Source organism: Coenobita brevimanus, chromosome 40 (genome assembly GCF_032717465.1).
Source record: "Coenobita brevimanus isolate Jiangsu-jjx chromosome 40, ASM3271746v2, whole genome shotgun sequence".
NCBI lineage: Eukaryota > Metazoa > Arthropoda > Malacostraca > Decapoda > Coenobitidae > Coenobita > Coenobita brevimanus.
In genome coordinates, this window is record NC_136993.1 from 33044103 (window position 1) to 33116191 (window position 72089).

The 72089-nt window shown below is 40.9% G+C and overlaps 2 pseudogenes; one reads left to right on the plus strand and one right to left on the minus strand.

Annotated features, from left to right (window-relative positions):
- Nucleotides 1-2364: 2364 nt before the first annotated feature.
- Nucleotides 2365-28803, minus strand: LOC145397030 (uncharacterized; annotated as a pseudogene).
- Nucleotides 28804-32532: 3729 nt separating this feature from the next.
- LOC145397307 (5S ribosomal RNA) lies at nt 32533-32651 on the plus strand (annotated as a pseudogene).
- Nucleotides 32652-72089: the final 39438 nt, after the last annotated feature.

Consider the following 72089-nt stretch of genomic DNA (forward strand, 5'->3'; position numbering starts at 1 on the left):
GCAATCCACCAGATTCACGTTCAGTTAAGCCTGGGGCTGGAACTGACACTAAGCTAAATTACACTTGCAAAGCAAAAACTTTATCAAAGGACGTAATCATGATGTTATGGTGAGTTCTAAACAGGACCTCACCTCAAGAAAGGTCTCTGCTAAGCTAAATATAATCATCTCAAAAGAACATAGACGCGCCATTATACTGAAGAGACCGATGAGAAATTTGTGTACTAGCCTTTGGCACTCTCTCTGAAAGTTAACAGTGTAAGTATATAATGCAAGCCAAACCTGCTGTCGTCCAAGAAACATGCAAACAACCAATGGAAGGTGAATATTTGTGTGTCCGTTTCGTTGTGTCATTTACACACTTGCTCCAGATGGTTAGAAGGTGAATGCGAGTAGTTTAATATGTCTGTTTGATACCTGACGGAAATGCAGTAATGGATTTTGTATTTTAGATGGCAATATAGATTTGAGATACATGATATGTTTTCCAGACTCCAGTTGGTGTGTATGTGAATATGTGTAGTTTAAATCTTTGTACTCGATAGGCAGCAGAAATACAGTAATGGATTTTGTTTTCAGACAGTAGGTTAGATTTAAAATACATAAAATGGTTTTCCATCTCCTCATTCTTGTTAACATGTTCGAAAACTTGCAGGTCAGTGAAACCGTGACCAACTTCTGAATTCTACAATTGGCTATGTTCACTGAAACCATTTTTTTGTGTGTGTCATCCTTTGGTAAAACAATAATTATGATGTGTGCTGGAGCATCATGCTCTATTTCAATTTTAATGAGAGAGATATTCAAAATGTAAACATAATTTGGATAATACTTGTTCGTTCGCGAGATAACAGGTATATAAGAAGAGCGTGTTGTTACATCGTATATTTGTTCTACTGGGAGAAAGGGATGAGTTACATCTGGCCTACATCAATACCTATTACATTATTATAGGACTGTTATGTCCCCATCCCACACTGCCACAGGCTCCAACAGCAGTAGTACAGCGTAGGAAGGACGTTGCCCAGTGAGTTGTTCTTCCTATGGTCAGCCTTTCCGTGTACAGCACACGAGATCCGAACAGGGGTGGAAAATAAACACTGGCTTCCCAAGTTCGCGGTCTTTATACACCAAATAATTAAATTTAATGCTTGCCAACTACAGTTCACTGTTTTCACAAGTATTGGAGCTATGCAGTCTTCATTATGGTGCACTGACACTGAACTGCACTTCCACTAAAACTGAAACAACAGTGACTACATTCAAACTGAACTGAAAACTGATAGATATAGCTCTAGTCTCGTCCCCATCCTTATATAATCTTGCATTAGACTCGAATCTTCGAGTATACTGTAGCTACCACATTTGCCAGACATCCAAAATATGCCAGAGTTTTTTACATTACATAACACTCTGACTGTTTTAGCATACGAACTTAATAAAATTACACAATTTAACATTTACATAGATGAAAACATTATAGAGAAAAAGCGTACAAAAATTAATGTATAACTGCACTCACATATAGCAGGATAACTGGCAACTCTGACACATAAAGGTAAAAATACCAGAAACCCAGAGAAACTTCCAGTAAATTCTGCTTCTCAGCAATACTAATAATTATACCAACTCAGTTACTTATTTGTTACTTGCTGCCTCAGTTACATTAGCAGCCACATTGCCTTAGATGCTCCCTTTATCTGTCTTTCCAGTAATTATATTTTGGCTCTTACCTTCATTTATGTCACACCTTATCTTTGACCTATATTACCTACAACTGTATTTCAGCTGTTACTTTGAATTAGCTATTTTGCATATTACCCTGAGCTATTACGTGAATGTACCTGAAAAATTACCTTGAGTTTTATCTTAACTGTTACCTGACATGAGAGACGTTGCAGTCAGTGCTGGTGAGACTGCAACAACACAGACCGATAGGCACAGTGTGACGACAGCTGTTTTCTTCATTTTCAGGTTACCTGAAGAAAATTTTTTAATGGATATAATTTAACCTTTCTTTGTAGCAAATTCTGCTACAAATACTTTTACTACTACTGCTGCTGCTGCTGTTACTACTACTACTACTACTAGTATTACTACTACTACTACTACTGCTTTTTTTAATTTAAAAAAAATAACCTCCATCCACTAGGGAAAAATATTGTCAAGATAAAAACCAACCTTCTTAATACAGTACACCATTTGGCGTTGTAAAGTGAAGGTTAACACTAACCCTCATATTACAATCCATTGGCCCCCAAGTACACCAACGGCTGTTGTTACCAACCATCTGCTACTACTTTTATCACTTTATTTCATACTTATTAATGTTACAGTGTTAATAAAGACATTAAACTATTAGAGTCAATGGTCTATGCGACTCTCGACCACAGTAGCTTTGTAATCTATACCCAACAGAAAGACAGGCCTGGGGGCTGATAATCTTGTGCCCCTGAGACACAGGAGAGCAGACCTCACGAGGGAGAATGACAGTCAACATCTCATCCAGGCCATAACAGAACTCTGCGGTTGATGCTACTTCTCAGAAAGGACATCTGCCAGTCTCGAATAGAATCTCATTGACTCTGGCCCCATCCCACCTGATATTTTGAACACAAGGGGAGTGAATCGACCATGGTCCACATTTTGGATCCTTTCTTGATAGTTTCTGTTTTTTTCTTGTTCATTCCTTTTGTGTGCAGCTACGAGAGACACTTCACGATGATGTGCTGCCATGGGATCAAATATCCGGATGTCAAAGAATGCCCTCTGCCCACGTGTCCAGAAACCTCGAGAACTGACATCCACTCTTGCATCATTTGATATGTTTGCTGTTCTGTGCGTGAAGTGCTCGCCGTCTAAGGGTAGCAGAGCTGGCTCAAAGGTAACATCATGGCATATTTCCTGCAGCATTTAAGCAGTGAGGTCGGGTACTTCATCGTGTCGGATGCAAACAAAGCCTCCCTTCCTGCAAACCATTGCATGGTTTGCATCAAAAGCAGTGCCACAGGCACTGTGTTGAGGTAGGTTCACTATTGGTCACCCATATCTCAAGGCTATGGCATCAATAAATTGTTGTTTGTTGAAGTGAAAGCCTTTTGCCTTGAGAAGCAGAGTTGTCAGCCAGTTCAATGCCGCACCCTCTTGTGCAGTTTCAACTCTTCCGCACTGGTCTGGTGTTAAATGTTCGGTTATGTGCTGCAGCTGGTCCTTTTGTATTGCTTCTCTCTCCTTACTTCTTTGTGTTTTTATGTCTTTCTGCCTCTGTTGGTCGATTTCACTTGTCTCAACCTGGGCACAGGTCTTCTGTGACAAGGATTCAGTGAGCCTGAGTGAATTTATATGTTCGTAGCTTGTCAGGGCTGCTGGATTTTCAATGGCAAGGCTTCCCATCCTGGGTGGTGGTGCTAGAAGGTCCCTCTCGTCTGGTGCGGAGTTGTGGCCATTGGTCAGTGATGGGAGGAATGAATCCCTAATAGCATCCTCCAGTGGGTGCAGCAGGAACTCGATGTCTGGTACGGTCCACATTACGAACTTCCACTTGTGCTTTACGCAACATGCAAATGCACTGTATGCTGCATGGGGTTCTGTTTTTGTGTGACTGGATAATACATGAATTTCTTCTACCCATGTCTTAGCCTTATCACTCACATATTGCTATTTGAATTCCTTAGTTCCAATCACAGCACCTAGATGCCTCTGACCTGCCTTAGTCACTATCACATTTGTGCCTCTGAAGGCCTCCTATACATCTTGATAGTAAGCTGGTTTCATGATCAAAATGGACTTCCCTGCATTAGGGCACTAGCCTGTTTCAGGACCATAGGATGTTACAAGATCCCACCATTCCCTCACATCCTCCACGTTGCCAGCACCCATGAGATCATCTGGATAGGCTACTTGTTTTACATTGGTGGCCTCGTATTTGATCTGTTGTTGCAGCACTGTCATACCCAGGGCGTACATAGCCATGGCAACAGGGTCCCCCTGAGTAGTTCCTTCTGTGGGCTGGATTACACCAACATCGTGAGCAGCTGTCTTACCCACAATGTAGAGGTCTGCTGGTTCTTTGTAGGTGTTTTCCACATATTGGGAACATGCTGAGCATTTAACCTTGATGTTGTGCAGCACTGCCTCCCGGTTGATGGAATTAAATTTGTTTGAGGCATCAATTGATAATACTGCCTGACAGTTCTCGGGCGGGTCTTGTTGAGGAAGAGATGTGGTATCAGTGCAAAGACCTTAAGAGGGAATGAGGCAATGGGTGAGCTATTTTTGTAATTGGCTACTAGGCGAGTGATTTCCTGGATCATGTCAGGTGTAGCATTGCATTTGGGAGGTTCGAAAAGGTTGCTGAATGACCATCCAACAATTTCATTCTATGTGGTGTTCACCCAGGTTACTGCATTTTTTCTGGATTTGCCCATCCAGTATGTGGGATAATCCTCTCGCACGGACCTGAGAGGCTGTTCTGCTTCCTCGTTGTTTGTGTCACTACCGGTCTGGGAACGTATAATACCTGAATGATTCACTCTTTCAAGCACTCCTCATTGGTGGTCTTCATCCTGAGTTTCATTTCGATCATAAGCCTCCTGATGCTCTTCATCCCTAACTTCACTAATATTCACTTGCCATGGTGATTTAACCCACCCTGCACCTCCATATCTCTTGCATCTTGGCGTTCATTCCTATCCCTCGCTTCACCACGGGGTCTTTCACCACCACGCGTGTCCACATGTCAGTGACCGCCTCATCAATTTCCACATCACCAATCTGTCTCCTGCCAGGTTGGAAGCGGTCAAGTGCCGCTTCTGGTAGGCTGTGATTCCCCAACACATTCATACAGAAAGGTCCCAGCCTACAGTATGTACATGGTGACCTGTTTGTTGCACATGAGCACCTGATACACTTATGCTGCCTACTGGAGCACTGACAAAAATACTGTGGCATGGCCATGGTGTTAACAATGCTGCCTACTGCAGCACTGACAACAATACTGTGGCATAGCCATGGTGTTAACCCATTAAGCGTGGGCATGTCGGAGGCGGTCCATGCACCTCATGCCGGGGATATTCGCGCTCCAACTGACTTTTTAAAAATATTTGCCAAAAATCAGTTATTAGACCTAGAGTATTATAATTACAAATGCCTATGGCACATACATTCAGCTTTCTCCTGGGATGTTTTTTGAGCTTTCGCCTACTACCATAGGACTTATGGAGACTTCTGAAGTTGGGTAACGAAGTCTCCACTTTACACTTCCCGACTCCCCGTAATATGATTACCACAGCCTGATATTATCACTAGAAACACTATTCTATGATTTTCAAGTACTGTAGCTTGGAATCCATACACCAAAAAAAAAAAAAAACTGAAAACAATGTAAATTACGAGCACGTACCAGCTTCCCACGAGCATTTGTTCCCCGCTGATATTCTGTGATTTATTATTCATGAACACACTCACACTTCATATTCCTAGTACTTTGTCACACTTATATATAAATATATATACAGTATTTATCCATAAGTTTCCTTCAGTAATAGTAGTTTATTTTCACTCCAGGCATTAACTTTCTCGTTCAGTACACTAGCGTAGAAAGTAAAGCTTTCACTGTCATTACCCCAAGTATTTGTACTCATATTCCTATATTAGTAATTATTTACATTTCTATTTTAATTGTGCTATGTTATACACTGTCACTTCCAATAACTAAGGGCTCCTTTCCCTTGGAGCCAGGATGAACTTGGGACACTGAAGCTCTCGTAGTTTATCACCATTTCCTCCCCTGGCTTATCACACGATTCACCAGAAAGATTGTAGTCACTGTCCATTATTATCATGGATAAATTAACCAGCTCACGCTCCACAGCAGAGTCACTTAGTCCTTTACCCATTTCCACACGAGGTTTAGTAAGGGTAGAGGTCACATGGCCCTCTAGAAGCGGCGGAAATGGAGGGGAGCGATTGCTACGTGCTTTCATCTCAAGAGACAACATTGATCTGAATGACGAGGCGGATATGGGGCCGCTAAGGGTTGACAACGTCAGCGAGGTGACAGCTGGTAATTTATATGCTGTGAAATGATTGGCAGGAAATTAGGTAGTTCCAGGTGAATGTAAATAGCACTTAGGCTTCTTTCCTTTCTTATATATATATTTTTATTATAAGAACAGGTCAGACAGCATATTTCAAGGGGAAATAAACAGGGAAAATTAGCGAACGAGTGCACATGGGGTGTTGCCAGGTGATAATTAGCCAATTCCAGGTGTATGGCACTATCAATTACCTTTTTTCTTTTATATATATATAATTATACATAAGAATAAGGCATAGGGCTCATTCCAATGGATGAAATGAGTGGAAAAATCCAGGCAAGATTTGCCTAGCGTGGCGCAGCTGGGGCAGGCGGGAGGAGAGGGTAATGGAGGAGAGGTAGGGAGGGGAGTCAAGAACAGGGAGAAATGGCTAAATTGTCAACTGTGAATGGGTGTACAGATGACAATAGCAGCACTGACTATTGTTAGACACGGTCAGTACTGACAGATGATACAAGCAACCACTTCAATGCCTGGGCGAATTCAAAATAACATAGAATCGCAAAAGTGACGCCCCGCGGTATGATCCGTTGCACCCGAGCGTCACGAAAGTGACGGCCCGCATCGTTAATAAAGTTTTTATTCTGTGGTATAGTATTAATGATAACAGTAATAATTAGGTCTACTTTTTGTAGTATTTTAAATGAAAATTAAATTTAATGTTACTAGAACTGCTGTTTTACTATTTGATTCTTAAATATTTATATTTGATATAGTGTAAATGGAAAAATGAGCTTGTTTTACTTCTATTTGTGTTAAATAATATAATGAAGTTATGAAGCAGTTTGTTCTTTTTCTCTTGTTTTGGATATCATTTTTTTTTTATGTGCTTGACTCTGGGCATAGGTTTCACAGCCTGCTCCCAAGGCCCAGTGGTCCTCCTACATGTCATACACCTCTACATGTCACCATTTAATATCTAATTACTGTAGTCTGTCTTATACTAATAATCGACTGGACTGATACTGTTATGTATTCAAAGTTTGAGAGAAGACAAACAATGCTTCTTTGTTTAAGGGTTAAATGGCTGGCCAATGGTTGTGGTGCAATATTGTGGGGCCTTGTTTATTGGTAATGGGTCTTCAGGAGTTACGGTGTTGGGGTGAGAGTGGTTTGTGGCGTAGCGGCAGTGTGTGTGTGTGTGTGTGTGTGTGTGTGTGTGTGTGTGTGTTGTTTATTGATATTGGGTCTTCAGACGTTACGGTATAAGGGTGAGACTGGTGGGATGCGTGGTGTTGGGACAGTGGGTGTGTGTGTGTGTGTGTGTGTGTGTGTGTGTGTGTGTGTGTGTGTGTGTTGTTTATTGATACTGGGTCTCCAGACGTTATGGTATAAGGGTGAGAGTGGTGGGATGCGTGTTGTTGGGACAGTGTGTGTGTGTGTGTGTGTGTGTGTGTGTGTGTGTGTGTGTTGTGACAGGTGATGTGTGATGTGTGGTTGTGGTGTGTTGTGGGGGTATGGTAGAGGTACCTTCGTTTACCTTGGCAGATTGGCTTTAACAAGGTTTATTTATTACTGGTTTTAATATAAAAAAGTGATAGAGAATTTTGAGAGGGTTGAGAAAGTAGTTCTAGTTTGTAATTTTATGTAGTTTACATTAGCCCTATTGTATTGAAATTATATTAAAATTACTCTTGTTAGTGCTGTATATAATAATAATATATATAAAAATAAGGTACTATGATTTAATTTATTATTTAAGTAATGAAAATGATCTATCTATCTATATATTGCCAGACGCCATAATTCCGTAAGGGGTGGCCATTTGTCTTTGAGTTATTTATTTTACAGGGCGGGGCACTAACTCTCCACCAACCCACTTGTTGACACGTAGGGAGCACGTATAGTTTGGTTGTATGGTTACCACCCAGCGTTGTAAATGGTTTCTTGGCTTACAGGAAACCATTTGGCTTGTCACTCAATGTAAAACCACCTGTAACGGAAAGAAAAGGAATAAGTAGTGACAGGAAAGATGGGGGAAATAGGAAGAGAGGAGGGCAGGCATAGAAAAAGAATGATAAAGGCTAAGGAAGAAGTAAGCAGCACAGCATCAAGTGACTGGATGATGGTCGCCATCACCTACCACTAATTAAAATTATATTTATTAAATATATATTAAAAATAACGTTCTAATTATTACAGTACTACGATTTTTATTATTATATTACTGACTTATTAACTATGAATAGCTATATATAAAGAGTAGTCAGTGAGTGCGTGTCTGTATGTATGATATGTTTACATTACAGTGTTATCTAAGGTGTGTGTAAGATTCCCTGCTTAAATGTTTTTGTATGCCACACTTCTATACCACCTGGCCTTGCTGGTGGTGTGTATGTAGGAGATTGTTGTATATTTAGTGGTAATTGTTGTCATAGTTGCTGTTCGACACTGTGTTTATAAACTGTATGATTAGGTGGTGTGTTTGTTAATGATCAGTGGGTGATATTCAGTGTGCGGTAACTGTTGATGTGTTAGGGAAATGGAGTTACTGCTCCAAGGATAATGGAGTACGCAAGAGGTGTGTGACAGGCATCCCACGTCTCCTTGTTATTTGTGGGCACAGTTAATTATTGAATAATTGGCTTCAAAGAGGTACTTATTTTGTAAGTGAGGGTGGGGATACTTATATCGTGGGTGTGTGGGGCAGCACATGTGGTGGTGAGTCCCGGGTGGCTGGTCATACAATGTAATGGTGCTGACAGCAGTCGAGATAACCTCTCAGGTCAACACCTCGCTCGGTAAGAGACAGTTCCCTACACACCCAGACTACGCACCTTTCACTTACAACCAGACGAAGCACATCATTAACAACCTCAAGCACTCATCTGCCTGTGGACCAGACAACATAAGCAACATTCATCTTAAACACCTAGGACCACAAGGCATACAAGAACTCACCAACATATCAAACTACAGCTACTCACACAACATATACCCAACATCTGGAAGCATGGCAATATCATCACTATCCCTAAACCCAACAAAGACCCCACCCTACCCTCCTCACATCGCCCCATCACACTCCTCTGCACCCCCTCTAAAGTCACTGAACGACTGGTACTACAACTAGTCACACCTCACATTTCCCTAGCCCAGTCACAACATGGCTTTAGGCCACTACACTCCACAAACACCCTTCTTACAGACCTTAAACAGAGAGTTTTTGATGACATGAATTCAGCTAGGCCACCATACAGACACTAGGCATTAGCAAAGCTTTTGATGCCATCCCCTGCCACAACATCACAAACAAAATACTCAACACAAACATGCACAATAACACAAAAAGATGGCTGGCAAACTACTTAGCAGGCAGATGTGCACATGTAACATTTGCTGGTCAGTCTTTTAACATCAGAAACTTCACAAACGGCGTCCCCCAAGGATCTGTTTTGTCCCCTACACTCTTTAACCTATACATGCACGACGTACCCACACCCCACACACCACAGATACACATAGCTTCCTATGCAGATGATATAACACTTATATGTACGCACCAAAACGCAAACACAGCTGCACACATCATGCAACCTTACCTCAACACACTACACGAATGGTTCACCACAAACAGGCTCATAATAGCCCCAGCCATATCTACAGTGACTCTTCTCACAAACTGGACAGCAGAACACAGTCACGTCCTACACCTCGCCATAAACAACACCCCCCTACCACACACACACACAAAAATAATCCTTCGTGTAACATACAATACATCAATGTCATTTAAACAACACATCACAAACATTAAAAATAAAATAACACCAAGACTCAATGCTTTGAGGTCACTTGCCTATACAACATTCGGACACAATAAAGAAACCATCACCACAGTATACAAACAATACATACGTTCAGTGATGAATTATGCAAGCCCTGCCTGGGCTTCTAACCTCACCAAAACACACTACAACACTCTACAGACCATACAGAACAAGGTCCTAAAAATGATCACAGGCTGCACAGCTACTACACCCACAGACCACCTACATCAAGAAACCAAAGTCCTCAAGGTCAAGGATCACCTAGACATGAGAGGCACTCAGTTTCTTGCTGCAGCCTCCACACACCCACAACATCCACAACAGTACATGGCAGCACATCCACCCACACCAAGGAACATCAAAACAACACCCAGCACACGATACCATACACAAATACTGTCATCTCACCCCCCTCGCCCACCTCAGACCAGCTTCCAGAAACATATCCACACTCAGATCACTCTCTGCTCCATTCAGTCACTTAAAGACAACACACAGCTGCTTGCACGGCCTCCTGACATCCACCCTTCTGAATCCTATCTTCCTCGTGAGGACAGGGTCCACCTGGCCAGGCTGATATGTGGGCACCATCCAGCCCTTTTAAGCTACCAGAAGAGGATGGATGACTCCGTTGCTGATGCCTGTTCAGGATGCAACACAGCACCCCATACTATTAAACACATTATGGAAGACTGCATTGCACACAATCACCTATGCCAGCAACACAACATACACTCTTTGAGAGGTCTGTGGGAAGGCCCGGTCTCGGCCGTGGCCTTCCTAAGGGACTCGGGGCTGTTTGGCCACACTGCCTAGGGAACAACTACTACTACTACTACACCTCACTCGCTCAACGTCTACACACACACACACACACACACACACACACACAAACATCACATTTACTTCCCCACTCACACCGTAATTTTAACACTTTTTCACATTTTCCAGGCTTTATACAGCTGATATTTAAGATTTTCTTTCACATATGAATCGATGTCCACTTTATAACTACAACTACAATTACTACTACTACTACTACTACTACTATAACTACTACTATTACTACTACTATAAGTACTACTACTACTACTTTTTCTTTTATCTTTTTTAAATCACCTCCATCCACTGGGGAATTATACTGTGAAGATCAGAACCAACCTTCCTAATACAGTTCACCATTTGGAGTTGTAATGGGAAGACTAACACTAACCCTCATATTACAGGCCTTTGGCCCCAAGCACGTCATTAGCATTTATTAATATTACAGTTTTAACAAAGACATTAGTCTATTGGAGTCACTGGTCTATGCAACTCTCAACCACAGTGGCTTCGTAATCCATACCGGCCAGAGAGACAGGCCTGAGGGCTGATGATCTTGTGCCCCTGAGACATAGGAGTGCAGACCGCACGAGGGAGAATGACAGTCGACATCTCATCCAGGCCATAACAGAACTCTGTGATGGACGTTTCTTCTCTGAAAGAACCACTGCCAGTCATGAGTAGAATCTCACCGCCTTTGGACCCATCCCACCCGATGTTGTGAACACAAGGGAAGGGAATTGACTGTGGTCAACATGCTGGATCCTTTCTTGATGGTTTCTGTTTTTTCTTGTTCATTCCTATTGTGTGCAGGTTCGAGGGACAATTCACGATGACATGCTGCCATGGGATCAAATATCATGATGTCGAAGAATGCCCTCTGCCCACTTGTTCAGAAACTTCGAGCACTGACATCTACTCTTGCGTCATTTGATGTGTTTGCTGTTCTGTGGGTGAAGTGCTCGCCGTCTAGAGGTAGCAGAGCTGGCTCAATCGTACCATCATGGCATATTTCCTGCAGCATTTTGGCAGTGAGGTCGCATACTTCATCTTGTCGGATGCAAAGCCTCCCTTCATGCAAGCCATTGCATGGTTTGCATTAATAGCAGTGCAACAGGTAGGTTCTCTATTGGCTACCTGTATCTCAAGGCTATGGCATCAATAAATTCTTGTTTATTGCAGTGGAAGCCTATTGCCTTGAGAGGCAGGGTTATCAGCCAGTTCAATGCCCCAAAATCCTGTGCAGTTTCAATTTCCTGCACTGAACTGGTGTTAAATGTTCGGTTATGCGCTGCAGCTGGTTCTTTTGCCTTGCTTCTAGCTCCTTACTTATCTGTGCTTTTATGTCTTTCTGCCTTTGGAGGTTGGTTTCTCTCGACTCAACGTGGGCACAAGGATTCGGTGAGCCTGAGTGAATTTCTGTGTTCGTAGTTTGTCACGGCTGCAGGATTTATAATGCCAAGGTCTCCTATCCTGGGTGGTAGTGCTAGAAGGTCCCTTTCTTCTGGTGTGGGGATATGGCCATTGGTCAGAGCTGGGAAGAATTAATCCTTATAGCATCCTTCAATGGTTGTAGCAGCAACTAGATGTCTTGTATCGTCCTCATCACGAAGGTCCACTTGTGGTTTACACCATACATAAATGCACTGTATGCTGCATGGGATTCTGTTTTTGTGTGGCTGGATAGTACATAAATTTCGTCTACCCTTGTCTTTACCTAATCATTCACATATTGCTCTTTGAATTCCTTAGTTTCAATCACAGCACCTACATGCCTCTGACCTTCCTTAGTCACTACCACATTTGTGCCTCTGAAGGCCTCCTGTGTATCTTGACAGTAAGCTGGTTTCACGATCAAGATAGACTTACTTGGATTAAGGCAGTAACCTATTTCATGACCATGGGATTATGCTAGGTCCCACCCTTTCCTTACATCCTCCACCCTCCCGGCACCTGCGAGGTCATCTGCATGGGCTACTTGTTTTACATTGTTGGCCTCATATTTGATATGTTGTTGCAGCACTGTCATAGCCAGGGCGTACATAGCCATGCCAACAGGGTCCCCCTGGATAGTTCCTTCTGTGGGCCTGGATTACACCGATATTGTGATTAGCTGTCTTACCCATAATGTAGAAGTCTGTTTTTTCTTTTTAGGCATTTTCCACATACTGGCAAATGCTGGGTATTGAACCTTGATGTCATGCAGCATTGCCTCTCAGTTGATGGAATTAAATGCATTTGAGGCATCAACTAATAATACTGCCTGACAGTCATCTTCCTCGTATATTTTCCTCAGGGGGTGAACTGCTACCTCACATCCTGTCTTGTGCCCTGCACATACTTGGAGGTTACCAACTGCCTGCTTCACATCATGTTTCAGCACCTCCATGATGTATTTTCTTATAATTCGTCTTAAGACCTCACCAACCCCGATGGGCCTACAACCAGGATTCTTGTTAAGGAGAATTAGTCTGCAAGCCGTCAGTGCTTTGATGTTGTTGCCCTGATGTGAAGCCAGCTTCCTCGCCAGTGATGTGACGGTGTTACACAGGTCTGTTGCTTCCTCCCCAAACTTGATGTTACTGAGGATTATCCATCAAGATTTTCATCTAGGCCTGACGGTCCTGCCCCTCCCTGTCTGTGGATTACCTTCCTCCACACCATGTCTCCAGTTATCCTGTCATATATGATAGGGTTGGGTGGAGTGTAGTTCCCATCAAGCTGCTGCTGCTACTACTACTACTACCACTACTACTACTATTACTGCTACTACTACTACTACTACTACTACTACTACTACCACCACCACCACCACTACAACAGCTGCTGATATTACTACAACTACTACTACTGTAACTACTACTATTGCCACTATTACTACTACTACTGTAACAAGTACTGATTTAACCAGCACTGGCTTGGTGACACTATACATTGGCCAGAGATTCGAATGCATAGGTTATGCTGCTTTCTACACTGGTAACTAAGTCAGTTATATCTTGTAGTGGCAGATGTGATGGAGGTTGTTTGTTTAAGGAAAGTTAGTGTTATTTTATCTGAATACAATATTGTTGTTGTAAAGCTGTCAGTTGGAGATATTAGTATTCTTCATGTTAACCCTTAACCGCCAGGGGTTCCTGGCCACCACACACTCCTCCCTACAGGGGATTTCCGAGATTTTGAAAAAAAAAAAATACCCTCAATTCAAACCCTAATATCTGCCATAACTATAACAGTTAGAGAATCAAGTGAAAGCTCATAAGAATCAACAACTCTTCGTCTTTCCAGTGATGGTATCCCGAGGTCTCTCGGCGGTCCCGTCGATGAGTAAGGATGAGCTGAGGACGAGTGGTTGTTCACGTTTTACCGGAAAGCTCCGACCACGAACCATTGGCCGTGGCGTTGGCCTCGGTGGGTAGCGTAGACAGCACTGACTGGAGTGGTGATTATAACACTGCCCATGCGTCCTTGGATGGAATGCAGATATTCCACTCATTTTCTATTTCTCCTTACTTACAGTTGTAAGAATGAGTCATCACCCTGTCCATGTGGCTCCCCCAAAGGTTTGTCATAAAAGACTTTGTAGTTACTTGTAGTGGAGTTATATATATATTAGACTTGTGGACGAGCGGTTGTTATATTTGAGTAGCTTCGTGAGTAGATAATCTTCTTTCCCATTTGTCATGTAGTGACAGGAGAGGTAAAGAATAGTATGGGACTATTTTTATTTGTCTTGGAAATATTAACAAGTCTCTCACACAGAGCGAAGTATAAAGTAGAGTCCCGCTAGGTATCTCTCTGTCTCGCCCTCTCTGTCTCTCTCTCAAGTTGCTAAGCCCTTCTCCCTGCGACCTGTCTGTTCTATCGCTAGCTTCCTTCTGACTTCTCTTTTCTAAATTCTGGTGAAACAGGAGACGTATCAAGTGTGTTCCTTGTGATTGGAAAGTTCTAGAAGCCTGTGTGTGAGTATGTGTGTATGTGTGTGTATCGTCACTAGGCACTGTTGTGTGCCTATAAAGCATTCCTTGAGTTAAGAGTGTGTAAGCATGTTTAGCATTGCTCAATTCTTGCAGACACAGTACCTTCTCATCATCTGACTCCCTGCTTCTATCTGTCTCTCTATCTATCTATTTATCTATCTATCTATTATGATTTGTAATTATAATATGGAGTCCTAATATATGCTCGGTCACGCGAAAATGTCGTACCATCGACAGTTAATAGTCATAACATATTATACATATTATATACACATTATAATGAACTTACAAGCTAATTAAGTGAAATATATAATATTGTAAAAGTAACATAATTGTATGAATATTGTATACATATAATATTCATAGTAAATAGCAATTATCCAGTAATATTACATTTTAAACAAGTTGTATACATTTTGTGAGATGTGTATGTATAACAGACATACGCATATAATTGTGCAATGGTAATACTGCTAGGTTATACATTACATATTGAGTTATTACTTTAGTAACGTCTAATATTTCACCTAACTTGTATGATGATACTGGTAATACAGAATTGTGCTATAGTTGTATGACTTATAATATTGTAGTAGCATTGTGGTAATACATAACTGTAATATTTTATGAATTGTTACAAAATATTGTGGTAATGCATAATTGTGTTGGCCTTATAATTGTAGTTACATTTTGTTGATGCAACTGTTACATAAGTGTCTTGGTCTTATAATTGTAGTTAAAGTTACATAAAAGTTACATCTTGTTAATGCAACTGTTAGTGTAACATAATGCAATCGTTTGCCGTTACATAATTGTTACATATCGTCTGTAGTTACATAATTGTAGTTAAAGTTACATAAAAGTTATATCTTGTTAATGCAACTGTTACATAAATGGTACATATTGTTTGTAGTTACATAATTGTAGTTAAAGTTACATAAAAGTTACATCTTGTTAATGCAACTGTTACATAATTGGCAAAGTGTAACATAATGCAATCGTTTGTCGTTACATAATTGTTACATATCGTTTGTAGTTACATAATTGTAGCAAGTGTAACATAATGCAATCGTTTGTCGTTACATAATTGTAATAATTGCAGTCCTGACATAATCCGGTCATGCTGCGGTCGATGATAGTGATGATGTGTCATGCCACTTGCTTGTGGAGACAACAATTTGCTTTTTTGTTTGTAGTTTATGTGGTTTTTTGGCATATGTAGTAACACTTACACTTATTTTCATTTGTTTGTTATGTGATCTTACTCTATTTCTCTCTTTTTTCTTTCTTACTTTTTCTTTCTTTTTTTTTTTGTATTGATTTTCTATAATTTGATTTTCTTCGCTTGTGTACGCTTTTTCTATGTTGTTCATGGTTGCATAATTACTGGCTAATTTCCTTGGGATACTTTTTTAAAGTTTAGTTTATATTGCACAGGTATTACTGAAAATTATATTATATAGTCCCATATTTTGTTACTTTATATAAAAAATATATATACACTATATACAGTATTAACTATATACACTGACTTGTTCTTCACTTGTACATATCGTGGCCAGTATATGTGTCAGCACTGTGTGGAAATCATTGTCTTCACGATTGTGTTGAAGATGTTCACTCTTGCTAACGTCATTTGTGTTGGCCATTTTTTTTTTCTCTAGTTTGCCTTGTAGCTTAATTTATATGTTTCCACTAGGTAGTTTTAATTAATAAATGTTTAATACAGTTCTTTTGATCGCTCACTGAGTAACTGTGATGGTATATTTTCTTTATTACTTTGTAGATATAATAATGTATAGCTGTATGTATGAAACACGTATTTTGTGTAGGTATAAATGGTAACACTCGTTGGTAGTAAATAAATGTTATAATAAATGAATGAATATATACAGTGTAGATATTTATTGTTGGTGATTATTTAGTGTTTGAATTATGCAGATAACTGAAGTAAGTATGTGTATTTAAGCTGTAACTATACAACACGTCTTATATGTTTGTGCAGAAGCTTATTGTCTATCACTGTGTATTGTATAAATGAAGTAACTATGTAACTCACTAATTTTTACCGTGGTGGGAATGGTGTTAGTGATGGTGCAGGTGGTGAGTTGACTGACGTGGCGTCTTTTCAGCAAGCACGCATGATGACGTCGACTTCCCACACTGGTAGCTGTGGTGAGTGAATGAGTAGTGATGAGTAACTTGAGTGAAGACGAGTGAGTAAGATGAGTTGTGAATATGGACTTGGTATTTGCTTCGTCGTCTTGACCTCTTGACTCCTGCGTCAGCGTCGGGGGTTGGGTGGATGTAGCAGAGAGAGGAGGGTGAGGTCTGGTGGTTATGAGTCATGTCTCACTCTTCGTTTGTTTGTTCCGTTTTTCTTCCGCGAGGTATTCGTGGTCCTTTTTTCTTGTGATTTACTCGTTGTAGGATGAAGACTGCCGCTACTTGTAGGTGCGTGTAGAAGATTATACAGACGACTCGTAGAGTTGTTACTTGTAGTTGATTGTAGATGGTTGTAGTTTGTTGGTTCGTCGTAGAAATTTCAAGATTGTTTGTATCAGTACTTTGTTAAACTACTGGCAAGACGTCGTGTGATCACTTCTACATCAGCATGATGATCGTGGAGACGGAGGGGGCTGGTTGGAGAGAATACTGTCAGGAGCTGGTTGTAAGTTGTTGGTTGTGAGAGGTATTTTTTTGTTTTCAATCTTGATATTTTGTAGGAATTCACTGTTGATTCGTAGACGAGGTTCGTATACGTTCGCTGCCACCAAATGTCATAAAAGACTTTGTAGTTACTTGTGGTGGAGTTATATATATATTAGACTTGTGGACGAGCGGTTGTTATACTTGAGTAGCTTCGTGAGTAGATAATCTTCTTTCCCATTTGTCATGTAGTGACAGGAGAGGTAAAGAATAGTATGGGACTATTTTTATTTGTCTTGGAAATATTAACAAGTCTCTCACACAGAGCGAAGTATAGAGTCCCACTAGCTATCTCTCTGTCTCGCTCTCTCTGTCTCTCTCTCAAGTTGCTAAGCCCTTCTCCCTGCGACCTGTCTGTTCTATCGCTAGCTTCCTTCTGACTTCTCTTTTCTAAATTCTGGTGAAACAGGAGATGTATCACGTGTGTTCCTTGTGACTGGAAAGTTCTAGAAGCCTGTGTGTGAGTATGTGTGTATGTGTGTGTATGGTCACTAGGTGCTGTCGTGTGCCTATAAAGCATTCCTTGAGTTAAGAGTGTGTAAGCATGTTTAGCATTGCTCGATTCTTGCAGACACAGTACCTTCTCATCATCTGACTCCCTGCTTCTATCTGTCTCTCTATCTATCTATTTATTTATCTATCTATTATGATTTGTAATTATAATATGGAGTCCTAATAGGTTTACTGCCCGTTCCATCATGCCACTATGCCCCATATGTGTGGGAAAGGAAATATCTTTTCATTTTTTTGTACTCAAATCTTTCGTAAATAATAATATATTCCCTTTACGAACACACTTAGAGTTGCACTTTACACTACTTTTACAGGTAATTACACTTTGACGAGTAAATGCTGTTACCAGTATCCAATAAACAGTATCAATTTCTGTATTTCACTTGTAGAAATAATTATAAAACAAGTATCGTAGCACATACTATAAATCACTTATATGCACTTGTACAACTTATTATAAAAGACTTGTATCGTAGCTCTTACTATGAATCACTTATAATATCACACATTTCACTCATTTATGAAAATACACAAAATTGTGTATTCCTGTGCACTACTTACACTTCCCACACACCTGCTCATTAATCACGCTTGGAGTGTTACTCTGAGAAACATGTAGGGCATACAGGGACCTTGCACCCTGCACAATTGTATGAGGTCTCTTTTCGTGCTGGGGGACTGCGTTTGGTTGTGGAACAGTTATGGCATCGCCTGTATGCCAGACATCCTGCTGTGATTCTGTCAGTCTCCACCAGCTTGTGCCACCAGAAATATTCAGCACAGCTGAGCCTGTTCACTGGAGCTGCTATCCCCCACCTAGCACCTGTCACCTGAAGAACTGGATATTGCTCAAGGAGTTCATGTGCCAGCTCTCTCTCAAACTCTCATAGAGAGAGAGGTTTCCTGACAAGCTCCTTGTTCAGTATGAAGCTGTTCAGGATGGCGATATCAAGAAGGTGTAAGAACATCTTGTACCTCCTGCAGGACTTATGCAGGCAATCAGCCTCACCAATTTGCATGTCCAATTTATCAACCAGCCGCATGTTGATGTTGTAATCGTTAAATGCATCTGGCATTATCACAGGTTCCACGATCCTATAGTCTGTTTTCCCAGTTTCTTCCAACACACCCTTATGAACTGTAGACAACATGTTAACCTGTCTCTTGTCATGCCAGAAAACATGTTCCCACATTTCTTAGTCAGAAGAGCTCCTTTCTCAGTATTTGCCGGAAATACTGGGAATTTCTTTCCGTTGGCCATAACAGTTCCACAGGACCCAGTACCATGGTCAAGGAAATTCTTGTTCAACACCGGGGCTGTGGAATAATTGTCGGTATAAAGGATGTGGTGCCTGTTCAAATACCTTTCCATCAGCACTTTCACTACTGATGCAGAGAATTTCTGTATTGCACTTGTAGAAATCGCTAGTATATCAAATGTTGCCAAATATACTATCACATCTAGCACATATCCAGTTTTACATTCACAAAGCCCAAAGAATTTGAGGCCAAATCTGTGACGTTTTGACGGCTTTTACTGAATAAATGGCAGCCTGCCCCTGAATAACAGCAGCAACTTGTCAATAACCACTTTCCGGATTTTTTTTTTTTCTTAATGTGAGGAAGAAGGAACCAAAGGCAACGAGCCTGCAAAACTATTCCTTCCAAGAGAAAAACAAAATATAAGAGAGAGCCAAATTCAAGATCCAATCATTTCCAGATGCCTGGACACACTGCGTTCGAAAAATTGGAGATCATAGGAAGTAGGAAATACAGACAGAGGGAGACAGTTCCAGTCTTGACCTGTTGCATAAATGAAGGACTGGGAGTAACGGTTTACTCTTGCATTAGAGAGTTGGACAGAAAAGGGATGAGAGTTTGCTGCTGGACGGGTGCCACGCGCCTGTCGTAGGGGTGGAGGAATGCATCCAGACAGTTCAGAGGAGCAGTGACCATTGAAGTAGCGATAGAAAAGAGATAAAGATGCAACAGTGCGGTGAAGAGACAAAGGATGAAGGGAGTCAGTAAGAGGAGGAGAGTTAATGACGTGAAAAGCCTTTGACTCCACCCTATTAAGAAGAGCTGTATGTGGGGAGCCTCCCCACACATGAGCTGTACTATACACAGGGTCGGATAAAACCCCTGTATAGAGTCAACAATTGTGAAGGGGTAAAGAAGGAATGGAGTCGGCTTAGCACACCCAATCTCTTGGAAGCAGATTTTACAAAAGATGTAATATGATCTTTCCAAGACAAGTCTCGAGTAAATGAAACCCCAAGCATGTTCAAGGATGATGCAGGATTAAGCTGAATATTATCAAACATTAGTGGGTATACCTGTGGAAGATTTTGTCGGGTTGATAGGTGCAAAAACTGAGTCTTTGATGCATGAAAAACAACAAGATTATTTTTACCCCAGTTAGAGATATAAGCCAAGTCAGACATTAGGTGTACCATAGCCTCATCCCTTGTTTGTTGTAGTAACTGCTGAGATGGATGTTGCGGGAATCGAATGGAAAGGTGAAGGGTGGAGTCATCAGCGTATGAGTGGATAGGGATAGATGTACAGCTTAGAAGGTCATTGATGAATAAAAGGAAGAGAGTTGGTGATAGAACAGAGCCCTGAGGAACACCACTGTTAATAGATCTAGGAGAAGAACGATGGCCGTCTACAACAGCGGCTATAGAACGACCAGAAAGGAAGCTAGAGATGAAGGCACAGATAGAAGGATAGAAACCGTAAGAGGGCAGTTTGGAAATTAAGGATTTATGCCAGACTCGATCGAAAGCCTTAGAGATGTCAAGTGCAATGGCAAAGCTTTCGCCTAAGTCCCGAAAGGAGGATGACCAGGAGTCTGAAAGGTAGGTGAGAAGATCGCCGGTGGAACGTCCCTGACGGAAACCATACTGATGATCAGAATGAAGGTTGTGATAAGAAAGATGCTTTAAAATTTTTCTATTACGAACAAACTCAAAAACTTTTGAGACACAGGATGTTAAAGCAATTGGACGATAGTTAGAGGGTTGGGAATGGTCACCCTTCTTTGGGACTGGCTGAATGAGAGCAAACTTCCAGCAAGAAGGAAAGGTACAAGTTGACAGACAAAGGCGAAAGAGTTTGCCTAGGCAGGGTATAAGCACAGAAGCACAGTTCTTGAGAACAACAGGAGGGACTTCATCAGGCCATATGCCTTATTAGTACTGAGGCCTGTAACAGCAGAAAATACATCAGCTGAAGAAATTTTAATGTCAGCCATGAAGAAGTCAGAGGGGGGAAGTGATGGAGGAACAGCACCGGAATCGCCTAAGGTGGAATTGGAGGAGAAAGTCTGAGCGAAGAGATCTGCTTTATCAGTAGAAGAAATAGCTACAGAGCCATCAGAGTAGAAAAGAGGAGGGAAGGATGATGAGGTAAAGTTGTTAGAAAGGTTTTTGGCAAGGTGCCAGAAGGAGCGAGAAGAATTCTAGTTAGAGAGTTGAGAGCACTTAGTATATACAGATGAAATTATTTTTAACAGAGCGAAGAACAGACTTAGCACGATTCCGGGCAGAAACGTATAAAAGATGTGATTCAGGGGTGGGTTGGCTCTGGTACCTTTTATAGGCCCTCTCCTTGTTGTGGACAGCATTAGAACAAGCGTGATTAAACCAAGGCTTTCGTGCATTAGTCAAAGGATATGAGAAAGGAATGTATGCTTCCATGCCCGAAAGAATAACCTCTGTAATGCGCAAGGCACACCCAGATGGCTCCCGGCCATGGAAGCAATAATCATTCCAGGGAAAATTAAAGAAGTACTGCCTGAGGGCCTCCCAGTCCGCAGCTCCAAAGTGCCACAGACGACGTTTCTTTGGAGGGTCCGCAGGCCATACTGGAGCGATAGGACAGGTTAAGGTGATAACGTTGTGATCGGAATGGACGGAAACCCTGGAAAATGACTCCTTGAGCATGGTAAGGATTAGTCTTATTTTCCTTAACCTGTCGTTTGGTGCAGGCCCGTAATTTCGATTGAAGTGTAGGAACCTCAGGATGGCCAGGTACCTATCACAGGCCATGTACTTGCTGAAGACAGGTGTGCCAACGAGTTCATCCACCGACCAATAGTCATGGAGCACGTTTTCTAATGTGCACCTTCAACGTGGTCATGGCGAGCCATACAAACATCTCCCCCACCTAAACAGGTATCTAATCATGCATATGCGTGCTCTCGCTGGCAGCCACATCCAGCCAATGGATGCTCATGGCCTGGTGAATTTTTATTTCATCCTCCAGGTATTGCATTATTGCAGTCATGAAAATTGCTTTGAAGAGACCGCTAATGTAGTGCTACACATTTGATATTCATATATGTGTTTAGTAGTACTGTAATTTTAAGTTAGATAGGGTGTAACCTGAATATTAGTTTATAAGTTCCTACCCTAAGTAGTAATTCATATATTAATAATTACTGCAGGGCTAACTCTATTTTTATATGTATGTATCTCTGTATCTATGCAGTGGGTGATGTAATTGTGGATGTTGAGCTATGGGAATTCCGTCTCGTGGAGTAACGAATAACATGCGCGCAGCTCTTCCCCTTGTTTGTGCGTCGTTGCCGGGCGCCGAGTTTAAACCTTAAACAGAGTAATGATGAATATACAATTCTTTCCGTAACCTAGTTGTGAAATGTTTGCTAATGAACCTGCTAGAACACAAGTATGTAAGATTAGCAGTCCAAAAGGCCTAAATAATGTCATTTGTGAGGATTTAAAGTCCCGTTTATCTTGGCCGTCACTAGATGGCATAAGCTGCTCTCAGATTCAAATTGAGATAGTGATAGAATCAGTATCTAAATTAAGTAAGGAATAAATCCCAAATTTTCCCCAATTCAATCAAAAGTCCTGGCGTCATGGGTACACTGCTAAATAAATTGGAAAGAGAATTGAAACCCACCATATTTCAAAAACACCACCTCATTTGACTTGAGCAGTGGCGTCGCTAGCTTGCCCGGTGAGTCACTCGAGCCCCTGTCATCGTATCTAATGGACGTTCGTTTAGGTGAGTAGTCCACATTTCTTCTTCCTCCCCCTCTTTTTCTTTGTTTAATCCCTACTTATTATGGACTATATGAAGTAATATTGTTGAAAGTTTAATGTAGTCACTCGAGCCCCAGTCATCGTATCTAATGGACGTTCGTTTAGTCCCCCAGACACCGGCGACGTCCATGTGAGCACGACGTTATTCCCATAGTATTGCCCGTAGACTTTTACACTTACACTTACACTACCCACGAGTTATTTTACAAACCGAAAGTAGTTGATGTGTTATTAATGATCCTATCAAGTGAACTTCTTTTTTGTAGATAAGGAACAGAAATATAAAAGTGATATGTTCTGTAACGGAAAGGAAAAATTCAAATTCATTAACTGTTCTTTTTCTTTAAAATTAGTTTATTAGAAAAAAAAATAATCAGGAGCGTGGAAGGGAACTTACTGATGGTGAGCAATAATGTGATATTTGAGTTGTACCTCGAGGCTAAACAAGCCCGAGTGATTGGGTGTTCTTGGTGATTATATTTCTTTTTTTAAATTATTCCTCGAGGCTAGACAAGCCCGAGAGATTATGTATTTCTAGTGACTATATAACATTGTTAATGATGAACTGAAAATAATACTGACTTGGTGTGGGAATCGAGAAAATTACACGAGCAGAATATATTATATGGGTGAAAGATGAACACAAATAATCATTCTTATTGATTCGAGGCTATGCCAGCCCGAACAGACAATTCATACCCGTAAAAATGTCCCTGTCTTGAGGCTATTGTTGAGCCCAAGAGTAACTGCCAAAAAGAAAGTAGAGTACAACAACTCCATACCTCGCGTGTATCAAATTGTTTCGTCTGGTAATAATGTTAGAGGAATGATCACCCAAAAACCTTGGTAACATATACAATCTTCTCTCATACTAAAAAGGGTCATGTGATTAGGAAAAAAGAAATGTTTTTTTGTGGAAATTAACAAAATTATTAAAGTAGAGTAAAATATATATTATTTTATCTTTATTAGTAGACCTAATCAAGGAAATTATGTTCTCAAGCCAAATTCACTCCCCTTCCAATTCAAGATTCCTTTGCTGAGGGAACGACAACCACCTGTGGTACCGACTAAATCTAAGCTCGGCCAAAAACTATAAACGCTACCACAATATTTTAAATATTTACTATAAACTGTTATACTAAGTCGAGTACCACTTGTATATCCATGGATGAGTTCATCAGTACCCACAACAGGTAAGAATATAAATATCACTATCATTACACTGGTGAATAGCGGTGGGATAATATTTTCATCATTACACTGGTGTCAGCCAGTGGCATAAAAATTCTTACCATTACACTAATAGTCCAGGGCCAGCGGGGAAGTTCATCCTCATGCACACCTCCACCCCCCTCATCCAGTGCCAGCACAGACGGCTCAAAACCAGCATCATTCTCCCACACAAATGTGTCAACTCTACCCACACAGAGTAGAGCCGGCTGTCTGACAGTTCCTGGATGTTTCTTTTGCGCTTGTGCCTACCCACGTGCATGCCCACAGGCAGGGGGTGGTGGGGGAGAGGGAGAGGTGTAGGAGGTGGGGGAGAAAATGGGTGGTGACTCACCTGATGCAGAACTTTCCTGGGGAGACGCTCAATGCTGCGTATCTCCACGTGGGGCCGGTGTGGGAAATAACACTCCCAGAGGGCCTGGTTGTGGAGATTCAGCCCTTGAGGTGGTTGGCTGAGGTGTTTGGGGGCGCTGGAGGACGATACGTTGGTGAGCAGGCAGCAAGAGTGTTGGGAAATGGCTCTGGGGCGTTTATTCCACAGGTGACCTCCAGGTTCACAGCCACTTTCCCGATGTCCTGGGTCATCTATCGCCTCCTCTTTGCTGAAATTGTCACTCTTGTAGGCTCTCCCTTCCTGCTGGAGAAGTCGGAGAACCTTCTCTGTCGTCAGAGAAGGAGTAGGGGTTGGAGGGCGAGAGAGTTTGCTCTTCACATGGTAGGTCTTCCTCTTCTCCGAGGATGTACTCTCACTGAGTGTACGAGAGGATACAGTGGCGTCAAGGGCATGTCCAATGGCACTATCACTTAGCCGTTTCCCTAGCACTAAAGGCTGATCTTTCAGGGGGTCAATGAGGCGGTCAGCCTTTCACATGGTGGAAGGGAATTGGACGATGACGAGGAAGAAGACATGGCTCCTCACGCTACCACTGCTGAGTACAGATTGAACCACGCAACCGCGGGATACCTGGGGGTCCTACCTACCCAGTAGGTATGATGGGAAATGGTCCCCACTCAAACAGTGGCAGGAAGGTGAGTGCGGTAAATCAAGTCAAGCAGCGGTGCTCCACACCCTGAATGCTGATGTCCATACATGTCTGCTGGTGATTAAGAGTTAATGTCTGTATTAAAAGTGGCAAGTGGAAGAAGACAACATTACAGCTATACTTCGAAAATCTTAGCAAACGAGTATATTTTAACCAGTTTTAGATTTGACTGTATTTACTTTTTAGGTGATTTTAATGCGGTCCTCTCCAGTGGTGCAGCATGGAGAAACCTTAACAACTTTATGGTGGAAAACAAATTTAACTTGCTTTGATGTTTATATGATGGACATTAATACTGTCACTTATTGCATTTAATCGTGCTTATACTAAGTGGTTTGACCATATAATTGCTACTGATAATAACTCCTCTAAAATAGCATATATTAATGTACTGCACAACATGATTGGTTCAGATTATTTACATGTTGTAGTACAAATTCCAATAAAGAATTCTAATTATTCCACACATTTTACCGCGGAGCACAAAGAGCAGAACTTTCAGTAATGAGTGACAATCCGAAGACTGATGAAACAAAATCAATAATGACTGAAACAGACAGTTATTGGAAATATAATATGAATGCATTTAAATGTAATATACTTAATGCCATAACAAAAACCATCCCTATGATATAGAGCTGGGTTATAAAAAGATTACAGTGATCTTCACTTTGATTTGGCGGACAACAAGTAAAGACAAATAAGTATAAATTTATTCATGGACAGTATCATCATGTTAAAAATTTCTATAATTCTTACAGAAAGAATGATATTTTTTGGCCAGAATATGGTAAACAAAGAAACTGAAGATTTTAGAAAAATGCAGGAGTAGAAAAGTTTTTAAATGGGAATTGTCTACTAGCTAGGGAAAAGAGATTAATGAAAGGTCTAGATCAGTTCAAGTAAAATTTTGTAACGAAGATGTGAATAGTTTCTGGAAAGAGATTAAGAAACAAAGCAATAAAATTAAATCTTCCAGAGTTATTGATGGGACATAAAAGAAGTAATTGATATCTTTAATAGGTAATTTTAAGGAACTAAGGCTTTGGTGACAGATGAAAAAAGAGTTGATTGATAGATTTAAAGTTGTATGGCCAGTGCAAAGAAATTGTCACATAATACTATCGTTGTTCAGAGTAAAGAAAAAGTTAATAAAAATGTTGAACAATGCAATGAGACATGAGGATCTTCATTCACTTCTCTTAGAACATTGCACATATGATTTTTTTAGAGAAAACTGTAGATTTTTAAAAACTGTTGTTTTAATCACATTCCAGTAGTATGATTAACAACTAACAATATAAAAATAATTACAGATTATATAAGCAGTGTAACGGACTCTTCTGATTACAGACTTGTTATGGTTTCTTCATGTCTTTTAATGATTTTAGAGTTACATATTGTAGATATTTTAGAGGAAAAAGTTAATTTTAATTGCAATCAGTTTGGTTTTAGCATGGAGATGTCCACTAGTGATGACTGTTTTATTTTTTGGGAAACTGTCAGACCTCACCTTAAGTATAATAAAAGAGTATTATGCACTTTTATGGATTTGTTAAAAGTTTTTGTTGATGTAAACAGTTTTACATTTGCGAATATTCTATTGGACAGATAACTCCCTCTTGACCATATTACACTTATAATGCACTGTCCTAGAAATCAACATGCAAAAATTCAGTGGAATGGATATAAGAGTGACTATTATGTTATAAATAAATAAGTTGGACAGGGGCGGAACTCTTTGTCCTCTGCCATTTAAACTATACATTGATCATGTCCTGAAAAAGACGTCAGACATGAAATCGATGCTGTTATAGCTTTGTGAGACTTTGCACTTTATGGGCAACTTATAAGGCCATTTTTATTTTAATAATTAAAAAATTCGAAGAATAAATGCATTTACGTGATTTGATAAAAAGTAAAAAAAAAAAAGGTGTTCGAGGCATCTAGGCGTTCAACACACAGTACCCACTCTATAGATCAGTATGCGGTGTTCAACATTACATTGTAAATAATTAGACCACTAATTTTAATTTGTCGGACAAAACAGACACCGAATTTAGACTGAATTCTTTTTATACAAAAATCAGCTTTGTTTTTAGGAAATTTAAAGATAACAACAAAACGTTGTTGTTATTGTTTGAAGCATACTGTGTGCCGGAATGTGGACTACCTGTCTGGGATATTAAAGAAACCCAAATTCTCAGATGTCTCAAATTTGAGATACCATATTTCAACTGATTAAAAAGTATTTTTGGTGCTCCCTGTTTTGTGAGTGGTCATGATGTTGTAGTGTTGTCAGCTCAGCTACTTTTAAAACATCATCTTTTATATTTTCAAACAAGGTACTTAAAAGCCTTAAAGTTGTACTTAAAAGCCTTAAAGAAGAAAAACAATATTCAGGCTAGGTGTTACTATGATAACCTTTGGCCCCAAGTCAACACAACTAGGCAACCCATTTGAAAACATTTATAGTATTGACCTGTATGGCAATGATATAGATGTATTAAAATACAGAATCTTGTGGGTTTAAAACCATGAAAAACGAAGAGGTGTAGTGTACTGTACATATTTCATGAAACGTCATAGTAGGTGATGATGTATATGATACTGCTTATTTGTTATTGCTTTTATTTATTTATTGTTTCCTGGTGCTACTATCCATAAGACGATAGAAAGGTTTTGATGATAATATTTTTGGTAATTTTTTATATATGTGTAGGTAAATGTATGTACAGTATATATTTTTTTTCAGTTTTCTAGTTTTATATCAGTACTTTGTAATTACGTTAGTAATGCATATATTTTTTTTTCAGTTTTCTAGTTTTATATCTGTACTTTGTAATTACGTTAGTAATGCATTTTAATTGGTTAATTTAACTTTGTACATATATAGTAACGACTAATTGTTCATATCCAGTGCTTACAAAATATATATATTAACCATAGAACACTCAGAGAGCGCATACTTCCACCAATGCCATTGCCGATAAAAAGGATCCGAATCCAGATCCGTGGAGATGCTGTGTGGAATACATATTGTAGGATCTGGATCCACCCTCCATCTTAATAAAATGTTCCTTGACCCATTGCCCACTCTTCCATGATTTTTTTCTTGATTTATTGAGAAGTTTTGGAGATACTGTGTTAGATACATATGATCCTGATCCGGATGCGCCCCAAAATTTAACCATTATTTTTCTTGGCCCATGGACCCCCATCCACAAACTTTCATTGTAATTCATCGAGAACATTTGGAGATACCGTGTGGACAAACAGACAGCCATAAATGAGTACATAACCTCCTTGAACTTCTTCTGTGGAGGTAATGATTGTATACAGGTATATATGTATTTGTATAAATGTGAAATGAAATTAATTATACTGAACAAAATTGAATTGAACCACTGCTGCTACTATAACCACCATTACTACAACCATTGCTGCTACTACTTAAATGACCTTATTGATGCTCATGATGAACTTTGTGAAGCAGGTCTCAAAGAGAAATTCGTGAGTGATAATGCAATGACTCCCGTAGGGCTACAGATATTCACACCCATCCTGACTACATTATCAGAAGATATTGCTAAGATTAATGAAGTACTTCCTAAAATAGTAGACATTAAAAGTGAAGTCAGTAATACTGCAGACTCAGTAAGGAAATAGAGATAGAAGTCAGTGACCTTAAGATGAAATTTTGTAAAGCCATAATGGGGTTAGCATCAAAGGATGTAACCTTAAATGAACTTGAATATATGGGAGACATGAGAATTTGTCAGACCCCTTCAGAGTTAAGTGTAATAGTGATTGATGAAAACCCTAATAAAAATCGTCATAATTATACCAAAGCAGCAACAACTCCAGCAGTTGCTGCCAAACAAGTGCGGTATGACAACTCAGCCCCACTGGGGCTTGACAGAAACTACAGGAGTGATGGAAAATCCGGACCCAAACATCGTGCAGTAGGGCGTAGTGCATCTTCTGCTGGTGCTGATGATACCGTGGTATGTAACAGCCCTGCCTTGGGGAGCAGTGGTGTGACCCATGATGATTATGTTGGTGTGGGTGCTGCGCTAGACCACCAGGGTGCTGGGTGTGAGGGTGGTGCTGGTGGCGTCACTGGTCATTCGCGGGTGCGGGTCACTGATGTTACCACAGGGGTCGTAGGCAGGGGATACCATCGTCCTGCTCACACATCACCCACGACTCGCTCACCAAGTCATCAGTACAAAAAACAAAATAATGACTGGATACTGGTTGGTGCAAAGAGCAAGAGAGACAAAGAAAATTCACAGATAAAGAAAAAAAATGCATTTTAGAGGCATGACAGGTATCAGGAAGGTTGAAGGTGGCACATTCAAGGCAGCTATGAGGTTTGTAGATGTTTTTCTGTGTTGTATTGATAAGGACACAAATATAGGGGATAAACAAGACTATAAAGACACATTTGATGTTCAGGTAAATTCAGTTGAGGAAATAGAAATAAAATCACAGAAGTTCAGTGCATTCAAGATTAATGTTAAATTATCTGAGAGAGAAAAATTGTTCCAATCCAATACTTGGCCTGAAGATGTTATAATTGATAACTACTACCAAAGGGCTCAAAGAACTAGCGATATCCCTGCATCCACATAATATGTCAGAGCTATTTCATAAGTTTTAGATATAAAAATATGTATCTCTCTTTTTTAAAATAAGTTTTTATTTTTTTACTTATTCATTCTATCAGTAGGCTATATTTTTTTATGTTGTCATCAATTCTTTTTTATTTACCATTGTAACTATTTTTAGTTCAGAATATTTTATCTCTGTTGTCACCATATTTTTCCATTCTTATATTTTTTCTCATTTATTTTTTTATACGTGTATATTTGGACCCTGTATTTCTTCTTAGTACTTTCTTTTTCATTTTTTTTTTTTTTTACAGTATCATCTCATCAGTCTGTTTATATTTGGTTTATACCGGTATTCTCGCACCATGGTGATGTTATCTGTGGATCCGTTCAATTGCTGATCTTTGGTAAAGAACATCAAAGTGATAAGAGGATTGACTGAAATGATTTTTGACTTAGGCCTAGTTCTTTTGCATCACACATTCATATTAGAGGAACAGTTATGGAAGCTGGATTATGTATATGAAAACTATGAAAGTGAGGGAATTCCTGCTGTGTTCTCAGGGAGGGCAAGAGTTGCCATGGTGGGCCGCCCTTAGAGAGGATTGGATGTTTTATATGTAAACGGATCTAATTTTAGAATAACCCAAACATTTTTACATGAAAGATTTATTGTTTTTAACAAAAAATTTAACTTAATATTCTTTTAGTTAACATGTACCTGAAAAGTGATATATGGGAAGTGGCCGCTCTTGAGCAATTATCTGTGGACACCTTCGGAACTGGAGGCCATATGAACAGAACGTCAATATGATACTATATATTTTGTGGAAGATTTTAATGACGATCCTCATTCGGGAGGAGCTTGGTGTACTTTAACATATTTTATGAAAGCAAATGTTCTAACATGCTTTGATGTTAACATGCTAAATATCGATACATTTACATTTGTTGGTTATGGTAACTCTGTGTATAGATGGCTGGAGCATGTTATTGGAAGACAGTATGGCAAGATTAATGTGGAAAGTATTCTAGTGCTCGAAAACATAATGGCTCAGACCATTTACCATTATGTTTTGACCTAGTATGCTATAATATAAAACATCCAACAGTCACTGCAGAAAGTAGCTGATCAGAGGAAATGGAACATAACAGCTCAAAGTTTATTTGCATGAGACAAATTAAATAAATATGAACTGCTAAGTATATCTCTTCGGGTAGATGAGAAATTACGTAATTTTTGTAAAAATGCAATGTACCACTGTAGCAATATTGGATGTAGAAACAAAGATCATGTTCATAATATTGATAAATTATACGAGTTGATATGTACCACCATTTCGGTTGACAGAAAATTACAAGCAAGAAAGAGTTAAATTAAACAAATATAAAATTATTCCAAGAAGGAATCGCCGGGTAAAGCATATGGACTATGTGGCCAGAGAGTGTTTTTTGCGTTGGGTTGGATCATGTAAAGTACATGGTACAGATGAACATAATGATATGGTACAGTTGTAAAGGGAATTCGAGAATGCTTTGAAAGCTTGCAGGTTGGATGAACACAAAAGGGTATGTAACTCAAAGAGAACTTTAGAAATCGTGATAAAAGACAGTTTTGAGCAGAAGTGGAGCGTGGTAGAGATAAAAGCAAAAGATGGAAAAGACAGCACTTATGATATTCGGTAATTGAATTGTTTACAACTAAGTATTTACTGTCTCAGCCAGAGCAAGAGAATGAGTGCAGGTTCGAATTCTTGAACTGCTTCAGAGATGCGTGGCATGGCGGTGCAAGGATGTATACAACAGTCCTCCCTGTGACTCGAGGAAAATGGGGTGGGGCATGACGGTGTTCATTCTGTTTTTTTTTTTTTTGAAAATTGCATCTGAAGATCTTCTACAAAACTTGTTTCGTTTATTTAACACATGCTTATCACATTGCTATGTACCACCTGAATTACTGAAAGGTAACATTATGCGAATACATAACAACAACAATAAAAGTAATAGTGACTCTAGGAATTACAGGCCGATTATGCAGTCATCATGCTTATTAAAACTGTTAGAGATCCTTATTTTGGATATATCAGAAGAAAAAATGAAGCTAAATGTTTGACAGTTTGGATTCCGAAAGGACATATCCACGACTGATATATGTTTCATAGTAAAGGATATTATTCATACATATACAGCTACCAGAAGAGAGGGTATTCTAACATTTGTTGACCATTAAAAGCATTCTATCGAGTCAACCATGTTATCCTGGGTAAAAACCTTATAGATCAGAGAATCCCGTTGGTTCTCATCTTTCTCATAATACATTAACTTTGCAATCAGATGGCTAACATTAAGTGGCAAGGAGGCCAGGGCCAGTACGTTTGCGTGCAACACAGTGTGAGACAGGGAGGTGTCTTGTCTTGGTTTTTAAGTTCTACATTGATTCTGTCTTATTCGACATTAGTAGCTGCTATTTAGGTATAGTTAAAGTAAATATTTTAGCATATGCTGATGACATGGTATTTCTTTTGGATTCAGTTGCAAATATGAATAAATTATTTGCAAGGTTTTGCTATGATATAGATGCACTAAAGCTGAAAAATAATAAGGATAAAACAAAGTGCATGTTTTTAGGAAAAAACCCTTACCAGCACTGTATTCAGTATAATTATTTTTAAGCATTATATTTCCCATACCACGTTGAGTACACCGCTTCCCGTCCGATCAGCGAAGTTAAGCAACGTTGGATCTAGTTAGTACTTGGATGGGTGACCGCCTGGGAACACCAGATGCTGTTGGCATAACGTTCTCCCTACGTGTCAAGTGGGGTTGGTGGAGGATTAGTGTCCCTCCCTGTAAAACAATTATCTCTAAGCCCTTGGCCACCCCGTTTAGGATACATGGCGTCTGGCAATGAATGAATAATTGAAAATCTTTCTAAATACTAAGTATTCTTTTACATCAATCTCTCTATCTCTCTATCTATATCTATCTATCTGTCTATATATATATATATATATATATATATATATATATATATATATATATATATATATATTCTGTTCTATATACCTAGGTTGCTTCCCCCAAGGAAAGGGAGGTAGCCGAGACAGGACGACACACTCCCCATTTACTTATCCATTCAAACACATTCATTCGCATCTTAGCCTCAAAGGGGAGAACAGACAGATCCTCACCGCACCACACCGCACAAGGATCAACTGCGCAATGCAATCAGTGACATCCACAGCAGGGCCCGACAGCAGAACTGGTTTACCCCTGCCACCTCATAACAGACCCATCCCTTTACCCGCACCTGACCTGTCTAGCTGATCAGACCAAATGCGGGAGAATATCCCCTCAGGGCTGCGTCATCACTTATTCATTCACAATTTCTCTCCATTTATTTCTGTCATGCACAGCCACTCTTCCATGCTCAACAGACATCCCTCTCGCATCCAGCGCTCTCTTCACACTGTCCATCCATCCTATTCGTGGTCTTCCTCTCAGCCTTACACCTCTCACATCAGATCTAGTTTTCTTTCTTACCAATCACTCATTATCCATTCTCTCCATATGCCCAAACCATCGCAACACCGTCTGGTCAACTCTACCAACCATCTCCCGAACAACTCCAGTTCTCCTTCGCACTTCATCATTTCGCACTCGATCCATACACGTCACTTCACATATACTCCTCAGACACCTCATCTCCATTACATTCAAACTTTTCCTCTCTGCTACACCCATATTCCATGTTTCAGCCCCATATAACGCAGTCGGTAACACAACATTCTCATACAGCCTTCTCTTTAATCCATTCTAAGCGAACGGCGTCCAAACACTTTTTTCATTCCTCCCAGCACCTTTCCTACATCATTTTCTCTAAACTTCACTTCTGCATCTATTCTTCCATCCACAGCAACATGTGACCCTAGATATTTAAAACACTCTACCTCCTCAATCAACTCGCCATTCAAAACTATATTCATCCCCCTACCATCTACCAACCTCGTACACTTCATCACTTACTCTTATTCACATTTACTTTCAATTTCCTCCTTTCACACACCCTTCCAAACTCCTCTACCAACTGTCTCAATCTCTCCTCAGAATCAGCCACCAGTGCAGTATAATCTGCAAACAGCAGCTGCTTCAGATTCCTCTCTCCACCATCAACATTCACCAGACTCAGACCTTCACCTAAAACTCTTGCATTCACCTCCCTTACAACACCATCCATGTAAATATTAAACAACCAAGGCGACATCACACATCCCTGTCGCAGCCCCACTCTCACGGGAAACCAATCACTCACAACATTTCCCACTTTTACACACGCTCTACTATTTACAATAAAACTTTTCACCCCTTTTAGTAACCTACCATCAAGTCCATACAATCTTAAAACTGTCCAGAAAGCCTCCCTGTCAATTCTATCATACGCTTTCTCTAAATCCATAAATGCCCAAAACACATCCTTGCCTTTCGCTAAATACTTTTCACACACTTGTCTCACTGCAAACACCTGATCCACACATCCCCTCCCTCTCCTAAAGCCACACTGCTCCTCACCAATCACTCCCTCTGTACCCTCTCTAACTCTCATAATTAACACTCTACCATATACCTTACCTATAACACTCAACAGACTTATACCCCTAAAGCTAGTACATTCATACTTATCACCCTTGCCTTTATACAGCGGGACCACGCAAGCACTTGCCTAGTCAATTGGCACCATACCTTTCACAAAGCACACATTCAACAGTCTTACTAACCAGCCAACAATAATCACTCCACCACCCTTCAGGCATTCCACAGCACACCCATCCATACCTGCAGCTTTCCCTGTTTTCATCTCCTTTACTGCCTTCTCCACTTCAACCTTTGTGATCAAAGAATCATTCAACTCTCCCAACACATTTATTCCTTGCACCCTTCCATCCACCACAGTCTCAGCCACCCTTTCCTCCTCTACATTTAACAATCATTCAAAATACTCTGCCCATCTCTTCCTTACTGCATCCATCTCAATTAACATCCTTCCACCCAATGCTTTTACTCGTTCTTCCTTCCCAGACTCTCCCTTTCGCACCGTTTTCACCTCCTTCCAAAACATTTTCTTATTCTCTTGAAAATTCTCTGTCAGCCGCCTACCCCACTAAGCCGTGGCTTAGTGAGTTAGAGCGCTCTGCTCTGATCGAAGGGTCAGAGGATCGAATCCACCCAAGGATCATTGGTAGACATCAGGAAGGGCATCCGGTCATAAAATGCTACACACTCCAATCCAAAGTCCTCTACCCAGGGGCAACGCCTTAGCCCTTTGAGGATACCAGACGTAAAACCAAAATACATATATATATATATATATATAGAGAGAGAGAGAGAGAGAGAGAGAGATAGATATATAGATAGATATATGTATATGCTGTATATATATATATATATATATATATATATAGATAGATAGATAGGTAGATAGATAGATATATATGGACCCTCTGTGGTACAGTGGTAGAGTGAGCATTTCGTACACGGGTGAACCAGGGTTCGCACCCCGCCAAGGTAATAAACTTTGGGAGTGTTCACCCAGCCACGTACTGCGTTGGCGGACACAAGGGGTGCTGTGGTTGAACCAGTGTCGCTTGCTATAAAGTATGCTTGCACCCAGTTGGCTTGCGTGAGCCGATTACTCTTGGTTCACTGACTACACACACATCTAAAACCACTCCAATACTACAATTAAACTTACAAGCACTTCTCACACTACATACAGTCTCTACTAAACAGCCTAAGCCACTTGGTAGAGATACATTGGCTGTATTGTCCCGACTTTGGTCGGAATAAGCCGGTTCTGCAGTGTAAACTCAAACTGCTAATGATGATGATGATTTACACACACATATATATATATATATATATATATATATATATATATATATATATATATATATATATAACTGCTAATGATGATGATGATTAACATATATACATATATATATATATATATATATATATATATATATATATATATATATGTGTGTGTGTGTGTGTGTGTGTGTGTATATATATATGCATGTGTGTTTATATACTGTATATGTTTATAATGTACCTAAATTTTTTATGCAAATGTTTCATATTTTGTGTTACCCTTTTAGTCGTTTCATCTTTTAATGTCTTATATTTTATTCAAACAGTTGTTATTTTTAGATAATTTAGTCTCTCGCTAGTCTTTTATTTTTAAAGAGAGCTTTTCATTTTTTTATATCGATTTCTTTAAACAAAATTCGTTTTAGAGCTTACCTTTAAAAGGCTGTGTTCAGACAGCTACTGCCACTGCTGATGCCTGAGCCCCCTGGTTTGCTACGGAGGCTCAGGCCAGAGCTAAATTATTTTTACAACTACTGCAGTTTATGAGATAAACGATTGTGTGTACAGAATATCATATCATCATGTACAATATGTACATTATGTACTAATGTAAGCTATGTAGTGTTCTGTACTACGAAATAAAGGAATGGACATTGAAATTGAAACTGCTGCTACTACTGCTGCAACTGCTACATCTCATGGCACTGCAACAACGTTAACCCGCCCTGTCCCGACCAATTTTCCACCACTGACTCCCCCCAATCTCAACAAATTTTGGGAAAAAAAAAATTTGGCTCAAACCTCTGCTTTTGGTGAGAAACATCGAAAATTCATAGAGAAATCGTTCACCTGAAGTTTAAAATACTCGATACAGGTAGAGGTACCTCCTTACCTTACTGGGTTTTCTATCAGGCTGGCTCCAAAGAAAACGAGTTCTATGGGATGGCAACTATTCCACACCACTCATAAACGGTATTTATTTATTTATTTGGTACAAATTTATATGTAGTACGAGAGTATATTGGTTTTTGTACAGTAATATAGGCAATATGAGCATTGTTTCACTCACTACACATCATCATACCTGACCTTTATTGGGGGCATTACCTGATCATCATTTCTGACTGTTTCTTCCTCTAATGCTATGTAAACTTTGTCCTCCACAGTGTCATTAATTGGGGAATCACTCTGGCCCTGAATGTCTTTATTGGCCAGGTCACTGATAACAGGTGAATTGCTGAGACAATGGCGTGCGGGGGGGGGGGAGGACATCCGGAGTAATGCATTGTCCCTGCCTGGCATCTTTTAGAGGAATAGAGGAAGGTGTCCCGTGTATACGTACCAAAAATCATGAGCGAAAATTGAAATTTGTGCAAATTATGAACCTTGCAATTATGCGACGTACTGGGACGTCGATGGGACTAGCTGTAACAAAACGTTGCAACATACCAATACATTGACGGGATGCCTCGGGTTAACCATATGGGGCTACTACTACTACTACTACTACTATTACTACTACTACAACTACTACTACTCCTACTACTACTATTACTACTACTACTGCTGCTGCTGCTGGAACTACTACTACTACTACTTCTACCACCACTATTGCTACTACTACTACTACCACTACTACTATTACTGCTACTACAACTACTATTGCTGCTGCTGCTGCTACTACCACTACTACTACTACTGCCACTATTGCTACTACTACTACTACTACTACTACTACTACGTATTATCATGGCACTGGAACAACGTTGATCATAAGGTGCTACTACTACTACTACTACTGATACTATTCTTGTTCTATTCAGAAGTTCTGTCTCTAGACTACAGGTATTTATTTTGACTAAAGGAGATTTTTCGATCCAGGGAGATTTGCTACAACCTTGATAAACCAATGTGTTATTATTAAAAACTCTTTGTAAAAGGAAAATAAAATCTAATGGTGGAAGTATGAATGGAAAGTAATATGATGACGTTGGAATTAATTTATTAACTGTTTCATTATGTGTGTGTGTGTGTGTGTGTGTGTGTGTGTGTGTTTCTTCTTTGTAATTTTATAATATTTCATTCATTATCAAAAATTCCTCATGTTCTGAAGGAGCGGACAAAATCAATAATTAACCTTTCCATTTTCAAATATTTTTAGGAATCTGAATACAAGGCGACTGGGAACAGTTACACTTTTTTGAGCTCCAAACTTAGATAATATCACAAGGTTCATTTGTTTGAAACGTTAGCATAATTTCACGATTCTCGTAATGAATAAATATCATGTGAAACTTGGTATTTACTTTCTTTGCTTCATTAAAATTTATCAGAAGTTACGCCAGGTTTTGAAAGTGGTTTAATGTTTAAGCAAAACTGACGTCTGTGTTCCAACAGAGCAAATTTTCGGTGCAGTTTTTCCTCTAAGATGGCTGAAGTCTCCATAAAAAGAGAGCATTTTTTAAAATAATCCAGTGTGCCAGGCCTGCTTATATATATATATATATATATATATATATATATATATATATATATCATCAGCCATAATTAGTCCACTGCTGAACAGAGGCCTCCCCCAACCTTTTTCACGAATTCCATTACTGAGCCAATCTTTGCCACGTTTTCCCTGCAAATTTCTCTGTCTCATCTCTCCATCTCCAGTCTGGCCTTTTTCTGCCACCTTTACAATCGCTTGGTGTCCAGTCAGCCAGCCTCTTGCTCCATCGGTTATCCCTTTTTTTCTTTATATTATATATATATATATATATATATATATATGGAGCCTGTGTGATACAGAGGTAAAGTGTGCGTTTTCGTACACTGAAGAACGAGGGTTCGCACCCCGCCAGGGTAACAAACTTTCGGAGCGTTCTTCTGGCCACGTACTGCATTGGCGGACATAAGGGGTGCTGTGGTTGAACCAGTGTTGCATACTATAAAGTATGCTTGCACCCAGTCGGCTTGCGCTGGCCGATTACACTTGGTTCGCAGAGTACACACACATCCAAATCCACTCCAACACTACAATACACTTACAAGCAACTCTCACCCAACATACAATCTCTATCAGGCAGACTAAGCCACTTGGCCAAGATACATTGGCTATATCGTCCCCGCGTTGGTTGGGATAGGTTGGTCCTGCAGTGGACACCCAAACGGCTGATGATATATATATATATATATATATATATATATATATATATATATATATATTGTTACATAGCCTATGATTTCATCATCTTTTGTGTAATTTTAATGCACAGTATGCTGCATGTTTGATCACGAGCGTGTTCTGCCTCAGTCCCCCCCTTCTACCGTTATAGTAGAGTAAGTCGTTCTTTCTGTTGTTCAGAGCGGGATTGTCAACTCTTTGTCCCCATGGCTTCATTTGCGCGTCCTTCTTACAAGTTTTATCAAGCTCTGCTGGCCCCTATATAATGAGCTCAGTCTCTGCATCATTGCCACTTAGATCTACTCCTTATTTTGTTCACATCTCTGTCCTCCCCTGTACAGTTATTGTTGTGAGTGCTCAGGAAGTCTCCAACCACCTAGCAGCTGTGTAATTTTAGTATAACTGTTGTTGCATTTTCTCTTGTACTGTGTAGGATAAGGTTAATTCTTAGGCCTGGTGAGGTTTTTGTAATTTGTGTGGGGTACTTGTTGTCAGCCATCATTAATAATATTTGTATCTGTAATAATTTATCTTGCATTAACTGAGCATTACCCAGTGTATTTTCATTTTAACAGGGCTAACTTAGATAAATTTACTCTTGCTAATTTCGTGTTAATAGAGGCTATTGCAGTTAACCATATATTTAACCTGTTTTTTGCCGTTACATTAACCTTATGAGTACTGAATGTTTTGTTGTTAGTTTGAGCATTAAACTTTAACTTGTAATTTTACCTAACTCTTTGTTTTGAACCTGGAACTTTACGGGACAGTAGTGATGTTTTAGTATTCTCACTTGGAGTGTACATTATCTTTCTCTGTTCCGTAACATAAATTTGGCGACCTCTCATCAGGATATTCAGGGTATTATCATAAGGATATTGCTTGATATTTTGTGACTGTTACTTATTCATGATGTCTACTATTACTACACTTGATGAAGCCAAAGATTTTTTGTCAAATGTGCAAACAGTGTGTGATGTAGAAAACAGAACAAAGAATGAACTTAAGCTTGTTGCTCAACAATTGGGAATTGCTGTTCGCTCTCATCATTCTAAAGATCAAATTGTTGACATGATTAATGAAAGCTTGTTTAATGTAACTCCTCCAAATGAGCAAACGCAGATTGAATTAGCTAAGTTAAAGCTAGCCCTGCAGGAGTCTCGTGCTAAGGAGGCGGAGGCCCGTTCTAAGGAGGCTGAGGTACAAGTTGAAATTGCTAGGACTCAGGCAGACCATGAGTATCGCATGAAACAAGGTGGAACTGGATCATCTAGCTCTGATGATTTCGATGTGGCTAAAAATGTTAAACTTGTCCCTCCTTTTAATGAATCTGATTTAACAAAGTATTTTCAGTTGTTTGAGAGGGTAGCTACAGGTTTTAATTGGCCCAAGGAATATTGACCAGTACTCCTTCAAACTGTTCTCACTGGTAAAGCTCAAGTAACTTATGCATCTTTGCCTCAGGATCAATCTGATAATTATGATGTAGTTAAGAGCTTGATTCTTAAGGCCTATGAGCTTGTTCCTGAAGCTTATAGAGTAAAATTTAGGACAACTTATAAGCAAGATAAGCAATCCCATGTTGAGTATGCAAAATCAAAGAAGATCTGTTAGAGCAGTGGTTAAATTCTAAGAATGTGGATTCTGATTTTGGTAAATTTAAGCAGATGATTTTGCTGCAGGACTTCAAGAGGTGTATTTATAAATATGTAAGCCTATATCTTGATGAGAGAAGAATAGATAATTTGTCTGATGCTGCAGTTTTAGCTGATGAATATGTTCTACTCACAAGAGATATTCTAAAGAAAAAAGGAAAGCTGATAGTAAGTACGTTGCCTCTACACAGAGTACAGTAACAGGAAAGAGAATAAAGATGATGTTTCTCAGGAAGTAAATACTTGTACCAGCTTCACTCTAGATTTCAGAAAAGTAAATGTACTTACTGTAGTAAGCTTGGTCATACTACGGAGAGATGTTTCAGGAGACAGCGTGATGTGAACAAAAAGGAGTCTTTAAATATTCAGTCAATTGGTCTAGTGTCCACTCTTGAGAGTTCCCAGAATTCTTTAACTGAGTTAACTGAATCTGCTTTGAGGGGTAACTTAATTTCTCATGATGGAGCTCCTCTTTTGAGCAGTAACGTGGGTGACACTCTCAAGAGTTCATGTACTAATTTCCTGTCTGATGGTTTGTCAGTCCTCTGGACAGTAATGACAGGAAATCAGTTCAAATATATCGTGATACAGGTGCTTGCCAATCCCTTATGCTGACCAGTGTTCTAGGCTCTAATGTTAATTCCTCTGATGAAACTGTAATCTTACAAGGTGTAGGGAATAATTACTTCTCTGTCCCTCTGTGCAGAGTGAATTTAGAGTCTGGTTTTGTTAATGGTTCCGTTATCGTTGGGTTGGTTGAGACACTCCCAATGTCAGGTGTAACTTTCTTACTTGGAAATGATATTGGTGGATGTCAAGTGTGTCCAGCCCCTCAGTTGTCTAGTGAGCCAGTGGCTGCGTCCCAGGATTGTGATGTCCCTGATGTGTTCCCTGCATGTGCTGTCACTAGGGCTAAGTCTAAAGTTACTGGTGATTTAGAGGATAATGATGATGATGATGTTATCCTAGCTGATACTTTTCTTGCTAATTTGGACCACTCACCAGATGAGGCAGTACCGCGTAGTGTTGATAATTTGTCTCGTCAAGAGTTCGTTGAGTTGCAGGTTGCTGACCCTGAGTTGAAAGGTCTAGCTAACTCTGCTTGCAGTGAGGAAGAGTCAGCCGGTGCTTCTACTTGTTATTATATAAAGTCAGGAGTACTTATGAGGAAGTGGAGACCCCCAACAGCATCAGCCGACTGTGAATGGGAGGTTGTACATCAAGTTGTCATCCCTCGTGTTTGTAGGCAGGATATCATTAGAGTGGCTCATGATTCCAGTTTGGCAGGACACCTTGGAGTGAGGAAGACTGTGGCACGCATTTTGAAACACTTCTACTGGCCAGGTATCTTCAGGGATGTTTCCTGGTATTGTAAGTCTTGTCACACCTGTCAAGTTGTGGGGAAGTGTAATCAGACCGAAAAGGTTGCACCTCTAGTTCCCATTCCTCCTTTTGAGGCGCCTTTCACCCGTGTGTTGGTGGATATTGTGGGCCCTCTTCCTAAGACTTCTTCAGGATTTTCTTATGTGTTGACCCTGATTGATATGGCTACTCGTTATCCTGAAGCCATTCCACTTAGAAATATCTCAGCAAAGAACGTGGTTAAGGAAATGCTAGGGTTCTTCACAAAGTTTGGTCTGCCTAAGGAGGTACAGTCAGACCGGGGAAGTAATTTCATGTCAAACGTTTTCAAGCAGTGTCTGAAAGAGTTGGGCATCACCCAGATCACGTCTTCAGCTTACCATCCCCAGACCCAAGGAGCGTTGGAGAGATATCATCAAACACTCAAATCGATGCTCAAGAAATACTGTTTGAAACATCAGAAAGACTGGGATAAAGGTCTTCCATTCGTTGTGTTTGCCGCAAGAGAATCTCCAAACGAATCACTGGGCTTCTCACCTCTTGAACTGCTGTTTGGCCATGAAGTAAGAGGACCCCTTAAGCTACTCAAGGAATGCTGGCTGTCGGAGGAAGATGACGTCAACCTGCTGGAGTATGTGATAAAGTTCAAAGAACGGCTGTCCACTGCTTTACAGCTGGCGAGAGAGAATTTAGGAGCTGCTCAGGAGAAGATGAAGACTTGGTATGATAAGAAGTCCAGGTTACGCCACTTTTAGCCAGGAGATCAGGTTTTGATTCTGCTACCAGTTCATGGGCAACCTCTTCAATCCAAGTTTAGTGGTCCTTATTTCGTGGAGAAGAAACTCAGTGATGTCAACTATGTCATCACCACACCAGATCGTAGAAAGAACAAGCAACTATGTCACATCAACATGCTAAAGTTATATCACAAGCGGGACGAAAATAATCCAGTCTGCACTGTAGCTGTTCCACCCGAGTCTGCAAGTGAAGCTCTCCCATGCAGCATGAGCCTGAGTGATAGTTTGGGGAAGAATCCTGATATAATGAATGATATCCAGACTAAGCTTTCTCATTTACCTCCCGAGGAAAGGCAGGAGTTGTCAGCATTACTGCAGGAGTACCCGCAAGTGTTCCGTGCCACTCCAGGAAGAACCGCTGTGTTGATGCATGATGTTGATGTTGGAGACGCAAAGCCAATTAAATTGCCTCCATACCGTGTGAACCCAGTGAAAGTTCCTCTCATCCAGAAGGAGCTTGGCTACGTGTTGGACCACAAGATGATTGAGCCCTGTCAGAGCGAGTGGAGTTCTCCTGTCACTCTAGTCCCTAAGGCAGGTGGGTCACAGCGGCTTTGCATCGACTACAGACGTGTTAATCAGATAACCAAAACAGACACTTACCCTCTCTCTCGCGTGGAAGATTGCATAGACAAGATCGGAAAGGCTAGGTACATAAGTAAGTTTGATTTGTTAAAGGGATACTGGCAAGTACCTATGACTGAACGTGCTAGGGAGATCTCATGTTTTGTAACACTAGGAAAAACTTTTGCAAGTTCTGTAATGCCATATGGCATGAAGAATGCACCAGCCACATTTCAGAAGCTCAAGAATGTTGTAACAGAGGGTTTGGCAGGGTGTGTTGTTTATATTGATGATGTGACAACTGGAAAGATCACCTATGCCATGTCAGTAAATTTCTTGAGCGTTTGGTTTATGCTAATCTTGTAGCTAATTTATCAAAGTGTGAGTTTGGTCAAGCTAAAGTTCAGTACCTTGGGTACGTAATTGGTGATGGACATGTTGCACCAGCAGCAGCTAAGGTTCAGGTTATAAGTGATCTTCCCAGACCTAAATGTAGGAAAGAGCTACAAAGATTTTTGGGAATGGTAGGTTATTACAGGAGATTTGTTCTTAACTTTTCAACTCTTGTATCACCACTTACAGACCTACTGAAAAAGGGAGTTAAATTTGTCTGGACCGATAACTGTGAATCTTCTTTCAACAAACTTAAAGCTATCCTATTAAGTCAGCCAGTGCTCGCTACTCCAAATTTTGCTAAGCCTTTTAAGATGTCTGTTGATGCAAGTGATACAGGAGCTGGGGCTGTTTTGCTGCAAGAGGATGATCAGGGTATTGAACACCCTGTATCTTATTACAGTAAGAAGTTCACTCCACCTCAAAAGAACTACTCAACTATTGAGAAAGAGCTTTTGGCCTTGATTTTGGGTTTACAGCATTTTTCATTTTATTTGAGTTCTGGTTTTGACCCCATAGTCATTTATACCGATCATAACCCACTGAAATTCCTTAGTAAGTTTAAAGATAAAAATCAGAGATTGACAAGATGGAGTCTACTTCTTCAGGAGTATTCATTAGACATACAACATGTCAAGGGGAAAGAAAATGTTATTGCAGATTGCTTATCTAGACTTTAGACAGATTGTTTTAGAGTAATAAGAAATTTCCTTCGTAAATTTCTTTTTCTTTGTGGGGAGGTGTTACATAGCCTATGATTTCATCATCCTTTGTGTAATTTTAACGCACAGTATGCTGCATGTTTGATCACGAGCGTGTTCTGCCTCAGTCACCCCCTTCTACCGTTATAGTAGAGAAAGTCGTTCTTTCTGTTGTTCAGAGCGGGATTGTCAACTCTTTGTCCCCATGGCTTCATTTGCACGTCCTTCTTATAAGTTTTATCAAGCTCTGCTGGCCCCTATATAATGAGCTCAGTCTCTGCATCATTGCCACTTAGATCTACTCCTTATTTTGTTCACATCTCTGTCCTCTCAGTTATTGTTGTGAGTGCTGAGGAAGTCTCCAACCACCTAGCAGCTGTGTAATTTTAGTATAACTGTTGTTGCATTTCTTCTTGTACTGTGTAGCATAAGGTTAATTCTTAGGCCTAGTGAGGTTTTTGTAATTTGTGTGGGGTACTTGTTGTCAGCCATCATTAATAATATTTGTATCTGTAATAATTTATCTTGCATTAACTGAGCATTACCCAGTGTATTTTCATTTTAACAGGGCTAACTTAGATAAATTTACTCTTGCTAATTTCGTGTTAATAGAGGCTATTGCAGTTAACCATATATTTAACCTGTTTTTTGCCATTACATTATCCTTATGAGTCAAGAATGTTTTGTTGTTAGTTTGAGCATTAAACTTTAACTTGTAATTTTACCTAACTCCTTGTTTTGAACCTGGAACTTTACGGGACAGAAGTGATTTTTTAGTATTCTCACTTGGAGTGTACATTATCTTTCTCTGTTTCGTAACAATATATATATATATATATATATATATATATATATATATATATATATATATATATATATCTATATAATCAAATCCTGACCTCCTTTCCCACCATAAAAGGGGTGTCATATCCCCGATCATGCGCTTCTCCTCACAATATTCATCCAGCCAGCTCGATTTCTTGTCAGTGCCCTAGCTTCACGGATTTCCAAACCGCTTTTCCTCACACACTCATCCACCATATCCCTCCACCTTCTCCTTGGCCTACCTCGCCTCCTTCCTTCTTCAAATTCTCTCAGATACATTATATCTTTTTCACCACTTTATTGATATCCATTCTCTCCATATGACAATACCATCTTAGTACACTCTTTTCGATTCTGGTGTCCACAGACATCCTAAATCCACATCTTTCACGAATCACATTACTTCTATCCTATCCACTTTCTGTACTCCACTTACATTCCTCAGTAATCCCATCTCCACTCTTTTCACCCTTGACTTTTCATTTTCATGCTACATCATAGCCTCATATCCATTTGTTAAGGTTGACACTAACACTCCTTAATGTAAGCTTCGTGTAGCTGCAACACTCAATCCTGTTTCTTATCAAGCCTTTAATTGCACCAGCTACTTTCCTTCCTTGTGTCACTCTACTTTTCACTTCTTCTCCACATTTTCCTCTCTTTTCTATCACTGTACCCAGGTATTTGAACTCTCACTACTTCCAGTCTCTCTCCATTCACTATAACATCACTCTGGGAGTCACCTTTTCTCTCAATAACAATCACTTTACCCTTTTCTACATTTACTTTCAAGGCACAACACTCACAGATATCAGCAAAACATTGCACTAGTTTATCAACTTCTCCCTCGGTATTTGCAAGTAGTACTGCATCATCAGCATAAAACAAATTTGAGATATTCCATCCATCACCATTCATTACCAGCGCCATCCCCCTCTCCATTACTCTCTCATCAACAAATCCTATTATATATATATATATATATATATATATCTATATATATATATATATATATATATAGATATATCTATATAGATAGAGAGATAGATAGATATATCTATATATATATATATATATATATATATATATATATAGATAGTTATATATATATATATATATATAACTATCTACACCAAACTACATGCACAGTACACACTACACTTCCCTTTCCAAAATGTAAAAAATTATGGCGTCCCTTCACCAATCCTCGGAGTCCCCAGGGGGGGGGACCATAAGTGCCCCCACCATCCGCCCCTCTTCCGGTGACGACTCAAGGTGCCTGGAACCACTGTCTGACTCACTTCTTCATTTCTGCAACATTCACGGCCTTTCCTCTAGCTTTCGCTCTGTTGAGCACCACCTCTTCTCTAAACCTCACCGTCTTTTTCTAAATGAGACTCAGCTGTCTGAGGCAACTGACAGCAAACCCTTTTCTGTATCCTCCTACTTTCTCTATACTCATTTCAAAGCCAAAGGTGGCTGTTGTGTATATATACGCAACGACTTATCTTGCTCTCGTGTTCCTGAACTCGATTCTTCTGAATTCTCTACACCCTGGCTTCGGCTTTCCTGTCATTCTCTGACTAAATATATCTGTGCTGTTTACTTATCCCCTAATTCAACTGACTATCAAAAATTCTTTGACTAGCTTACTTCGACGATGGAACACATTCTATCCATTTCTCCTTTCTCAGAAATCTCCATTCTAGGAGATTTCAATGTTCACCACCACCTTTGGCTCTCCTCTCCTTTCACTGATCCACCTGGTGAACAAGCCTACATCTTTTCTATCCTTAATGACCTAGAGCAGCTTGTACAGCACCTTACCCGTATCCCTGACTGCCTTGGAGAGAGCTCCAACATATTTGACCTCTTCCTCACAACTAATCCTTCTGCTTACTCTGTTAATCTTTTCTCTCCATTGGGCTCCTCCGATCACAACCTTATCACTTTAACCTGTCCTATCATTCCGGTACGGCCTGTGGACCCTCCAGGGAAATGTCATCTTTGGCATTTTGGAGCCGCGGACTGGGAGGCCCTCAGGTAGTACTTCTTTGATTTTCCCTGGAATGATTATTGCTTCCATGGCCATGAGCCATCTGAGTGTGCATTACGGAGGTTATTCTCTCGGGCATGGAAGCATACATTCCTTTCTCATATCCTTTGACTAACGTAAGAAAGCCTTGGTTTAATCACGCTTGTTTTAATGCTGTCTGCAACAAGGAGAGGGCCTACAAAAGGTACCGGAGCCAACCCACCCCTGAATCACATCATCTTTACGTTTCTGCCCGGAATCGTGCTAAGTCTGTTCTTCGCTCTGTTAAAAATAATTTCATCCGTACTAAATGCTCTCAACTCTCCAACTCGAATTCTTCCCACTCTTTCTGGCACCTTGCCAAAAACCTTTCTAACAACTTTACCTCATCATCCTTCCCTCCTCTTTTTTACTCTGATGGTTCTGTAGCTATTTCTGCTACTGATAAAGCAGATCTCTTCGCGCAGACTTTCTCCTCCAATTCCACCTTAGACGATTCCGGTGCTGTTTCTCCATCACTTCCCCCCTCTGACTTCCTCATGGCTGACATTAAAATTTCTTCAGCTGATGTAGGCCTCAGTACTAACAAGGCATTTGGGCCTGATGGGGTCCCTCCTGCTGTTCTCAAGAACTGTGCTTCTGTGCTTACACCCTGCCTAGGCAAACTCTTTTGCCTTGTCTGTCAACTTGTACCTTTTTGCTCTCATTCAGCTAGTCCCAAAGAAGGGTGACCACTCCCAATCCTCCAACTATCGTCCAATTGCTTTAACGTCCTGTATTTCAAAAGTTTTCGAGTCAATTCTCAATAGAAAAATTTTAAGGCATCTTTCCTATCACAACCTTCTTTCCGATCGTCAGTACGGGTTCCATCAGGGACGCTCCACTGGCGATCTTCTCACCTACCTTTCAGAATCCTGGTCATCCTCCTTTTCGGACTTTGGCAAAAGCTTTGCCATTGCACTTGACATCTCAAAGGCTTTCGATCGAGTCTGGCATAAATCTTTAATTTCTAAACTGCCCTCCTACAGTTTCTATCCTTCTATCTGTGCCTTCATCGCTAGCTTCCTTTCTGGTCGTTCTATAGCCACTGTTGTAGATGGCCATCGTTCTTCTCCTAGATCTATCAACAGCGGTGCTCCTCAGGGCTCTGCCCTATCACCAACTCTCTTCCTTTTATTCATCAATGATCTTCTGAGCTGTACATCTAACCCTATCCACTCATACGCTGATGACTGCACCCTTCACCTTTCCATTCGGTTCCCGCAACGCCCATCTCAACAGTTACTTCAACAAACAAGGGATGAGGCTATGGCACACCTAATGTCTGACTTGGCTCGTATCTCTTACAAGGGTAAAAATAATATGGTTGTTTTCAATGCATCTAAGACTCAGTTCTTACAACTATCAACCCGACAAAATCTTCCACAGGTATACCCACTAATGTTTAATAATATTCAGCTTAATCCTGCATCATCCTTGAACATGCTTGGGGTTTCATTTACTCGGGACTTATCTTGGAAAGATCATATTACATCTCTTGTAAAATCTGCTTCCAAGAGATTGGGTGTGCTTAGCCGACTCCGCTCTTTCTTTACCCCTGCACAATTGTTGACTCTATACAGGGGTTTTATCCGCCCCTGTGTGGAGTACAACTCTCAGGTGTGGGGAGGCTCCCCACATACAGCTTTTCTCAATAGGGTGGAGTCAAAGGCTTTTCGTCTCATTAACTCTCCTCCTCTTACTGACTCCCTTCAACCTCTGTCTCTTTGCCGCACTGTTGCATCTTTATCTCTTTTCTATCGCTACTTTAATGGTCATGCTCCTCTGAACTGTCTGCTTGCATTCCTCCACCTCTACAACGGGTGCATAGCACCCGTCTGGCAGCAAACTCTCATCCCTTTTCTGTCCAACTCTCTAATGCAAGAATTAACCGTTACTCCCGGTCTTTCATTTATGTAACAGGTCAACTCTGGAACTGTCTCTCTCTGTCTGTATTTCCTGCTGCCTACGATCTCCAGTCTTTCAAACGCAGTGTGACCAGGCATCTCAAAATGATCGGATCTTGAATTTGGCTCTCTATTGAATTTTGTTTTTCTCTTGGAGGGAACTGTTACTGCTGGCTCATGGCCTTTGGTTCCTTCTTCCTCGCATAAAATATATATATATATATATATATATATATGTATTTGGGGGAGGCTGTGAATGAATCGGTAGACAGGCTGCCTGCAGTCCTGATGGACCCAGGTTCGAATCCCGGCTGGGGCAGAGAACAGTTTAAGGATTTGAATTTCATAAAAAGCAGACTTTCCTAATCTACCAGATGACCCGCCGACATGTCATAAAAGTACCCCCGCTAATACCAATACACTAGTCCTGTATGAGGCAGCCCTAGCATGTACTGAATATGGATGGTGGGTGTTAGAGCCGAAGTGGTGACATGTGGAGGTCAAGGAGGACTACTGGGCCTTGTGATAGGCTACTGCCCCCAAGATATAGGCCCTGAAGCCTTTGCCCAGAGTCGGACATATAATATATATATATATATATATATATATATATATATATATTTATATATATATATAATATATATATATATATATATATATATATATATATATATATATATATATATATATATGTAAATATATACAGGCAATTCGCCTAAGGCGCTGCTAATTGGTACTGGACCGAGCCTGAGCCATAGAAAACCGTACCATACAAATAACTAAACCTATGGGATAAATGCAATTCGGTTCTGGACGTTCACCGAAAGTCCCCCTTTTCACCCCACTTATCCCTGTTTTTCCTCACTTTGCACATGCACACAATCAAGCAATCAGTCAGTGTATCTATTACACACAAATTAAGCACTAAACAATATATACTTAAGGGCTTTAAGGGCATTTAATACTGTACGTCCCTGACTGCAACGACGATAGTGCTTAATTGGAAGGGATAGGGTTGGGGGTTCCGAGGCAAGAGGCGCGTTTCAAACCTTGCCACGCCCGTGCCAAAGGTATAGTTTATGCGGGTGGTTAATTTTTCTGGATCTGGCACCTTACCATGTCATAGGAAACCATGCCATAGAAGCATGTGCCATCGGTGACTTGATTGTGTATATATATATATATATATATATATATATATATATATATATATATATATATATATTTCCCCTTAAGGTAACTCCACTACCAAGAGAAAATAAGTTAAATCACATCAATAAAATTAGTCAAATCAAATTAATTAACCCACTGCATGCCAGCAGACTTTGGACCCTCATTGAGCCGTGGTGCCAGCCAATTTTCTACTTTTTTTTTTTTTTTTGCTAGCTAGATTAGAAATAATGAGAAACATGGAGAACAACCATAAAAGTAATCACAGAAGCTTTTTACGTCGATCTAGAGGTCGATTCTCCCTAAGCAGGAGGCTGAAAACTTTGGAGTAACACTGTAGACTTCACCGCCTGCTGCCACCACAGAGGAAGAGGAGGCAGAATCTTTGCATTTCCTTCATCAGTAACTATGCTATTCGAGCCAAGGACACTCATGTTGAGTAAACGGATGATATTCCCAAGCACAGTTTCATACTCTGGTGCATTATGACAAGCGAGTGAGTGAGTTGGATTGCCCACGTAATGTTCGTAATAGTTCTTATTCTATATTTCTGAGGTAGAAAGTCTGTCCCCATATGAATTATACTGTACATTATATTTGTTTTCCATATAGCCTATAATTCTTGTCATAGTCTATGCACTCCTGCTGTTATTTTTCTCACACATTCAGCACACTACCTTTCTCTTTTCTTGCACGGCAAGATATCCGAGCTGTGTCGTTTCACTTAGTATATTTTCTTGCACACACATACATACATACACAACTTATTTTACTTCACTTACTATTGTATCACTAACACTAGTTCTTATCATATTACACTACTTATGAGATAATTATAATTACATATTATTTACAATCATGTATATTTCACTTGCATCTTTTTTTGCACTCTTCTTTTGTTCAGTTAGTAGTGGAGAAGGGTGTGATATTCCTCAAATCAGGGAATGATGCATAAACCCATGTCACACTCAACACACTGGTAGCATGAGTTGGGAGGTGGCTAGTCTATAGGCCATTTCCTTAGCCTTACTTGGCGATGGTATTTCATCATCACTGCTTGTTTCCACATCTGGTTGAACATTGTCTTTATCAGCCACATCGTCATCTATTGGTGAAACACTTTCACCATCATGAAGGAGAACAAAAGGGCATCAATCTCAGGCTGGGAAAGACCATGGTACAACATTATGTACACACAAGCAGTGTCAAAGTAGGGCTGAGGAGCAAGCCTTCTGCACATCAAAGGAGCGGCATAGGTGACTCATAGCATGGGTACAGATGCGGGAAGGCTGCATGTGTGCCCATGCCAGTCATCTCCCGCCAAATTTGAAAATCCACGTTTTGACACCTGTTGCAGTTGCAGACCGTACAGGTACGGCTCAGGCACTGTCCGCAGAAGCAGGCACCACCGTACCTGCATGGCTCTGGCACTCGGCGGGTGAAAATCAAGTAAGCAGGAGTCAAGTACTGGATCATTACTGGATCAGTGTAGATAACAAACTAACACCCACTAAATGCCACACTGAGGAGAGAACAGCTATTTATTTCCATTATATGTCTCGTTAGTTCCACATCCCGGGGGGTTTGTCAAGTGTGGTATTTTTTTAACATGGGCTGACATTTGTAAGTACGGAACTTCATTTAAATGTTCATTAGTAAAGGATATATATTTTGCATTGTTCTGTTGCTTCATTGTAGTAAATAACCTTTTACTATACATATTATACATTTCTCTCTTGGCCGATACATGTCAGTTAGATAAATTTTGTTATTTCATAATCTGGCAAACTCTTGAATATTATTGTCATTAATCCAGACAATTTTACTCAGCAGACATTCTCGTTGGTCAAAGGATTCTTTGCGATTTTTATAAATAACATTGCACGTTACTTGTGAAGAGTAAAGCGATGTTAGAATGATTTAACCTGAGACGTCCCGTCAGTGTATTGATATGTTGTAACATTTTTCATTTGCCAGTTCCGTCGATATACTGGTATGTTTTGCAATTGCAAGTTGCATAATTTCCACAATTTTCAAAGTTTGCACAAGATTTTTGGTACGTAGCGTCGCACGACCTTCCCCTACCTCCCACCAGGCAGGGACACTCGGCGACCCTGCACGACTCGTGCTCACCTGCGGCTCGGTCACTCACCTGTTAGCAACGGTCCTGCTCAGACATGGCGCATAGAGGTCTCTCGGAGGAGGAAATCCAAGCTGCCCTGGATGACTTTATTGGCGATAGTGATTCGCCACTCGATGACGACGAGATGGACAAAGATTTTGTCCAACCGGAGAATGTGGAAAGCAGCAGCAGTGATGAGGAAGTCCCGTCCCCCAGGAAGCAGTGCTACATGCCTTATTGTGCTGCAGGAGAGGGTCAGGCTGCACAAAAACAACGTGCAAGATCCTCTAGCCAGCCCCTACGTGACGTGGAGCTCGATGTCGAGGACAAGGACGAGGACAGAGCCGTGGGACGTACGGCCGTGAGGTTATTACTCATCGCGGCCCAGAGCGCACACCACATCGTTCTAACAGGTATGGGCCTAGTGTTTTGTTTTTGGATGGCGGAAGTGGCGTTAAGGGAGTGGGGAGTGAAAGGGAAAATGTTGGGAGGAGTGTGGAAAATGAGAGTAGCAGGAGTCAAGTGGTGGTGTGAAGCGGCGGGGCTTATCATTTGGGGCAGTGAGGGTTGGTGGTGGATCAAGTGATGTGGTGATGGAGCAGGGAGGTGAGGAGGAGCCACTCCCCAGCACGTCTTATGCTCCCCAATATTCCCGGGCTTCCTCCCCACAGCACCCTGATGTTCCCCAAGGCCGTAAGGGTAAGGGAAAGGCTGAGGGAAGAGGAGTGTGAGTCAGGAAGTCCTACGCACTCCTCCCCAACCTCCCCCACCATCATCTCCCCACCCTGATGAAGGCGAGGATGGGGACGATCAGGTCGAGGATTTTGTGTCATGGAATTGGGAGGATGTGAGTGATTTTACTCCCCTCATTCACCCATTCACTGAGCAGAGGCATGCTGGATGCATTGCTCCCAGTATTCACCCTAATTCAACCAGGCTGGGTTTTTTCCACTTTTTCTTCAGTGAGGCTTTTGTGGAGGAAATAATGGATCAAACAAACCAGTTTGCTAACAGCCAGCGCCGTGAGAGTGAAAGACAGGGCACAAGAAGCAGGCATTCTATCCTCTATGATTACCCACTCTCCCTTGCAGAAATGTTTTTGTTTTTGGCCTTGGTACTTTTGATGGGTATTGTACGAAAGAATCGAAATCCTGGATACTGGACAAGGGACCCTATTATGCTTACACCAATATTTGGCCAAGTAATGAGCCGTAATCGGTTTCAGCAAATTCTAAGCTGCCTCCATTTCTGTGATTCTGATGATCCTGCAAATGCTAATGACACAGATAAGATGAGGCAAATTAGGTTGGTTTTTGATCACCTAAGGCAGACATTCCGTTCCTCATTTTATCCCTATAGAGACCTTGTCATAGATGAGAGTCTCGTGTTGTGGAGAGGCGATATTTCATTTCGGCAGTACATACCCAGCAAAAGGCACCGTTTTTGGTTCAAGATCTTTGTTCTGTGTGACTGGAGGACTGGTTATGTGCAAGACATAGTCTTGTATACCGGTGCACAGACAGACATAATAGAAGATAGGAGTATTGTTCTGTCGGGAGCAGTGGTAAAGACAATGATAGAAGACTTTCTTCATCGTGGTCACATCCTTTACCTTGACAATTGGTACACTAGCCCTCTTCTCGCTCGTTATCTACACAGGCATGACACGGGCATCTGTGGGACCGTCAAGGTGAACCGGTGTCACATGGTCAAGGTGGGGTGGAAACTTGACAGGAATGAGGCTGTCTTCGTCCAGGCCAACAATATCCTTGCAACAGTGTGGACCCACAATAGAGAAGTCCACCACTTGACCACAGTTCACCGCCCCTTGATGCACCGTACAGAGTCGGTAGATTATCGGAGTGAGAACAGGTGCCACATAAGGAAACCTGAGTGTGTGCTTGATTATAATATCAACATGCGCCTGGTGGACCAATCAAACTCCATGATATCCACTGTCAAGTGTGCCAGGACCACGATGAAGTGGTACAAAAAACTATTCTTTCACCTGCTTGACATTATTGCCCTGAATTGCCACCACCTTCACGCCATTGCAACAGGAGTTCAGGAAACCTTTGAAGGGTTTGTAAGGGAGCTGACACAAAAGATTGTTGCAAGATATGCTGTTGAAAGGCCCCAACACTGCACCCGCACTCGCACAGCCCCAGGTGCCCACCCTCCCCTGAGATTATCCGCCTGCCATTTCCCCACTCCCATACCTCCCCAAGCAAATAGGCCTAGGCCCCAACACAGGTGTCACGTGTATAGCAATTCCCACGTAAGACCCACCACTCAGAGAAAGGACACCTGCTATGAGTGCGTTCAGTGTGACGTGGGTCTGTGTATTCACCCATGTTTCAGTGAGTTTCACACGCTCCTGCACTTCTGATAAGGTGTGAATGCGATAGGACGCTGATACTCTGAAGTAAATGAGACAAACAGACGCTCAGTGTAATTATAAGGCCCGTAGATCTGTAACTAGTAGTATGGAAGTGGAAATGGGTGTAATATAGGTGGAAAATTATTATGTAAGCATATGAATATTATCTAAGTGGAAACATACCTTGCGAGGGTATTTTGATGCGATATTCAGACGCTCAGTGGAATACATAAGGCCCATAAATATGTAAATAGGAGTCTACAAGTGAACACGGGTGTAATATAAGTAGAATATTAGTATGTAAGTGTATGAGTATTATGTTGGTCGAAACATTCATTGAGAGGGTATTTTCATGCGATATACTGACGCTCACTAGAATAAATAATGTCAGTAAATATGTATAGTGCAGAATAGGGTGTAAATGGGTGTAATGTAAGTGGTAAAGTATATTGGGATTGAAGAAATAAAGTAAAAGTGGAAACACGAGTGTTAGGGAGTGTGCTTTCTACGAGATTATGCACTAGCATTTCGCTAAATGCCCTCGTAATGAATGTAAATAATTGAAAGCGTTTACAGTGGTGGAGGAAAGGTTCAATGTAAAGAAGAAAATATTATGAAAGTGATAAAACAATGTTGTGTGTTGAAATACGAGTCGTAGCGAGTGCCTGAGTATGCATATGTGCGCTATACTTATGCTACATGTCATCGTAATGAATGAAAACAGCTGAAAACGTTTACATACAGTACAAAATGGTAAAATGGCATTGAAACAGTAGTAAACAAGTAGAAAAAATGCTATGTTGACTGAAACAAGAAACATAGCACTCAATCGGACCAAACTCGCTATGCTCGCGTGAAGGTACAATGCTTATTTTTCATATATATGTCATTGAAAGTCATTATATTGTTATTCTTATTGTTTATTAGTTCAAATTCAATAAATGTAGAAGCGTTGTTTGTTGTTTCTCCCAAAATTACCTACCATAGAAAACGTAAGCGCCTCACACCTCTATGATAGAATACGATACCTGGCGCGGGGGACCTCACTTGTTTTGACCAGTTGCGGACCAATGTAAGCACTTTCTTTGTGATTTTCCTTTGTTTCTCAACATAAGCGGAAGTTTTAGCCAAAAAAAAATTTTTCGCACGGAGGTGCGAAAGTGGTCGGGAAGTGACGGGTTAAGCAACACATAAGAGGATAGCAATACACAACAAGCAAATAAATTGCTTACTATGAGGTGTTAAGGAGCTTCCTCAAACAATGGGTACACGAAATGTGAGAAAGTTATGTGAGTACAATGGATTAACAGTGTGGTATAAAGTCCACCCATAACAGATTTTTTGGAAGTTCTCTTAAGAGGTACAATAAAGTCTAAATACAAAACTGAAGACGTTCACAGTGATAGTTGTTTTGTTTACTGTATACTGGTGCTGGAGAGGGATGCCTTCACTTTATGGCACCGATATGACCGGGTGGCTTCTTTACCTGGTCATGCAAACATCAGTCACGTCCCTCCCTATCCCTCAGATGGATGATGATGGACTATAGAGGGGTAATTTCAGCCAGCAGTCCACTGGGTTCACACTTGAGCCTTGGGCTGCAATCACTACTGCCACTACTTGCAGGATATGTCATGACTTTTTGATGAAACCTTTAATAACATAAAATTAATAGGGAGCTATTCTGACAACCTGTACTATATCTTCAAGCACCAAATCTGAGTGGGAGGGGGTGAGAATGAGAGGACAAAAGTAGGAGTGTGTATTGTTGTGTGCAAGAGATGGAAGGAGAGTATAAGTGAGTATGGATCAGTTGGCTAAAGGACTGTGTGTAAGATTGAAAGTTGGACTACAAATGTGGGCGATTGTATGTGTGTATGAGCCAATGCAAGATCGTGCAAAAAGAGTTCAGGACAAATGTGGGAGCGTAAGTAAGGAATGAGAGAGTGGTTTTGATTGGAGATGTGCATGGAAAAGTAGTGAAAGTGAAGGTGGATGGAGTAGTTGGTGCGTGGGGTGTGCCTGCAAAAGTGGATGAGAATGGCAGTGCTCTATTGGACATTTGTGCTGGAAGGGGGTTGGTGATAGCCAATACCCTCTTCAGACACAAAATGATCCACAGGTATATGTGGCGAGTGATGAAAAGGGTGGGTGGTGAACTGAATGAACGGAAGGCAATGATTGATTATATGTGTGTGGATGATAGGTGTGAAGGTGTTTAATGGATGCAAGAGCATATAGAGGTTGGGAGATTTTGATTTCTAACCAGCTCTCGGTGGTGGTGATAATCAAGGTTCAAATGAAATGGAGGAAGAGAAGGGAGGGACAGGAGGAAGAAGTTCATACAAGGAGGGTAGAAAGGTCACTAGAGGATGTAAAAAAAGGCAGAATATAAGAGAGAAGTGGAGGAGCGATTGGCCAAATATAAATTGGACCAGATGGGATATGAGGAAGATGTGCGGAAAATATTAACAGAAGAAATCTGTGCAGCATGTCAGATGGTGTGTGGAGTGAAGAGAAGACGAAAGGGGATGCAAGGAACAGCATGGTGGAATGAAGAGGTGAGACATGCTGTGGCACAAAAGAAGAAAGCATATAGTGAGTGGATGAGAAACAGGGGTGTGGAGGAAGCTGAGAGATAGAAGAGGGAGTTATACGTATGTAAAAAGGAAGAGAGAGAGAAGTGAAAAGATTAGTAAGAGAGTGGATGAGGATTTTGGAAAGAATTTAAATGTAAAGTAGAGGGAATGTAAGAAAATTTTCTAAAAAGAGATAAAGAGAGTAAGACAGGGTGATAAAGAAGTTAGTCGGGGAGTCAAAGATCAAAATGGTAGATTACTAGTGGAGAAGAGAGAAAAAGTGTGCGGATGAAGAGAACACTTTCAGGGAATTTTGAACATAGGGGATGAAAGTAATGAGAGAATAAGTGGCCAGGGGATGGCTGGGAGAAGGAGCGATGTAAGAAGAGAGAAAGAAATCAGTAAGATGGAAGTTGTGGAAGCAATGAAGAAAGTCAAAATGGGGAAAGCCCCAGGAACTGATGAAGTGTGTGGTGAAATGCTGAAGCATGGATGAGAGAGAGTAGAAGAATAGATTCGTAAGACGTGCAGATTGGCCTAGGAGGAAGGTAAAGTCCCAGAGATTTGGAAGTCAGGTGTAATTATTCCCCTGTACAAAGGAAGAAGTGTATGGTAATCATAAGGACATTTGTCTTCTTAGTGTAATAGAAAAGCATATGGCAGGATACTTACTGACCGAGTTTGGGAAATAACAGAGGAATTAGTCGGAAGAGCAGGGAGGTCTTAGGAAGGGAAGAGCTTGTGTAGATCAGATATTTATTCTTAGGTCTTTAGTGAAAAAAATTCTAGAAAAGGGAAAAAAAAGTTGCATGCGGCCTTCATGGATTTGGAGAAAGCATATGCAAGGGTGGATAGACAAGGATTGTGGAAAGTATTAAGAATATAATTATGGAGTAAATGAGAAATTGTTGAATGCCGTGAAGAGTATGTATGAGAGTGCTAAGGCTGCATTGCATTTGGACAGATAACTGAGTGAATTTGTCTACTTGAATGTTGAATTGAAACAGGGATGTCATGTCTCCCTGGTTGATCAGTCTGGATATGGATGGGTAATAAAGAGATACAAGGCAGGGTAGTGGCTGTTGGAGGGGCCTTAATGAGAGACTGCAGTGTTTGGAAACTCCCTGTGCTGTTGTTTACTGATGATACTGTGTTGTTAAGTGAAGACGAAGGGGAGTTGCAAGGCTTGGTGAAAGAGTTTGGGAAAGTGTGTAAGAAACGGAATCTAAATGTGAATGTAGGGAGGAGTAAGTTACGGTCTTCGAGAGAGATGATCTTTATGAAAGTACAGCGAGGTTGGATGAGGACGAAAAGGAACATGTGAGTGCATTTAAGTACTTGGGTAGTGTGATGAGTAAGGAAGGAAGTTTAGATGGTGAAGTGCTCGAAAGGGTACAACAAGGAAGAATGGTTGCTGGTTCTTTGAAAGCAGTGATAAGAAACAGGGAAGTGAACATGGAAGTGAAGAAGTTACTGCATGACAGTATTGTGGTACCAACTGCAACATATGGAAGTGAAGCTTGGACCTTGTTGTAAGGGCGCAAGTCAAAAGTGAGTGAAGCGGTAGTGAGTTATTTGAGAGGAGCATGTGGAGTCACATGGAGAGACACTGACGAATTAGGAAATGAAGGAGCGCTGCAGTGTAGATGTGGGTGTGATAGGAAGCGTTAGGGGAAGGACACTGAGGTAGTTTTCACAATGAGGAGAGGATGGGAAGCGACAGGCTGACAAGGTGAGAGTATGTGAGGCAGAGTGAGGGGGAGGGAAGGGGAGGCCAATGATGATATGAAGGGTTGTAATGGAGAGGAATATGAGAGAGGAGGGTGTGAGCTGGGAGCAGGGCAGTGAAATGGTGGGGGACAGGGCGACATGGAGGCCATTATTTTGTGGCCACCCCTTACGTGCTTAAGGCGCCTGGCAATAGATAGATAGGCCAAATCTGATAACCTTCTACATCTCCATACCTAGACCCTAACAGGCTTATGAATATATAACTATGTTATTTCTTCCTTAACTTGACCCAGATTTTCATCTTTTGTCCTCATATATTATGTAGCTCAGTGTTTTTTGTTTGTATTGTGACCATTGATCATGGTGTTGCTGCTCTCGAATAATTGTTTTAAATCACTCAGTCCCGTCCCTTTGAAGTACTGGCACAAGTCTAGGTCCTCAATTTTATTCATACTAACGCCATATGATATGTATGTTTATTGATGGAGTTAAGACCTATGACTAGCAGCGTTTTAAACAAACATGAGGCCAAGAAAATTATAATAAAGGAGGAAATAAATAACATGTGATATACTGTGTTTTACTTTTTATTGCCACCATCGCCACTCATTTAAAAGAAGTGAACGAGTTAAAAGCTAACTGGCGTCTCATACACTTTCTACAGGCTACCTGGTGTAGAGATTCTCATTGTGGTTAAATTAGACAACGGGAAGTAAGCTGATAACGGATGTGGGTTCTAATTCCGGCTGAGGCAGGGAACATTCTAAGGTTTTGAATTTCGTTAAAGAAGTTAATAATACCCTACGACATGTAAAAACATACCAGTTAATACCAATACACCAGCCCTGAATACAACAGCTCTAATATAATTAAAAAAGGACGGTGAATCATGTAAGTGCCAAAGTGGTGACATTTTAGAGTGTATTATATATAGGAATGCTGAGACTGAAGGAAAGGACTCGTGCACATATGTCCAGACACAAAAAAGTGTCAGTGATTATCTAATATTACAGTAGTGTTGTTGACGCTTAATATTAATCTTACTAACGCCACCTGATACTGGTATTGAGGTAATTAAAGGGTGTATTTACTGGCATATTGTCCAGGAATCCATCCAATGTGCCCATCTTGAAAGCGCCGCTCGGTCATATTCGTGGCAAAGGATTTATTCACTGTGAAGTTTTTTAGAGGTTTCATTCTCCCCCCACCTGTAACCATTTGGTAATGGTACCACGGACATTGTAGGATTGGAAGAAATATTATGTCCTTGAAAGACTTGTGCTGAAGGTATTGTTCACTGGTCTGCCATCGCCTCACCCACCGCCTCACTGTGGTCGCGCTGGTGCCCGTGAGATCCGCTACTGCCTTGTATGACAGATTCTTGCACCACAGCTGTATGAACCTCACTCGCTCAGACAGCTTGGTTTTCCTAAATGTCCGCTTTGAATCCATACCAGTTACCTGCTTAGAAGTATATTTGTGTCAGTTAAAGGTTTAGGGTTGCAAACTAATAAAGAATTGTAAGCATCAGAAGATATACAACTCAGTAAAGTTTCGGTCAATAATACATTTAGGATCCGCGAACTAATGAAAAATCGTAGGCAGCATCAAGAATCCAGTGGTTAAAACTAACCCGTCCATGGCCGTGGGTCTGGAATTTTATGTGCACCCCGGGCCGATGCCGGGTCCATTTTCTGAAGTTTCGAAAACTGATTTTTTTTTCTTGCCATACTGAAGTGAAAGTACAGATGCACCTAAAACCACAAATCCCAGCTTCCTAGACCCATTCAGTGGCTTGCAATGGAGCGCAAAAGTTGCAGAATTATCAGTAATCGATAATCGTCATCGAGAGGTGCTGCCGCACTGCAACATTGCACGTGAAATCTTTTTTTTTACTTCCCAAAACGATGTGAATGGTGCTAAAATGTTGCGCATATATTAGAGATGATGACATCGAATGATTTCAGTACAAAATACGTTACGATTGGCTAATATATATATATATATATATATATATATATATATATATATATATATATATATATATATATATATATATATATTCACCTTTTTGATATAAAATATGTTTATGGTAATGTCGAGTTATTTTTTTAAGTTATCGTTGTGCCATGCTTGGAAAACGGTGAGAAAGGGTTGAATTTTCAGTCCTAAATGAGAAAATTGCCTGTACCCCTAGGCTAGGCTCTTCCATTGGAGATGAAAGTGGAGGGTCAGATTTGATTAGCAATAGGAAGTTGAGTCACACACCACGTGCATGGCTAAAAACAGAATCGTAATGCAGTTTCAGAACTACGAATAAGTCTAATTATTACGAATACAGAGACAAGCAGAAATAAATACGTTTACAAACGGGGGAAAACGTATTTTTTTCCGTAATAACACCTTCACCTTTCTCCATCATTTTACCTTGTTATTTTCGCACTATACGTTCCTGCCTCTCTGACGTGAGTGTGGCAAAAGTATGATATTTTTTCTACCTGGGTAAAGAAAAAGGGTACAGCTGGATATTTTCCAAGACTTTACACAGTCAGAATTGCGAGACGACCTGCCATTCGCACCTCGCATGAGCTGATTAGCAGGAAGGGACGGAAATTCTTTTCTCCCAGGAGAGCATCACGTGAACACGGAAAGGTATCCTGTTATACTGGTGAAAGACAACGAATATGTAAAATTATTCAAAACAGAGGAACAAACCTGAGCAAATAGGTATAGATACGAAACAAAAATGAATTTTTCTTATATTTTCATGTCTTTTTTATGCCTGTGTTTATTTATAATCGTAAACAGGGTGGTTGTGTGTTTTGCAAGGGAGGAAAAAGATTATATTTTCTGTCTGGGTCGAGAAAATGGGTGTAACTAGGTGTGTTTAGACATGGCCACGAATGAAAAAAATCGTACATCCACTCATCACAGCAGCAGGTGGCGAACTGACAGTGACAGATGAGGTGTGAGAGCGTGAAGGCCAGTCTCACGTCCAAGATGTTTGTTCACTCCCCGAAAGTTTTCACAGTTTTCTACAAGTCGCACTGCATCGAATGATCCAAACCAATACGACAAACCTGAGCAAATAGGTAAAGATACCAAGACAAAAATGTATTTGTCACTTATTGTCAGCTCTGCTGTCGGGCCCTGCTGCGGATGTCACTGACGGCACTGCGCAGTTGACCCTTGTGCGGTGTGGTGCGGTGAGGATCTGTCCCTTCTCCCCTCTGGGGCTAAGATGCGAATGAATGTGTTTGAATGGATGAGTAAATGGGAAGTGTGTCGTCCTGTCTCGGCTACCTCCCTTTCCTTGGGGGAAACAGCCTAGGTATATAGATAGATTATCATGTCTTATTTGTTTGTGTCTGTAATAATTCATAATCGTAAACAGGTGGTTGTGTGTGTTTTGCAAGAGAGGACAAAGATCATATTTTCTGCCTGGGTCGAGATAATGGGTGTGGTTGTGCTTGTTTAGGCATGGCCATTAGCGAAAAAATTGAAAATCCACTCATCACAGCAGCAGGCTCTGAACTGCTTGGTAAGGTGTTTGGGAGTATAGTGTAGTTCAGTCTGAAGACGTTCAGAATGTTCTTTCACTTCCCCAAAATTTTAGCAATTTTTTAAAGGCAGCGCTCAAACGATGCCTGAGGCCATTTATCGGCTAAACATCATTCGATACCAGCGGCCATTGACGGGTTAAATACATTTGGGTCAACTAAATGTCTGACATAGGCAGCTCTGAAAAATTGTAATGTGGAACGCAACACTTATATTTAAATACATTCTCGGTCAGTAGAACATTCAGGGTTCAGACTAATGAATAATCGTGGCCATCAGGAAAATACAAAAGTTAAAATTAGGTAGAATTTTCGGTCAGTAAAACTTTTAGGATCCAAACTAATGAAGAACAGTAGGCAGCATCAAGAATTCAGTAGTTAAAACTATATACTTTTAGTCACTTAAATGTTTAGGCGGTGTCTGAATCGGTTGAGAGGCTGCCTGTGGTTCTAATGGACCCAGGATCGAATCCCGGCTGGGGCAGGGAACAGTATAAGGATTTAAATTTCATAAAAGCAGGCGTTGTTTATCTATCAAAGACCCGCCGACATTTAAAAATACCCCCGCTTATACGAGAACACCGGTCCTGTATTAGACATCCCTAGTATGTATTCAGTATGGACGATAGATGTTAGCGCCAAAGTGGTAACATGTGGAGCTGTGTAGGAGGACTACGGGGCCTTGGGGTAGGCACTGAAGGCTTTTCCCTTAGTCGGACACGCTTTTAAAAAAATGAAAATAATGTATTGTGAGAGTAACAAGTAGAACACAGTAGGCAGAAATAAGTACAGTTCTACTCAGTTGTTTTTTTTTTTTTTTTTTTTTTATCGAGGCGAAGATGCACTTGACAGATTTGTGATGATTGGCTGAATTCAGCATTACTTCATAATCTCTTTATTATTAATTGACAGCATATATCTGATGGGGAAACTTGGGCCAGGAAATGTTATTCGGACATGTTGCATTCACCCAGTCGTCACCAACTTATCAAGTGCATCTTCGCCTCAATAAAAAAAAAAAAAAAAACTGAGTATAGTCTGTAAAACGTTTAGGGTCGGAACTGAAGAATCGGAGGTAGTAAAAAAAAATACAGTAGTTTCAAATAAGGACAGCTTCAGTCAGTCAATGTTTAGGGTCCAAACTAAGGAAGACTCGTAGGCAGCATTAAGAATACAACTGTTAAGGTTAGGAACAGTTTGGTCTTTAAAATGTTTGGGGTTTTGATTGGGATTTCGAACTAATGATAAATTGTAAGCAGCATAAAAAATACAATATGGCCATGTGGAGAGAATGGAGAGTGAGAGACTGACGAGGAGAGTGTACAGTACTATCGCCAGCACTTATAGCTGGTACAGTCAGCGTTGTCAATCCTTTTTTTCCTTGGTGTGAATCCCGTGCAGCTCGACTCAGTTTCTCCGAATCATTGACTGGTGAGAGGGAGAGTCGTTGGGAGATGTCTGACGCAAGTGTGGGGGGGGATGTTGGGGGGGGGACGTGACTGAGTAAATGCGGCACAAGTGTAATACAGATGTGACACCAGCGTATTTGTTAAAAGCGTAGGTTTACAATGTGAATGAGCTAAAACAAGCTCTTTATAATGGTAACGACACTGAGTAATGGATTCCACTTGTATCTCAGAATGCTACTGCAATCTGTGTGTTGAGGTTAACATATACAAGAACTGTCATTTAACGACAGTGCCAGAAGTCTGATAAATGCTGACAGTTGGAAGTGGTAGGATGTTACATAGGTCTGACTTTATTAGGAAGAAGCGCAAAAAACTATTGCCGGTGAGGCAGCCCTAAAATTTGCCCCACGTCCTACTTTTGGTGGCAATAAGACCAGTAGGTTGTCCGTGAGTGCGCGTTTGCACATTCACACACACACACACACACACACACACACACACACACACACACACACACATACCAAGCACGGATTGTGGGTAGGGAGGGACGTATGCCTCTGTATTTTCGGCAGACCATTGAATATTTATAATTATAAACTATGACAGGAAAATGTAAGTGTTAAGTATCTTACATAAATGCTTTCATGGAATCATTTCGATGAAAACAGGGATTTGATGATAAGTTGTGGAGGGTTTGACAACGAGTTATCAAGACTTCATACTAGTAATTCCACAAAGAATGAGACTGCTGCATCCAGCTCTTATCAACCCTCGTCCGCATCCACTCATTCACCCTCCCCACCAACACCCAGACATTAGCCTCCTCCTACCCGTACACACGCAGTATAAACATACATGTTTCTTTGCGGTAATATGATGCTCTTCTCTGCTTCTCAGCTTTCGCTGTTTTCTGCAACTAAAATCCCCGCCTCTGATTGATGGAGGTTGGACCCATTTGTTCCCTGCACATGTACTAAAGGCTTCACACCGTCATGTACGATGACATGTAAATATTTTGTTTGCTCGTTATTAGTATGATTCTGCTTGGTAGGCTTATTATTGGGATGTTCGATGATATTACTAAATAAACGCCTGCCATCTTGTGGTCATTCGTAACATATAAGATTACCTGGCTGTAGTCAGATAAGTATTATCATATAGTCATGATGAAGGGGACACTGTTGTTTTATGGAACGTTCATGCCAGAAGTATGGTGTTGGATGTCGGTTAGAGGAACCACTGTCATAGTACGTGGTGGTCGTTGGTTATTGAGCCCATGACCTCTTCTCTCTGTAGATATTATTGTATTAAAAACCACAAGCACTGACACTTATGGTCGTCATGAAATAAAAGGTGCCCATAACTTCTATCTACCAAACGAATTGTAGCACATGTGGTAACGACTCACTATATAATGATAACTGCACGAGATTTTGTTTCTTAAATATTCCGACTCAGTGATGATGATGGAATGCTGCCTTGTTAGACTTTTCTATTATACTGTGCTGCCATCCATTATGATGAGAAGATTCTCTGACTTTGGTGCATGTTACGGTATACATGTAATACATTAGATTACCTACTAAGGTCAAAGGATTTGCTGCTTGCACTTCAGTGCGATTATTTAATATACATAGCAATATTATGAACATTTCGTGCACGGCATAGCTACATTAGTTCATCAGGAAGTGAAACTAACCTCGAATCAGGGTTCACTCAGGCATAGTATCGCGAAGCCCAAGTCAAATCACCTGAAGTTGTAAAGGCTACAATGTTACCACACGAAGCGTGGAGGGGTTGACTAGTGAGGTACAGTCGCCAAACTTTCCACCTGGGCCACCTAGCCGCGAGAGGTGGGTAACGGGTGCTGGCAACAGTGTATCTGTTTGTTCGGGTGTACGTGCTCAACGAAAGTTCGGATCATGAACTCTCTTCGTCCGTAGTGAACCTCTGTCAGAGTCAGAGTTTATCCCATAAATGCCTGGGTACGGAGTTCGGTGGGAGATTCTGGTGAGGACGGGCTCCAGCTCCTGACCTGAGAAGACGAAGACGGGCTCCAGCTCCTGACCTGAGAAGACACACACCCTTGCTTCGAGTGGAGATTCTCACTCCAACAGGACGGATAGGATCCAGCAGCTGAGGAATCCACTAGGAGGACCATGACGGCCAAAGTTGTGGGGCAGGTCAAGTGGTTCCACGTCCGGAAGGGCTACGGCTTCATCACATGCCGGGATGCGGGGGGGGATGTGTTCCTTCACCGCTCCTCCATCGTGGCCCCAAACCCTGCCCACCCTGTGCCGTCTGTTGCTGCTGGTGAGGAGGTAGAATTTGTTATACGGGAGGATGCTAAGGGCCCCACAGCTGCCTTTGTCACCGGCCCTGCAGGCCAGGCAGTTCGGGGCTCGCCCCATGCCCTCCCCCGTCGTCGTCGTCGGCGGCGGCGGCCACCATTTGATGTTCCTGCCTCCTTCCCTGCCTCCTCTGCCTCTACTATCATCACCATGTGTGTGGAGGTTGCTAAAGCCTTTTCGGGGGGAGATATGGCGGTTTTTGCTCGGCGCCTGCCCGTCATTTTCCAGGCCAACGGGCTCCCTGCCATATCCATCCCAGAGTCTTTTTCTTCCACACCCATGGCACAGAGGAGGCCTGGGAGGGGAGATCCTTGTCCTCGTCCTCTTCGTCGTCACCGTCAGCCCTCCTCGACTCCCACCTCCTTGGTACCGCGGGTGCTGCAGCTGCAGCCTTCCACTCCACCGACGAGGATTCAGCTGTCGGGGCATGCTGTCTCCCGCCAGTCCGCCTCTCGGCCCGTACCTGAGGTTCCCATGGAGGTTGGGGATGCTGAATCCTCATCTCCACCTGAGGCTGATTCTGACGCACCTGAATCTGAGGAGGTGACTCCTGCTGTGCCTCCATCATCAACGGACCAGGGAGCGAAGAGTGCCAGGTCCTCTAGTTCGGTCCGGCAACTCTCTTGGGGAGACTTTTCCTCCCTCCCCCCTCTTGGCCTCGAGATACTGGAGAACCAGCTGCTCCACTATGAGGACACGGCACCAGTGGAGTCTGGCGAGCAAGAGTTTTCCAAGGGGGACTACCGGCAGGCGTTGCTCTCCTTCACCGAGTTGCGCCGGGGGTCCCTCAAGACTGTTACCGACCCCGAGGAGTGTCGTATACTTTCCTACACCCTCGGGGCCGTGCAGTCTCATCTTGCCGCAGGTTCCAACTCGGACTCAGACTCTGCTGCCTCCACAGTTTAGTCCCAGCCGTCACTTTTGCTGCCCATGCCTTCCTGCTCTACTGCTCCTGATTGTCGTCTGTGCTGTGGACTGTCTGGATATTGTGTGTTCCTATATGTACAAGTGTGTTTATGTATATATGTCCAGTGTATGACACTTTGGTTTATTCAGTGTGACATTTTGGCTTAATGGCCAACGTTATGGCCGATAGCCATTAAATCGGAAAAAAAAAAAAAAAAAATCGGTGGGAAGAAAATTGTCTCAGGGGTTTGGCGGCTCTCCCATCGGTTCAGTCTGTTGCATGAAACAGGTTGCACAATGGAAATTATTGTGTGCCACAGGTGCTGACCAAGGCCAAATGAATATGACTATATGAATTTTATAATAAGATAATATATATAATATTACGATATAAATATATACTATTATATATAATACAATAACACCTATTATACTAATTTGACCTTGGTCCGTGCAACCTGTGGCGACCGGTTTCCTGCAACTGGTCGAGCCGGTGGGAGAGTTGCTTAAGGGGGGAGCTTGGCATAGTAAAAGCTAGGGGAGGCGCCGGACGTGGGGGGGGGGGTACGTTAGTCACACCGCCAGTGATAACAATTGCCGAACTAGTTTTTGAGATCCAGTAGCATTCTACTAAATATTTGCATTCGAAACAGTACTAAACATTTATTTTTCTATGTTGTTTTTACATTGTTACCATAACATGTAAATGAACTATATACTGTAGTCGCTCCAAGCATTTCTCTCACTCTCTCCTTTTTATATCAGTAATTCCATTTCATAGGGTTATCACTTGATACCATTATCAGTATAGGTTGAAGGGGAATGCATTTACTTAACATCTGTCCAGTTACGAGTAAGATTACCTGCCATATTCACATCATCAATAACACTGACCAAACATTTAGATTACGGTTAGACACTGTTAACGGTTGCTTATTTCCTCGTTGGTAAAACTTCAGGCAGATGTTTTTATGTGTTCTGTGGTGCACCATGAAGAGGTAGGAGGTTAAAATACTGTCACCTCAACAGGCAAAGAGTTCATGCATACTGTTGTCGAATGTGTGGCTATTATATTAGGTATGATTATGACACCGTATCAACATTTCATATGACTATGGTCATTACAGCACACCTGTATAGTCCATTCATCTAACGAATGACTGAATTACACATTACAAGGAAAATTATTAGTTGTGTCGCTTATGTGTGAAGTCACACATTTACCTCCGACATCTACAGTTCCTATCTCTCCTACTTAGTTTACATCAATATCAGCCCAATGAGTAATCCTGTAACGAATAATGACCTAACTTATCTAATCATGTCTGGAATCAAGAAATGGTATTTCAGTAGGTTTAATCGAGACCGGCCCAGGACTGACGAAATGCAAAACGATCAGACACCGGCATCTATTTTTCTACCGTAAGGGCCGGTCACACGACGGTTCGTCCCCCCAGTATTCAGCAGACATTTTTTAGTCATGGGTTTATCATGTAATACTGAAAAGATTACGTTTATAGGTATGTAATATTTGTAAATATGCGATCATTTATATTATTTCACTTATTGTTAATATTATTTTCCTTATTGTTTTCAATACTTGCATTATCTAATACTTTCAAGAAATTCTATCGACTAAAAATTATCGACTGAATATTGGGATGAACTCTGACTGAGGTTCACTACGGAAGACGAGAGTTGATGATCCGAACTTTCGTCGAGCATGTACACACGAACAAACAGATACACTGTTGCCAGCACCCGTTACCCACCTCTCGCGGCTAGCCGGCCCAGGTGGAAACTTTGGCGACTGTATCACTTCTTTAATGAGTGACTGTACCTTGGTCGCAGGCTTCGTTTGGTACATTTTTTTCCCCTGGCACTAGTGCCGTTTGTGTAATTTGTTTCAATTTTTGTTCCCCTGCGCAGCTAAAACACTGAATCAGTTGCTTTGCAAATGTTCCAGTATGTAGTCGTCAGCATGTGTTAGTGCACCTGGGTATTGATGCTGAGATTCAGCAAATACTTTCTGAGATGTTGAGGAAAATCAAAATGGCCGCCTTATGCCTGTAAGTGCTAAATCGGAAAGTATTTGGCCGATTTTGACCAAACTCTTTGGAAATGTAGTGGGTCATGAGTGAACATGATGTGCAGAGTATGAATGACCTTGAACGTAAGGGCACACGTCAAAATCATTTTAAAATTTTGAGTCATACAAGAATGTTTTTTTAAGATTTCTTAACAGTTATGACATAACAATATTATTTTTATATAGTTTTTGACGATATTTTGGACCTAGATTCTCACATTTATGGATCCTGGTTAGAACAAAAATCATGACACTTATCTCCGCACATTCAGTTCATGAATTATTAATAGTGCACCATTTACCACAACCACTTTAATACTGTGTTTATTTCAAAGACTACACCATATCTGATGTACAAGTGTGATTATTTTTTGTCATTCTAATCTGGAATGTGGCATCATCTGCAAAGTGAAGTCTATGAATACTGCTTCAGCAATTTCAGAATTCTAGTTGTTATTATTATTATTATTACTATTATTATTATTATTATTATTATTATTATTACAAGTAGTTGTAGTAGTAGTAGTAGTAAAAGTAGTAGTAGTAGTAGTAGTAGTAGTAATAGTAGTAGTAGTAATAGTAGTAGTAGTAGCAGAGGTAGGTGTTGCTGTTGTAATCTCAGGTTCATGTGAATGTGAATCCAGTGGACTGCAGGCTGAAGTAGGCCCACTCGAAGTGCCCATTTTTTTTCTTGTTTCGGAGGATAAAGAAGGAGTTGAGGGACGTTTGTATAACCAGACATCTGTCCTGCCTGAACACGTCGGTGCCACCAAGTGAAGGCCTACCTCTCCAGCACAACATTAAAGATATATTCACCGCTACTGCACACAAGCGTAATAATGAATAATAAATATTTACGTGGAAGTTATTACTGTTCCTTACTGAAAAGTGTTTTGCGTGGGGATACAGACATAGCCATACCTTCTTCAGGCAATTTTGAGGATAAAAATGATGTATGAATTTCTCCACTGAACATTTAAGGCATGTTGAAATCGTCACTCAGGGTATATATATATATATATATATATATATATATATGGTAGTGATGTATCGGATACCACATTTTAGAGCTCTGTGGAGGTGGAGGCAGAGCCGGATATTTATTTCTCATCAAATGCGGTCGTGGATAAAATTGCGGAGGTTAAGATATTAATTTTTGCAGACACGGACAACTGCGGATTATTAATACCTCCATGTCCACGGTTGCGGACGTGGAGGTGGATTTTTTTTTTTTTTCTTACACATATTACAGTACATTTATGCAGTATAAAGCGACGAGTTTCAGCCACACTTAAGTGTACAGTAGTATTGGCTTTAGTCTGTCTGTCTGTCGCAATAGTACACCTATTGCGACAGACAGACAGACAGATAGATAGAGAGAGAGAGAGAGAGAGTGAGAGAGAGGAACAAAGAGAAATGGAGGAAGAAAGCTAATAGAAAAGAAAACAGAAAGACGAAGAGGGACTGGTAGGTGAGAGGAACGGAGAGGAAAGTTGTGGATGAAAGGGAGAGAGAAAAAGAATTATGACAAAAAGAGAAAGGAAATATTGGACGGGTGGAGATCAGCAACCTCTGCGGTTCTTTGATGCGGAGGTGGATTATTATGCGGAGCTTTTATTATCTGAAAATGCGGTGGCGGATAATGATGCAGAGCTTTTGTTGTCTGAAGACGCGGACGCTGATAGTAATGCGGACATTATTTTCACCGCGGAGGCTCCGTGGAGGCGGAGGCGAATATCCAATGTATCACTAATATATATATATATATATATATATATATATATATATATATATATATACCTAGGCTGCTTTTCCCATGGAAAGGGAGGTAGCCGAGACAGGACGACACACTCCCCATTTACTCATCCATTCAAACACAGTCATTCGCATCTTAGCCCCAAAAGGGGAGAAGGGACAGATCCTCACAGCACCACACCTCACATGGGTCAACTGCACAGTGCAAACAGTGACATCCGCAGCAGTGCCGACAGCAGAGCTGGTTTACCCCTGCCACATCATAATAGACCCATCCCTTTACTCGCACCTGACCTGAAAATATATATATATATATATATATATATATATATATATATATATATATTTAACTGGGGGGGGGCTTAGGTATAGATTTTATCAACAGTACTTGGATTCTCTCCTAAGGTTAATATGATCGTCTGCTAGGGGGTAAGAATAATGGAACACTAACATCCACGGCATAAAGACAGTAAACTAGTAAGATGAGGACAAGATATGTGTAGTGTATCTAGGTCTCCATCAGATATCTCTTTGAGACTGTCATCAGTATCAGCCCCTGTTAATGCTTTAGCTTCGTCCACATCAGCTGGTTGCTGGCATTCGTGGTTACTGGTAAGAGGTTTGCGTCAATGTAACCCATATAAGTGGCCCCGATGGTAGAATGCGGATGTGTGCGTGCACTTCATGGGTTACTACTACTCAGACCTCCGCCCTCATCCACCTTCATCAGCAAGTAGTTGGTGTGACAGTGGGTCCTAAACGCTGAAACACCGCTCCTAGACTAAGTTAAAATCTTGCCTGTATCAAGGATAGAATAGTCGTGATTATTGTCGTTCCCAGGGGCAAGCACAACAGCAGTTCAA